The 72,089-nt window shown below is 41.4% G+C and overlaps 1 long non-coding RNA gene across 1 annotated transcript; it reads left to right on the top strand.

The window, feature by feature from the left end:
• The first annotated feature begins 28,266 nt into the window (after positions 1-28,266).
• On the top strand, positions 28,267-55,874 carry LOC130846060 (uncharacterized). Its single transcript, XR_009051503.1, has 3 exons — positions 28,267-28,381; positions 29,089-29,205; positions 55,762-55,874. It is a non-coding gene; the product is annotated as an uncharacterized LOC130846060 (long non-coding RNA).
• The last annotated feature ends 16,215 nt before the right edge of the window (positions 55,875-72,089 follow it).

The following is a 72,089-nucleotide window of genomic DNA, read 5'->3' as shown; positions in this document are numbered from 1 at the left end:
TATTCTAGTCTCTCCCTTTCCTTATCTTCAATTCTTTCTACAAGAGTGAGAAGTCTGGCTCTTGTTATCTACAATATATTCACTTATCAAAGTATAAAATAAATAGTTGCAGATTTACCTTAAATAATACACCAAAAACCTTTGTAGCAAAAGCTTTCATATCACTCTATACATGGTGGGATATCTCAGCCTCTGTTCCTCACACTTATTTCACACGCAAGCAGCCTACAATTTCTCATCCTTCCCACTGATCCTCCCACTTGGTAGCCTCTTTGCTTTCAGCATGCTGAAGGTCGTAGTATAGTCCAAGTCTCAGCGCAACTGCCTGGTGTATCAAGATGCCAGTAGCTATGCCCTGCATTCTGTCCTGAGAAAGGAAATGTTGTCCCTTTGTATCTGAAAAAAGTCAGGTATAGGGAGGAGGCTCTCACTGTGGTCATCACTCAGATTTAGCCACATGCTAATAGGAACACTTTCTTCCGCTGCTGATTCTCCTGTGCTACCAGACAAAACTCTCATAGGATCTGGATATAGGTAGTGGAGGTCGACCAGACCCCTCTTAGTGAATTTCATGTAACTGTTGGTTACAGACACTTCATAGAAATATCTCAGACAACAGGTATGATTGGGAGCCTCCAAGGTAATTCAAGACTGTCTTGGGTGAACTGGCTGTGAGGTCAACCTGGCTAAGACCTAAAACTCCCCTCACTCCAAACTTGGAGAAGCCAGAGGCAGCAGAGGGAGGGGAGGAGGAGGAAAAGTACAAGGTGAAAAAAAATCACAGAGAGGCTCAGTACATCCCTTCTACTCCTGCAGGCTTCTGAGCTGGTTCAGGCTCAAGCTGAGGCAGGAAAGAAATTTTAAATTCACTAAGATATTAACAGTTTGATTCTACACTTAAGTGGCCTTTGAAACCTGAATAATAGCTAGAAAAACAATTGGAATCTGCCTGGTATTTCATTGAGGGCAGAGAAGAATGATTTGGCAAAATTTGGATGAAGTTTCTTTGTAAATAGTAGTGAGCTATATGCCCTATTTTCTTATTCTAAGAAACCTCCTCTTTCAATCAAATATGTATATATTTATTTAAATTTTTTTTTCCTGAAATTGGGATGCATCTTAACACTAGTGAGTACATTTATGGAGGTGAGTACATCTCCCTTCCTCCTTCCCTCCCTCCCTCCTTCTTTCCGTCCTTCCTTCCTTCGAACTGGGGAAGAACACATGGTGAAGTGTAAGAGTGTTTCTGGATTTCTTTTTTGTTATCAGGCTAAGAGTCTCATACCAAGCTAAGAAATAGAAAACTTTATTTCTACATCTTTAGTTATCTTTGGACTTATCTAGAAACAGATTTTATAATTTTAGGCAAAGCACTTTGCTGAAGTGTATTTTCCTTGTTCAATATGGTCCCAGAAAGAGCATGTCATTTCTGTAGGAAAACTTGGGACCAAACTATCTATTAACTTTGTCTTTTTTAGATGCCTTCCTCCTTTTCCTCCTCTTCCCCTTCTCTTCCTCCCTTCCTCCCCCCTGCCCCTTCCCTTCCTCCTTCTCCTCCTCCTCTTCCTTCTTCTTCTTTTTTTTCTTTTTGGTACAGTAAATGGCAGAACCAGATTGAGCTTCTTCAGATCTGAAAAATAAAACCACCACCACCACCACAAAACAGCCTCATTTTAGGCAAGCTACATACAAGTTTCTAATTTATGTGATTTAAAAAAGAGACTTAGAGTCCTGAAAAGATGAAGTTTCTAATGGAAAGGCTGACAGACCCTTAACTACAAGCGTGTTGCCAGGCACCACCATGATAAAAGGTGGCAAGCATCCAGGAGTGCTTGCAGCTGCATGCCTGAACTTTATTAAATATCTAACTATAGTTTTCAGGCCCTGGCCAGCTTGTAACTCATTTCTGGCTGACACATTCCAGCTCATAATTAGTGTAGTCCTTATATGGTCCTTGCTTTTTAATTCTTTTCCTGTAAAACAGGACTGTTCCAAGAGACAGAGATGCACTTCACTTGGCAATAGGGAAAACCCATGAGGTTGGGTTCTCCAGGCACTTATGCGTGGCTGGGATCTAGAAAGAAGGGAATTAAGTTCCGCTTCCTTCCATCTCCCCTGATAGAAGCACACAGATCCCCAGATTTTATTTCAGCCTCTGTTATCAGTCTCTTCTCTTATAAAATTTTGTTTTTCTCTCCTATTATCAAATTTTGTTTTTCTTTTGACCTGCAAAGAAATAGAAAATTGACCACTTCTCTCCTTTGATTTTACTCTTCATGGACCAGTGTAGAAAGATGCAGCCTGTCAAATGAAATGAGGAGGATGTGCACACATCAAATATTTTGATAATGGGTCTGCAACTAGCACAGCTGATGTTTGTCATTATTTCCTGGAGTTGCTGTTGTGGATTTGTAGTGTGTGTGTGTGAGTGCACGCTTAGCTGAGGTGGAACTACATTTCTCAGCAATCTCTACCTGCAGTGTTCCAGGTTGACAAGAGTCATAAGATGTGGGAAGTAAAAGTGACATGTAGCAGTATTCTCTTCACCTCCAGAAGCTTGGGGCCAAGCTCTGGTGCTGCTGCAGCTCTCAAACCTGGCTGCTCCTCTACCTTGATGAGAGCTTCTTCAGGTCCACTGAATTATCCTTTAGCTTCTTCAGCTTCTGGGCCAAGTATGTATTTCGTTTTGTGATGAAAGGTGCCAGAGTCACATCATTTAATTTGAATTTTTGGAGACCAATGTGGATTTCTGTCTGTCCTCATGTGTTCCAGCTTATTGTCAGGGGTCTCGCTTTGTCCTTGCTCTCTCCACTTCAACTCCATCTCCATCTCTCCACCTCTTTCCCAACCGCCTGCCCTGCTGACTTTAGAGTCAGGGCCAGGCATAACAACAACGCTAATCCTTACCCATCATTGTGAAAGGCCATATTCCTGTGATAAATCCCTTATTCTGTATCACTCATACTGATTCTGCTCCTTTGGTCACCTTTGCCTGACATAGTTGCATAGCTCTCAACAATGCCCAGAAGGCAGTCACTCAGTTTTTGTTAAGGCATTCACTCAGTTTTTGTTATTGAACCAGACAGAACAGGCATTGTTATTATCCTTTTATAGCTGAGGAAACTGTAGGAAGAGAGATTCAGTGACTTGACAAAGCCAGGAAATACCAGAAACGTAATTTGAACTCAGACTCTTGAGACCCTATCCAGTAAGCTTTGCGTGGGCACCATATGTAAATTGGAAATGTAAAAGGAGGTAACACGAAAAGGTGCTCAATGTCACCAATAATCAGGGTCATACAACAAGATGCCACTGTCCATCCTGTCTGGTAGCAAAGGTTTTTAAAGTTTGACATGAACAAGAGTCTTCTTTTTGAGAAGAGCGAAGTCTCATGAGTTGCTGGTCTCAATCGGTATAGCTACTTTAAAGGATAATTTGGTATTTACTAAAATTTAAAGGATTCATATCCATGACTCAGAAATTTCATTTTGCACTATTGACTCTCGCATTTCCATGTGCACACGAGAAGGCATTTTCAAAGATGTTCAGGAAAACAAATGTTCATCAATATGGGTATGCCTGGGGGCATGATGGTACATGCATAGTATGAAATGAGGTGGATCTAAATGCACTGACGTGGGAAGGTCTTTATGAATGTTGTGGAATGAACAAGAGTCACATCACAGAATGACATATTTAATAGAGTACACTTCATGTGAAAACACACAAATAAAGCCGGGCTATATATTTTCCATGAGCAAATATATGTAAGCCAAGGCATTTTTAAAAATTTGCAAGCTAATCATGGTGATTAGAAGAGTTGGGAGGGAACTGTGATCGGGAATGATAAAGTTGATTCTAATTTATGATTATTTCTTTTATAGAGAAATATATTCATGTATTACTTGTGTAATTAATTTTTGCTTTAAAAAATAAAGGCACTGGGGCTTCCTAGGTGGCGCAGTGGTTAAGAATCCGCCTGACAATGCAGAGGTCACGGGTTCGATCCCTCAGCTCCAGGAAGATCCCACATGCCACGGAGCAACTAAGCCCGTGTGCCAAAAAAAAAAAAAAAAAAAAAAATAAAGGCACTATGTCTGAAAGAAGAGTTATAGACCTCACTGAGCATTAAAAGAGGAATGGTATGTTTAAATAATTCAGTTAACACTTCATTTTATAGACAAGGAAATTGGGGCTCAGAGACACTAAATGATTGGCTAAAGGCAGACTCCAATAAAAATTTGAAATATCAGATTTTCCCCCCAAAAAAGGTAACAGGGTTTCTGGGATTTTTTGTTAATAATCCACGAAATATTTTAATGAAACCAGAGTTTATTTAGGGCCTCCATTGTGGGGAGCTCCTGAACAAACCTGATCCAGTTTTGACGCTCATGATGTGGTCTTTTAACCATGTTGCCCAAGGGCCCTGTTAAGATCATGCCATCACCATACTCATATCTTTGAGTCTTAGAGTCTATTGCTAATTCTATACGTCTTTCTAATGTCTTTAAACTTTCATTATTTCAGTAAATTTACTTTCTCTGTAGCATGTTTAACAATTCTTTGATCTTTTCCTTCTTCAAGATGGTCCACATTTGCAATAGTTCCCTGAAAGACAGAAAACTCAGAGACAGTTCCCTACAAAGTTATTCTTCAAATCAACAAAAATATGTTGGTGGTTAATTCTGAGTTCATTTGTGCTGATGGCCCAGGAAGGAGAAAATTGGGTTCTGTTTCTACAAATATCATTGCATCTGGACGCCTCCAGGTTGGGAAAAAACCACAGAGCAGCCCATAAGGCATAAGTCCCTTTGGCTAACAGCTTAATTCCAGTCTGCTTGTAGGAATCTGCTTCATAGACTCTAACAGTGTCCTAACTTCTACTCATTTTCTCCTGTGTATATCATCCCTAATTTTAAAGGTCTTCTCTTAATCCCTGATCCTCACCGATCTTTCCATCTTGGGTGCTCTGCTCCAGATACGTGGGGTGATCACATTTGTATTTTAATGACCTACTCTATGTTTTTCTCCTTCACTATATTGTGAGCAGGGGGAGAGCTAGGGAAAACTAGGGCTGGTGGGAACTAGGTTCAGAGATAAGGGGACTTATCTCTGCCCTCTAGGTGGGTCTCAGGATCTTCTACCACTCTTTTCCACACCATATTTTCATCATAATCCCAACGACAACCACACAGTATGCTATCTGAACAAAATTGTTCAAAAGATGCCACTTTTGGAGAATATACTCAGAGAGAACCATGACCTTCCTTGCTGCCCCCATCACCCTCCCTGGCTGTGTGTCCACCTAGCAGCTTCTCCATCTTTGACAGTAAAGTCTTTCCAGGGTTACCATTTCTTCCTCTCCTTATCCTTTCTTCAAGGAGAGTGACAACCTTTATGGCTGCTCTCAGAAGCTATTCTACTCCTCTCCTTTGAATCTGAGCCCTTCTTTTCAAACATGGTTGTATGATACAAAAATAAAGGCACTCAAGCAATTGGAACTGCTTACAATTCTCACAAAATATTTTATTATGTTAATTATTTTCATAAGTTTCACCCTCCCTAGCAAAAATAAATACTTATTTTTTTCTACGCCTTGTTACCCAAGGGTTTAGTATTATACTAGATGACATTTTCATCCTCTGAAAATTAGGAGGGGCAAGAGGTCGTGTCCTCTGATTTATTTCTATGCTGAGTCTCAGAGGAGCCAGAATCTGAGGTTGTCCAGCAACCAGTCCCCTCCAAGTCTTACTCATTTTAGGCTGACATTTCTGAGCTTTGGTTCAATGAGTATGAACACACCCCACAGATGTTACTCATATTCCTCAACCTACTGAAAAGAAAAATACTCAAGCCTACTGTGTTACCGGAACTGGAGTAAGCATTGGCGACAAGGATGGAAGGACTGACTGACTTTTGGTTTAATATTTTTCCATTTCAAGCTCTTAATGTGTGTTGAGTGAATCATCTAACAGCAAAATATCATGCTCAACAGGAGGTTTCTCTGCTAATTATCCAGTGAGTTTTGCCTTCAGTTTTGTGTGATTCTGTGTGTATGTGAGCATGGGTGATTTTTCCCCATCTGTATTGATGTATAACAGACAAAAAAATGGTATATATTTAGAGTGTGTAACTTGATGTTTTGATATACATATGTATTGTGAGATAAAGGGCACAACCAAGCTACTTAACATATCCACGACCTCACATGGGTACCATTTTCTTCTTTTTCTCTTGTGGTGAGAACACAAGATTTACCTTCTTGGTAAATCTCAAGTACACAATACAGTATTGTTAATTACAGGCACGTTGCTGTACATTAGCGCTTTGGAACTGATATTTGTACTCCTGACAAACATCTCTCCCTTTCACCCTCCTCCAAAGGCAACCATTATTCTACTCTTTTCTTCTGTGGGTTTGACTATTTTAGGTTTCACATATAAGGGAAATCACGCAGTGTTTGTTTTTCGGTGTCTGGTTTATTTCACTTAGCATAACTTTTGTTTCACCCATGTTGTCACAAATGTGGCAGGATTTCCTTCTTTTTAAAGGCTGGATAATATTCTCTGATCTTCTTTTAAGTGTCAAGGGTTTTATTGCTCAATTCTTGGGCACATTTATTGGAAACTATGACTCCTTATCTCTTACCTATCCACCTTGGTCTTCTGAGGTTTGATTTACAATATTTATGAGAAAGGGAAATGCCATCAATGATGTTAATGGATATGATCTTCTGTAGGAAGATGATGAAGACAGAAGAAGGAAAGGTGACAGTTAACAGCTTAGTCTAGAGCTAATGAAATCAATTAAGAATGTACTAGCATCTCCTGTGTGCCAAGTACTTAGGAAATAAAAACTGTGAATAAAAGATGGTCCTATACCCAAAGAGAGGAAGTTTACATTCATTCGATGAAAATCAATGCAGTAAGTCCCCCAATACGAACCTTCAAGTGGCGAACTTTCAAAGATGCGAACGTGTGTTACTAATGAAGGCCTGATGAAACTGGAGGCCCAGAGAAAGAACAAAGAGAGACAAGAGGAAGAGGTAACTGAAGCACTGAAAGGATTCTAGATGCGGGAAATGGCAAGGGGATTTTCTTTATTTGCGTTGTCAGTTTTTGAGGCACAGGACCTGAACGTAGAACGGGAGAGGAAGTTTGCAGCAGCTGTTCAGAATGCAATCCATGCTACCGTGTCATCTATGATGAGGAAAAAAGAGCTACTACCCAGACTTCGCTGGATCATTTTTTCAAGAGGGTAGATAGAATTGAATCCAGCAAGGAACCAGGCATCAACTTCAGGCATGAGTGAAATTGCGGCCTGCCCTCCACCTCCTATGGCTGATAATCCTTCAGCTCTACCATCTCCCACCTCTTCTCCTTCCTCCAGTGAGTAACTCTTCTTGCCTGTTCACTCAATGCCAGCCCCTGTATGCCAGCTGTTGTAGTGTACTACTGTACTTTTCTAGGTACTGTACTATGAGATTAAAAATATTTTCTTTATTTTGTGTGAGTTTTTTATGTATTATTTGTGTGAAAAGTATTATAAACGTATTACAGTACAGTACTAAATCACCAATTGTATTAGTTGGGTACCTAGGCTAACTTTGTTGGACTTATGAACAAATTGGACTTATGAATGTGCTCTCAGAACAGAACTCGTTCATATGTAGGGGACTTACTGTAGTCATTAAGTTCTCCTACCATAGTGTTGGGCTTTCTACTGCTGGTGGAGTTAGGGAAGTCTGCTGAGTTCTATTCTCTCTGTCTCTGTGGAAACTCCCACTTCTGACGCCGTGCCTCACATTGACCCCAGCCCCAAATTCTCAGGGCGAGCTGGCAGGACAAACAATCTCTATGTTGTTCTCACACGCTCATGCGAAGACTCAAGATCACACCACCACTCTTAAGATGACTGTCTGGGCTCACCACACAGCTAGCCTCGTAGCTCCTTGTCTTCTAAATTGGGGGCATAAATGTGGCTTCAAAGCAGCCAGATCAGCATCACCTGAGAACTTGTTAAAAAAGTAAATTCTTAGGTCCAAACTTAGACCTCCTGAATCAGAAATCCGGGGGGTGGCACCCAGTGATCTGCATTTCAACAAGCCCTCCAGGTGGTCCTCACACCCTCTACAACCAATCACAGGAATTTTGACAATTCTTGCTTATATTATAAAAACCTTGCTACTGATCACCCTTCCTCTAATCCCTTAGTGAGTTTGTGCACTCTCCACACCACTGCAAATTATCTTTTTAAAATACAGATCAGAATTTCCAGAGGGTCTTCCGGGACTGATACAAAGACCAGGGTTAATTAGAGACTATTCATGGCTCCTGCTGCAGAGCTGGTGCCCAGCACTGTGGACTGGAGAGTCTGTTGGTGGAGGGTAGCGACAGTGAGTGCCCGTTGTCCCTGGTACCACTGGGCGTGTCCTAAAGAGACAGTTCCTGTGGTCAGATCTTGGTTGCTCTCTGCCATCCCAGGTTCCCTCCACATCTTGTTCTCCAGCCTTCTCACAGATTCCCTAAGATACCCACATCCATTCAATGAGTTCCTTTTTCTGCTTAAGTTAAATTTTCTGTTAAAGCATTTCTGTTGCTTGCCACCAAGAATCCAGACTAGTGGAAACATTTTGCTTATGACTTGTACCTCAAAATGTTTTTAGTTGAATATACTGAAGGCTCAAAATTATCAATGTTGATTTTTCTTATCACTTGGGTAGAATCAGCTTGACAAACATTATCTCATGTTTTCCTTCCATCCTCAGGCTTTATCTTCTGTAGATTTAGGGATAAAGCACATTTTTTTTAAATTTGACTGTAAGAGTTTATTTTTTATTTAACTCTAGGAGAGGTTAGAATGTCCAGATATTATTAACTCTGAAGATTCTCTAATTCCTGCTATTGTTAACTCTAAGAGATGTGTCTGGGGAATATTTAACCTGTTTTCTGAATGGAACAAGCCTGTTATTAGAGATATTAGTCATCTCCTAATTTCTTTATAAGTTCCTCATTTTGGCAAGCCTCGACCACATGCCATCCACAGATGTTGAAAGGAGTGTCAATGGGCAACAAATAGCTCAAAAATCTTGAGTTTAGATCTTTTTTGAGTGGTTCCTGTAGCAAGAGTTTTTAAAATATGCTCTTCAGCTCTTCAGAACCCACGGGGTTTCATGGAACCTCCTTGGGGATCCCATGGGGGAAGGAGGAATTCATGAGGGAAGGGACAAGAGCAAAATTCCCTACATGAGGAATAGCATCTTTTTCTTCTATTTAAGCATTAGGTTTTCACACAAACCAGTGGACCCCTCTGAGAATCTAATGAAAACTCTGGACCCCCAATCCCCAGAAAAATGCACTTACACACATAGAGAAATTTTTTTCGTGTAATTATAGGATGTTCACAGACTCTCTGATGATCCTTTTGGGCCTTCATTCCACAGGCTCCCAGATAAAGAACATTTGAGGAAAGCCTTCCTAGTTGAAGGCTGTTTTTATTTAAGAAAGAGAAAAAGAAGGAAAGCCACTGATCTATCTATATTTACACGTCTGCGTTCTCCTAGTTTCTTGATGTCTGGTCAATTCTAAACAGCTGCATTTTTATGGCTGTTTGAAATATATGAATATATACTGTTATATGTATTTCATGTGTAAGTTGGTTACATATCTTCAAAAATTCTATATGTGTATATAAATATATACAAATTTAAAATTGTGCTTTAGAAGGAATTTCAAAAATTCTATGAGAAAGAAAAACTGAGGAAACTTACCTTATATCAAGGGGGGGTGGGCTGAGGAAAAGGAGATGACATTTCATCTAAGACTCAAAAAGTGGGAGAGAGTCAGACCCCTCCCCCATAACTTGGGAGGGGTCCAGGCAGAGGGATTGTAATATATATATATATAATATACATGTATAATATATGTATATTCCTGAAATGTAATTACTTTTTTATAAGTAATGAGATGAATAACATAAAAGAAACCAGCATTATATTTCTGTAATTTGAGTTCACGAGTTGACTTTTGTTGATCAATTAAGGGGAAAATAATCCTCCAGGCTTGCCCAAATTGCCTGAATATTCTAGAGAGTGCTCTAACTTTGATTTCCCCTAATACTCTGTACATGTGGCCTTAGCAAACTATATATATATATAGTTTATCTATCATCTATCTATCTATCTATCTATCTATCTATCTATCTATCTATCATCTATCTAGATATATTGTCTTTAGTAAAGAGTCTAAGAATGTAAGGATATTTGGGTTTTAAAGGACCCTGAGCTCAAGGAATCAGAAACTGGCTCTGAGTCCAGGCCTGCCACTTACTAAGCAGGTGACTGTGGAGAAGTGACTGAGTGACCAGCACGTGTGACTAAGAAGGAAGTTTGGTTCACGTGGTCTCCAAGCTCCCATTATAAGATCTTCTGATATTCTTTATGAACTCGGGAATTTATGCTGAAATCCTTTCTCTCCTGTAATTTAAAGGAGAGGGAGACTAACTAGTGAATGTAAATGAGTTTTGTTCCCCAGTTTACCTACCCCATGGGTCAGCACCATGGAAACAGGAGAATTACTCCTATTTGGGAGTCATCAAAACCAGGGAGCCCTAAGACCTGTTCAACAAAGGGTTTCACCATTCTGATAAAGCATATAGGGAGAGGAGAGGGTGTTTATGTGTGTTTGTTGAGTAACCCAAGATTATAGGCAACTTTGTCTAAATCCTAGATTCCACATTCAGCCTACAGTCAGAGAATGTGCTACAGAGTTGAAACAAAGGGCTCCACCTAACAGAAAATTTCCCAATGAAACCTCTGCGTGCTCAAGCAAAGTCACACATAGCAGTGTTGCACAATTTAATGATGTGGAGGTTGAAGCCAAATTTATATGAAGAACACATGGGCTCCCAGCTAACAGAAAGGGAAAAACTGCCCCCAAATAGGCTTGCTAAATATTATTATCTCTGAATATATGCAGGGAGAAAATGCATTCTGTTTGGAACAAGCTGAAAATATCTTAGGATTTTTTTAGTTCCCAGTCATTCCTTCTATACATAGATAAAAGAGCTATAAATAATGGGATACCTTTCAATCTGATGAGTACACCTAACATGATTTTCATAAGCAAATTCAACTCTTCTTTATAAAAATTCTATCCAAATACGTTGTCTCTGAGAGATATATTTAGAACCTATATACAGAAGAGAAAATGTGGACCAAGGTTGGTTTTTCTAATCTGTTGGATAGGTCTTGACAAATGGTTTAGAAACCAGGAATTTCCACCCTCCTCCTCCCAAATAGTTTCTGCCCTGTCAGTTCACAGATTCTTGAAATTTCTTTCCCAATGCTTTCCTCTCATTTTACAGTTAAAAAATGAGATACGAGAGACAAACACTTCTACACATGTAGCACCTGGACTAACGTTCTTACTGAAGAGTAATTGACTGATAGAAAAAATTTGTTCTCAAATAGTGAATTTCAGTGGGACAGCTGGGGACAGTCATGTAAAAAGGGCACAGGCTAGCCAGGAGAGTGGAGGGAGTGCAAGAAAGAGCAAGGCTTGGGCTGGGCTGGAGAAAGACAAATGTTATTTATTTTGCTTCGTTGCATAAAGCTTAGCTTTAGCTAATATAGGAGATATAGATCATTATCAGACTTTTGCCAAAAGCTGGGTCTTCAGCACTGACCTTTAAGGAAAGATCTGATTTCTAAGATGTGATAATATCAGGGTGTCATATTAGGGACACTGAAAAAAAGTAGTGATCCTAGATATACCTTTCAGCCCATCAGTTAGTGTCTGAAATTTTCCAATCCGTGTGAAATCTTCGGTGAGCATTTTTTTGATGAATGTTAAAAGGCAAACATCTCTGGGAGGGTTATTACTTTTAAAGGATGATCCCCTTTTCACATACATATTCACGTGTATAGAGGGAAGGATGGGAAGTCAGGGCTGATAGCAAGGAGGGTAGAGAAAAGCTGTAATTGGGTGCCCGAGAAGGAGATGAAGACTAAGAAGAACTTAAAGGTGCAGAAAAAGGAGGCTGGACAATAAAAACTAGTAGTGATTACAGAACTACTGCTACTAGTAAAATATAACATGTTGAGTGGTTTCAGTATGCCAGGCACTCTTCCGAGTATTTTACATATCATATGTTTACATATATTACATCATATTTTACATATCATTTACTCCAGAGCAATTTGTCAATAGCATCATATAAATATCGGTTCTTAAATTAGTCATTCAACAGATCTTCACTGATAGTCCACCGTGTGTGCCAGACACTTTTCTAAGGGCTGGAGTCACAGAGGTTAACAGAATAGCCAAGGGTGCTGCTTTTACAGAATTTACATCTTAGTGGGAGAAAACACCCAGAGAAGAAATGAGTAAATAGACAACAGTATTCTAGGTAATGATAAGCTCCATCTGTTATCAGGATGGAGTGACAGAGAGGGACATGGGTGTGGGGGTGATAGAGTGGTCAGGAGCACCTCTCTGGGGAGGACTCGGGCGACCTGACACCTGAATGGGAAGGAGGCAGCTGCATGAAGTGCACAGGGGATGCTGGGAAAAGGGCATAGCCCTTGTAAAACCCTGGAGTGGGGAAAGTTTGGTTTGTTTAAGGAATTGAAGGAAGGCCATTGTATCTGGAGCACAGTGAGTAAAGGGGAGGGAGGCAGGAGGTGGATGAGGCCAGCTGGGAAGGAGCAATGCTATATGTGGACTGTAATTTGGATTTTATTCAAAGTGATGGGAGTCACTTACAATGAGCAGGCTCTGAAAGGTGTGTAAGATTTAGTTCTGTCTGACAGGTTCACCAACTGGCTTCATTCTAGAGCCCACTCATTTCGCCCTTAACCAGACAAAACATGTGCTATGGTTCTAAGAAAGGAGCAATATATAAAAGTGAGAATGGTCAAGAGAGTCCTTGTGGAAGAAGCTAAGCTTGGGCTGGTCATGCAGGAAGGTGAGTTCAGAAAAGGAGGCCACAGTCAGAGGCTGGCTGCCCTCAGCTCTCTTTAGTTTTTCTGATCAGCAGGACTCATGTTTCTTATATTTCCTTACCTTTTCTTGAATATACTTCATTTACCAAAAACTCCCACGTACACTTCCATGAGTGTGTGTGCATGCACCCTACACTCTTTGGAACCAAAAGAGATTTGTTGGGAAGCTTATTAATTTTTTCAGCTCTGCCATTTGAGTGTGGCCTTGTAGCACAGTGTAAACTCTTTGGGGGGGGCGTGAAACTTTTCATTTGATCTTAAATATTTGCCATGTTGGTCCAGTAGACAGATGTCTGTAGTATCTTTGTAGTGGTGATAAATGCTCAGCTCAGTTCATCAAACATTTGCTGAGGACCTACTCCCTGCCGACTGCTGGGTAAGGCCCCATCTCAACAAAGATGGGTAATTTACATGCCTTGCCTTCAAGGAACACATCTGCAAACAAAATAAAGTTTCATGTGTCAGCTTATTCTGTTTTCAAAATCGGACATGTGCTTTATTTCAGGTCCTTCGACTTCCTAAAAGTCCATCTGCACGTTAGCTCACTCCCATGCGATCCAGATTCACAACCTAATCCAGAGAAGCTCCATGCTGCTTTCAGTCAGCTGCATCACTAGCAGAGCATGCAGGAGTCGGAGGTGCCAGAGTCAAGGGCTGGGTTTTATTATCGTTCTCAAGTAGTCATGGGTAGCTGGAGCCTTTGAAATGGACACACAGATTATTTATGGATAGAAAGCATTTAGAGGATAAAGTCTCAGGAATGAATATCCAAGAGGAGAGATAAACCGGGAATGCATCCCAGGGAGACAAATAATATTTACTAAGTATGTTTGTTTCAAGACAGATTCCTATGTTTTACTGCTTATAGTCATAATCTTTGTGAGAAATTTCAGGCTTGAAGAAGGAATTTGTGGAGTAAGTCTCGTTTGTGAAATGCTGCATCCTTGGCATCTGCTTACTAGGGAGGGGCTGGATGGCTTCCCTGGGGCATGTGATTCTTATATTTGCCTGAGATGTGGTTTATTTTTTCCTCCAGTTCCCCTAAAAGCTTCCCCTTTAGCAAATATTTTCTTAAGCACCAATCAGGTACCTGGAAATACGCTAAGTAAGAGGTTACAACGATGAGCAAGATTTGCATAGATAAACCTGAAGCAAATGATGATCAAGTGAGTCACTGACTTTACTTGTAATTAATATTATGAGTGTTATGAAGAAGAAACATGCAGCAGTAAATATTTTGGCCACCTCAGTATGAAGATGGAAGCTTTCCTGGCTGTGTGCTGGGTTTCGGACCTGGGTTTGTTTTTACTGACCTTGAGCAGGACGCGGTAAGGTTGGGTTTGTACAAGGAGCACTCCATTCCCTGCTGCTCCTCTGGATCTGTGTTTTTCCCCACCTCCATCTTTCTCAGTCACTCCTCTTCTTATCACTTTAGTCCTGCACAGACTGTGATCTCCTTTAGGTCAAGCATCATGGTCTTAATTCCGAGGACCAATGCTCTGCACACTACATAGCAAATGCCAGGTAAATGTTGGTTCAATTGACCTGCAGACTTTCTTGCTTCTTCTCTATTTTCAAGTACAGACTTTGGCTGGACAGAGGGGCTGTGGATCCTACCTGGGTGTTATTGTTCAATGAGACCCTTTATTGAGCATCCCTCTCCTTGGTGTCTGGCTAGGAGGCTTGAGTATGGGAGGAGTCTTCGTCTCCTGATCTTCCATAGGGTGATGCAGGTTTTGTGCAGATTCTTTCTACCAAGATCTCAAGGGCTGTGAAAAGTTTGGATGTCAGCTTTACCCTTGAGGGGTTTCAGAGTCAGACTGATGGCTACGTCTTGGCCAGCACCTTCCAGATTCTCTCTGAGGGCCTCCAATGTGTCCAGATGGAAGACATCAGTGTTTCATAATGCAACACAATCTTAACGCTGCTTTCCCCCAGACAAAAAATAGTTTTCCTTGCATTCTTTAAGTCACTGCCATCCACCCCCAAACGTGACTGCTACCGTAGAATCCAACTTTCTTTACACCTTTACTTGCTTTTCCTCCATGTTTATACGTCCTTCTGTGTCTCCTCCTCAATCTATTATGCATTTCCACTGCCTCTCAATCTCTACTACAGATTATCTAGAACAGACAACTGATCATCCTGCCTGTAGCTCTTGCTGTATCCAGAGATCTCCTTCCAAAATACAAATTTATAATGATTACCCTTAAGAGTATGCTGTCACCTACAGTGTAAAATGCAGAGTCTTGAAGAGGGTATGAAAAGCTCTCACAATCTGATCCCAGGCCACCTGACTGTCCCTGTCCTCCATTCTCTCTTCCTCAGATGTCGTCTGCTCCCGTTATACCAAACTGTGTGGGGCTTCAGGCCCCTGTGACATGGTGTGCCATCTCCTTGGATACCCCTCCAGGCTCTTGCTGCTCTTTTTCCATATCAGCCTTGTCAGTATCTACTCATCATTTAAGGTCCAGCTCAAGTTTCCTCGTGTCTGAGCAGTTCCCTCAGTCTTCCCATCCACGTACCCTACCCACTTAATCACGCCCTCTTCTGGAGCACCATGGTTTCTGCATGACTCTATTTTGGGATTTATCACATGGTGTTGACATTTTCACTGTCTATCCTTTTGTTCCTTGCTTTTGCCTTGTCCAGATTCAGGTTCCCAGAGCTTCATACTCTACTTCTTTTATAGATGTGACCGTGGACACATGTGACCCCTGTCAGGTTAATTTTCAGTTTAAAGGGGTTAGTAAGATGCACTTTATAGATTGTTATGAGGGGTAAACAGATGAGCTATATAGCACAGTGCCTAGAACATCATAACAAATAAATGGGATTATCTGCTAATACTATCTATTTGCATAATATCAAAACAGATAGGAATTGTCTTCTGGAGATATCTGGAACTGGGTATGTCACAAGAAGGAAGGTTGTGTGTGTGTGTGTGTGTGCTTGTGCTTTCGGCTTAAAGTACAGATTTAAAGGAGTGGATATAAGTCCACTGTTACCATCAGCTGCTGAAGGGAGACTGTCACTAAGGGACCAGTGGTCATCCTGGAGAAAAGACAGATGTGAGCTTTGACAGGGCACTAGTCTGGAGCTGCTGGTGTGGAGGATACAGGGTGCATGGAAAATGAACAGGCTGCTGTTTTCGTTGTGCCACTCAAGAAATTTCAAACCAAGATGAACACAAATTGGACAGAATCATTAAAAAATATTACATGGATATATTTTATGGGTTTGAATTAACCTACTGAATGGCCTCTATATGAGTCTAGCACCAAAGAAGTTCAAGGTATTGTTTTGGCCGTAGACTCTTCAACCACATATGCCCCCCACCCTCCCCAACCAGCTTTCCCCCAAGGAGGAGAGAAAGCTACTTTTCCTTTGGCACTAGTATATAATCCCAGATACACATGACCCAGGCTGCTGTGATACAGACTCAATCCTCTTGGAGTTCAGTAAAAAGTGAGGTCAGCATGCACGGAGACCTGAGGAAAACAAACTGATTTAAGGCACTAAACTGGGAAATACTGTTCCATTTCCTTCTGAATGGAGTCTGCAGTGGAAAACCATCTGGAGAACCATAGCCCCAGGAGTAATAGCATGCGGGAATGCATTTGATTAAAAAAGAGGAAGGAAAAAACCATGGTGTGTGTTATCCTCCTGCTAGGATTGGGGAGCAGGCAGCCTGTGAGTCGTGGTCCATGGAGGTTTTGCCTGGATTACTTTAAAAGCACTTTTGCAGAGCCGGGCAAATGAAAGTCATGTGTTTACTCATCAAGGAGACCTTCTCTTGGAGATATTTTATTTGCAGTTCTATAAAGAGGCAAAACCTCCACATTTTTAATCTTCTGTGTGAGAACTTCTAAGCACTGGAAAAGCAGTGACAGGAAGAATGAGTTTGGATGGCTCAGAAATCCTGCTAGAGTTTGGGAACTTGTCCAGGCTCTTTGAACTTCCCAGCTGTGCCGTATTGAATTCTGTGTCTGTGGTAGCAAGTTCACCGGCAGTGTGTGTGCTTCTCAGGCTATTTCAGCGTTTTCATCGAGGGCTCTGCCAAGCCTCAGAGGAGCAAAGGTAACACTGAGACTCTCAGTCGTGAGTGTGAGGATGTCTGGATGTCCCTAAATTTCTTCAGTGGGACTTTGAGAGATGTGCTGGGGTCATTTATTTCATGTGCTGGAAATTTTCTACCAATCAAGAATGCCTTTGAGGGATTTCAGTGGTCGTTTCCCAAGGTGCTCCGTCAAGTCGTGTCAGCCCAGTACAAAGGGTCTCGCCATGACATCACAGCGCATGTGGAATAAGACATTCCACTGTTTGGAGATTTCAGAAGGTCGTAGCCCCAACTCGAAAAGCCAACACGGCTTTGTGCATTTGATTTGGACCCTGGGAAACTGAGTTCAATCACAGAACGTCAAGTTCAGCTCTTTGTGATTCTCTGTGCAGGCATAGTGACCAGTCATAAAGTTACAGGGCACTTGCTACATGTTATTAAATGTGCTGAGTCCACAGAAGGATGAAAAGGAGCTTTCATTTCCTGTCCCGCTTAGTGTTCTATGCCATTGGACGCACAAGGGCAAATGGAGTTGCCTTTGAGCTCATATGATTTAGGAGAGAAACGTGCATTAGATATCGATGGCTGAATAATAAATCATCCCAGAATTTAGCAGATTAAAACAACAAATAGCTATTATCTCATAGTTTCTCTGGGTTAGATTTCAGGAGTGGCTGAGCTGGGTGGTTTTAGCTCAGAGCCCCTCATGAGGTTGCAGTCACAATGCCAGCCGGGCTGCAGCTGAAGGCTTAACGGAGGCTGGAAGATCTGCTTCCAAGATGGTGTCATCACATGGTGTTGCAGGAGCCCCCAGCACCTGGCCACATGGGCCTCCCCATGGAGCTGCCTGCACTTCCTCAGGAGGTGGCAGCGGGCTTCCCCAGAGTGGACGGAGAAGAGGGGGGGCAGACAGGAAGCTAGAATGCCTTGACCTAATTTTTGGAAGTCAGACACCTTCCTTCCGCCATATTCTCTTCATTACAAGTGAGTCACTAAGTGCAACCTACTTTTCAGTAGTGAAAAATTTGTGTCCACCTTTTTTTTTGAAGATGAAGAGACTTTATTTATTTATTTATTTTTTGAGAGTATACATAGCATTTTTTTTTTTTTTTACTTTTTTGGGGGTACACCAGGTTCAATCATCTGTTTTTATACACATATCCCCGTATTCCCTCCCTTCCTTGACTCCCCCCCCTCGAGTCCCCCCCATCCTCCCTGCCCCAGTCCTCTAAGGCATCTTCCATGTGTCCACCTTTTGAAGGGAGGAGTATCAAAAAATTTGTAGACATATTTTAAAACGAACACACCTTGAGCCTCAGAAGTCACTGACATGATGTGAGTCTCAAGTCTGCCACTTATTAATTGTGCTGCTGGGGACAAGTTGATGAATCTCTAAGCCTCAGTTCATTGACTTGTGAAGTGATATCCAAAATACCTGCTATGCAGTGTTATTGATGGGATTAGAAATTATGTTTATCTAAAACTTCAAATAGCCCCAGCCTAAAGTTGGTGCCAAATAAAGAGTAGACATGGTGATGATAATGACAGTCATGGTGAAGATGAACGATCTTGGGCAAGTGACACAATCTTTCTGAGTGACTTTTGGCTTATACCTACCTGATGAGACTATTGTCGGGATTAAATAGTGTTACCTGTGAGAAAGCAGTTCCTGGCACAAAGTAAATTAGTGTTCCTAGTCTTCTGGAGAAACACCAATGAGATGATATTTTGGTCATTCTTGTTATTAAAAAAGATCATCTTTAAAATGGAAACATTAGCTATCATTAAGGTCATAAATACTAAAAATGTTAGAGCATACTCACTAGGAAAAATAGGGGACTCACTTTAAAATCTACTCAATCTAGACGAAAGGGTTCATCTCTCCTCCATTAGAGGGACAGTTTTGTTGCATGATTCATTGCACTGTTGTTTGTGTGCCAGCCAATTTCTTCAGGGTGTTGTACCTTGAGATGACATTTATCATGCCCTCTTACAAAGGATGGTATAGAGCCAATCATAAAATACACACGTACACACACACCAATCTGTCATTTAGTGTGTCATTTGGTACATTGCCATCATCTGAAAATAATTATCCTGTGGATAGAGATGCGATTGGATATGAAAAGGGATGGAAAATGTCCGAGTGAGGCATTCGATGGCAGGTGGTTTTTACTGTTTCAAAATGATGCTTTTCCGGGAAGCCAGGGGAACTTTTGGTACAACAATAAGGCCCAGCAGTTAGGTAGTATGGTGTAGCTGTGCAACGGAGCAATCAGATTTCAGTCTCCAAGCTCAGAACAGTCTCAGGGGGGCCCAATCAGCACAACTTAAAAACAAACAACAACAAGAGCAACAACAAACCTAGGGCCCTTGCCTCTGAAGGACCATTTAATTGAGCTGGATTTGAGCTGTTCCTGGTGAGTTTACTCCAGCAAAAGCCTATTTACACATGATAATTTCAAGGTTCCTGGAATTTAAGGTAGGTTTGGCAAAGCCTCCATTCATTTGAGGAGCAAGGGAAAGTAACTTTGCAACAGTGATGCAAATGTGGGAAGAACAAAGAACAAAGACCATTATCTTCCTGCCCTGGGAAGACTCTGCTTCCCTCCTCTCCACCTCCTATTAGTCAAAGGCGAGGTGGGTGGGGAAGGCTCCAGTTTTCCTTGGAATGGATTGTCAAAACTTTCCCCTCCAGGCTTGAAACTTGTTCCCCTCCAAGCTGCTCAGCACGTTGTCAAACCAGTCTTTACTTGAAAGTTATATGGCAACAGCATGAAAGTTGTCATATTACAAGTAGCACAACCCCCCGCCGTCGCCCCTGGGTCCCTATCCCCACTTTCTAGAAGATTTTTGAAAGATGTCACATCCTGCACCTGGAGCCCACAGAGTGGAGGCTGCAGGGAGCAGGTAGTCCTGCAGGGGAAGTGGCCAGGGGGCCAGAGACCCCATCTGGAGAAGGTCCTTGGCTGGATTCTGTAGAGCAAATGAAGGAGAAAAACTATTGACAAGGGAGATGGGGGTGGGGAAGACAAAGCAGGGGAAACGTCGGTTTTATGGAGCTTGCAAACCTGAACTCAAATATTAAAAATGCTTTCATCAGTCTCCTTAATCCAGAGAAATTCTTTTTGGCTTAGATGGGAGGAAAAATCAGTCCCTTAAGGGGAAAGCAAGAGGAGAAGGAGGTAATAAGGATGTGAGTCAGACACAGGGAATTGCTGGCAAATGAATTTGTTTTAGGAGGCAAAGGAGGGCTGTTCTCAGCTGATCTAACATTGCAGACCACTGATGACACCCGCCTGCTTCTTATTGATTTCTCCCATTAGTTATGACAAAATTTTGACTCCGTTAAGTGGGGGAAAGGTGAGAAAAAAAGAACCGTTTCTTTCTTGTTCACTTCTCTGGGGAATAAGCGGAACTCGGGCTCCAAAGCTGTGTTTTTCTTTGGGTTTTGCCTTTTAATAGGGGTTGCAGAAAGTGGTTATAGACATTTGAAGGGAAATAAAGCCTGTGGTTTATTAACAGGACTGGTTTTAATCAGCAGTGATTTGATGAGGGTAACATTAGAGCTACAACACTGATAACTGATACTGTGATTTTCTATGCTTTTAACCCCAAAATGAAGTCTTGTGGATTCACGGACAGAAATGCATTTGTTTCCCTGGCCAGGCTGTGGGGAGTTAGTGTGTTGTGAGGACAGCATCAGAGGAAGGCAGGAGACGCTGGGGGCTGGGGTGGCTGCCTCAGGGAGTCTTCTCAGCTGGAACTCCAGCTGCTAAGAAGCGAGCCTTGCAGACCTGAAGTCTTCTTAGTAAGTTCAGTGGAAGTGAGAGGAAGGGGGGAAGGCAGGTCCCAGCTCCCACCTTGATGGGCAAGTAGCCTGATCACCTCTTCGCAGACCTGAGGTGACGTCACAGGTCATGACACTCCACACTTCCCGCAGGTAATAAGTAATGTTGTTCCTTCTCTCTAATAGGAAAGTTGAAAACGTCTAGGCCAGCTTCCAGGCATAAGGCTGCTTTTTAGGGTAACCCAATCCTGTCCTACCCAGAACAAAATCTTCTGGATCTCTCCCACTCAGTCCATTAGTTAGCATGGCCTCTGCAAAAATCACTGCCAACATCCCAATGAATTTATAGTTTGACCTTGAAAACCAAAGTCAAACTCCTGCATTAGTCAGCAACTATAGTTTGCCATATTTGCAGCCAGTAGGAGTAATGGGATTTCTGGGAACGCTCTCCACTAGCGTAAGGCACTTTGCTTTTCAGCGTATTTTTTTAAAAAGGAGGAACAGAGGCCCAACATTTCCCTTTCTCCAACTGACTGCTTAGAAGACAAATGAGGTGATGCACATGGCCCCTCAAGAGACCTGGGGGTGAGGACAATAAGTCCTCCTGATGTTTCTGACATGTTCTGTGTTCCTGTGTTTACACGTATACAAGCTACTCTTCCCAGGACAGGGAATGCTTTGGGTGTGTAGAGTTTCTTTCTTGTTCTTTTGCCAGAAGGGCAGTGGCCAGCCCGCAGTCTCTTCCTTGGTGTTCCTGGTGAAAGGGGGCACGTAGCCAGGAGATGGCCGCGCAAGGTGACGGTGGCCCGGGAAGAATCTGAGAGACTGCTCTGCTGCAGGTCAGAGTTAGCTCAGCTCCTCCTACCATGCTATCCCTCTCTGGCCACATTGCCCTCGCGTCCCGCTTTGGGGGGGCATCTCCTGGGGAAGCTGCCCAGTTCACAGCACCACCTCCAGCTCCTTCTTGGGACTCCTCTTGACTCAGAGGGGTGCCTGAGGAAGCCATGTCTTACCACCCTTGGCTGAGAAGGGGACACCCGGCTCTGGAGAAATAGAGTCTCTCTCAGGAACATGAAATCAGACTGGAGAATCACAGAGACTAGGATTGGTTAGAGCTGAGTCTCTTTAATGACAGTGCTCTAGAGCAGTAGTCACCGAGCATTTTTTTCATTATACATGGGTTAAAAAAAGTGGGACATGTATTTCCAACATATTTATATTTATGTATTTATGAATTATATACATCTACTACTATTACTAGCTAATATCTCAAGGCACATTATATACTTAGGGTTTTTTTTTTTTTAAATGAAAAGTAAATATGGCCCCAGTAGCAGCAAGCACACCTAATGCCCGGATCTCTGTTTCAAATATCATCCTCCTATAAAAAGAAGCAGGGACTCATTGGATAAATGGTTGATTCTAGGACTGGCACAGGAAATATGTAAGGTTAGCCTGGGGCATCTCGTAATGGCAGAAAGTAAGGAAGCACTCAAACAAGGCAAAACAAAACAACATAATAGTAGGGGTCTGTAAAAGGAACACGGGAGCCAGAAAGAGCTCCCAATGGCCAAAGCTGGAAAAATTTAAGCAACAAAATAGACAAAATTCTATAGCGTTATAATCCAAAGCATAAAGTAAATACCCATGAGTCCATATTGCTATAAGTGAATGACTGAGTAAATAAGTAAATGAGGAAGAAGAGCAAATATCATGTACAGAATCATTCCAAATTATTTTTATGTACCTCACAGACCACACTTTGCCTTTGTTGTTAGGCTGTTATTGCTGTTGTTATTATTTTAATCTTTGTATCCCTCGTTAACCCAGGGCTCAAAAACTTATTACTTAAATAAAAAACTTTTAACTAAGGGATGAATTATCTTCAATAAATTAGTATGGATATGTCACCCTGTTGACATATTTGCGTTTCAACAGGAGCTTTCTAGAGAAGCACAATACTGAACTTGGAAGACCCAAGAGGGAGCGTTTAAGGAATGAAGCCAGCGTAGCCACATTATTTAGGGGCAGGCTTCATTTCTGACTCCAGCCCCATCCTGCGGTGGAGGCCTAATCTACTTTTGCTTGAGACTTTCTTTGCCTTTGTTCTTAATACACGGAGCTCAAGGTTGAGGAATTAGATTCCTATGGAAAATGCTCCTTTTAAACATTGTTTCTGTTAGCCTTTTCTGTGTAACAAGACACTCCCAAACTTAGTGGTTTAAGACGACAATGAAATATTATTTTTCAAGATACTGTGGTTGACAAGGCAGTTCCTCTGCTGGTTTCCCCGAGGGCCACTCAGTTCTTCGGGGGGTGGGGGGTGGGGTGGGTAAGTTAGGCCAGAATCCAAGATGACCTCAGTCACATGACTGGCAGGTATTGCTGGCTCTTGGCCTGGGTACCTGGGTTCTCCTCCATGTGACCTCTCATCTTCCAGGAGCCTAGACCAGCTTCCTTACATGGCAGCCTCAAGGTAGCCCAAGATGGCAAGAGCAGAAGCTGCAAGCTCTCTTTAGACCAGGGCTTCAGAATTCATACAGCATCAATGTAACAACATTCTGTTGTTCAAAGCAAGTGAAGAGGCCAGCCCATGATGAAAAGATGGGGAAACGGACTCTATCTCTTGGTGGAGGAGCTGTAAAGACTTGGTGCCCTATGAAATCTACCTCAGACAACTATGCAGCATCTCCATGATTCAGATCTCAGTAACTGAGATTGCCACTCAGTGCTTTGTAGACGCCCTCTACTTACTGCACTCTCAAAGGGGTAAAGGAAGCAGTACCAACGGTATGATATTCTTGAATAATTCTCTCTTTGCCCAGATATAGAAGATTTTGAGCAGCCTCATTTGTGGGGAATAACCCTACCTTGGCTGACCACCATATATTTCAGGAAAACTAGATAACCTATAAGTGATGGCAGGATACTGCCCACATTGCCAAACCATTTCTTGAAGGTGGTGGTAATTTCCTAAAGATTGAATTTCTAAGCCTAAGAGTATGAAGTAATTGGAAGAGCATCATTATAAAACTATATTTCTAAAATGCTCAGCTTGCCTGAGAATAATTCAGAGTGGGAGAGAAAAGATCCTACTATCCATATAAAGTTGAACTATTCTCCCAAATATAGTCTTTTCTCTACCGTGACAGTTTGTAAAAACAATGGGCAAGCTGCAGTAAATTCCCTGGTCACGCCCCTCCACTTAAACACGAGGTACATTTCTTCCCTTTGCACAGTGGGGGAAGGGGAAAAGCATGGTGAATTCACACAGCACCTCACTCAACCCTCAAAACCACCTTCAGAGGGAAGAATTAGCATTGCATAGCTGAGGAAATGGTTTCTGAGAGGTTAAGAAATTGCCCATGTTTCAGAACTAGCAAGAATTGAAAGTGGAATTTAAACATTCAGTTCTATGTCTATATGAAACTAAGATCTACCACCACTGCCCTATCTCCCAGGAGGATGTGCACAGCAGACCTGTCAGATCATGTCTTGGATAAAGGAATACAAGAAACCAAGGAGTTGGAAGAAAAAAAAAAATCCCAGAGTGTTAAGTGTTGGAGGGAATTTTTGAGATGTCCTAGAACTACGTTACTCCATCCCTATGAAATAATGAGTATTAAAGGGGTAGAGAGGGAGTGGGTGGGGGAGAGGAGAAGAAGAGGGGAAAGAACAAGAAGAAGGAGGAGGAGGGGGAGAAGAAGAAGAAAAAGAGGAAGGGGAAGAGGAAAAAGATGGGAAGAGAGAAAAGAGGAAAGGGAGAAGAGGGATGGGGTGGCTGTGAACTGAACATGTATGCGCTGGCCTTCAGCAAGGTCTTGGTGACCAAGGGGCATTTTGCATTAACCAAAGGGAAATTCAAGGCACTCTCTGGTATGTGGTTCAGGCCACTTGGGGCTTTCCAGCCGAGCATGTGATATGACCAAGATCGTTTAGGGTGACCCTGAGAAAAGTTATTAGTTAATTCCATTCAGTTCAATCTAGCTAGCATGGCATAGGGAAATCTTTTGTCTTCTGAACTAAGACCCTGCTTTGCAAGGTACTATTATTCTGTACCACATATACATAACTCTCTGGGGACAAGCTATTGAGATATTAAGTTTTGCCTTGTTTTCACATATAATTTTATGCCTTGTTTCACTTTGGGCATTTCAAAGACACATACCTACTCCTCATAGCCTGAGAGGGAGCAGGGCCTTGGAGGGGGTGGGTAAGGGAGAGTGTCTTATTGCCCGGCCTGGGGCTGGCTCCATGTCTATACTTCATGCTGGTAACTGCCTCATGATGAAGGCAGGCCCTTGCCCAAAAGCAGGCTGAGAAGCAGAAGGGGTGAGAGGAGCCAGTCTCTCACAGACTAAGGGCTGGGATAACCAGAACTTCTTCTCTAATGTGATGGAGAAGGGAAAGGGCCACATATACTGACATCAGATGTTCTGCTGGTCACATAGGAAGGAACCTGGAACCAGAGTTTTCTGCTCTGGAAGAATAAGAAAGTGGTACATCCCTTGCACTCAATTGTTGTGGAGAACATTCATAGTCACTACATACATATTTATATACACTATTTTCTGGTATTTTCTAATTATTTCATGTTCTTTAGTCTTACTTCTCCTGCTAAGTTCTTGGAGAAGCTGAGATCACTTCTTACACTTGCATATTCCTTGGTTATAGGCTTATAGTAGTTGCCTTAGAGGACGTGTGTTGCTTTTGATATTTGTAGCATATTGAAAGTTTATTAAAGATTATCATATTTCCTAAATATTTTAACAAGAGGAACCAACCTAAATAGCACAGCTGAGGGACACCCTGCTAGTCCCAGCAGCTGGCACAAGGGTGCCCTGAATTTAGGATGTCAGGTGTCTTGGTACTCACTTGGGGAGGAGCCAGCTAACTCTCCCACAGACACCTGGCCGCCCTGCCTGCTTGGCTTTCATGATCACATGGAGCGATTTGTCCAGTGTTTCCCTTCAGAAAACATATTGCCCTGTTAGTAATATTCTCTTCACTCTTTCTTTCATTGCAGCTACATCTAATGGCTTAAATCCTCTAGATACAAACCAACACCAATGGCCTTGTAGTTTAGGATTTCAAAGTTGGGTTTCTTTGTAAGGGTTCCATGTGTTAGATGATGTTTAGAGTTAGACGGACGCATCCTCACTGTTTCAGCAAGGCAGACTGGGCTCTGCTGCCCATTTCGTTTATATGAAAGGGAAGATGGGCGATCAGGAGGGAGTGGGCAGATCAGGGCTCCTCTGGCCCTCAGAGGTCGTATTTCCACAGTGGGCATTAGGAAGTCATAGCTTTCAACCCGAGTCACTCGGGGAATCCTTGCATTGGTTACATTCTCCAATGTGAGTGTGTGTGTGAGTGTGTGTGTGTACTCTGAAAGTACTAGATAAGTGGAGACAGAATTTTGATGAGAAAGAGGTTGTTAACAATTTCACATAGGCTGACTGTCTCTTTGGCAGAGCTGATGTTACAGGATTTGGAAACTGGGCTTTTCTATTTGGGAAATAAAGAAGAAGGGTAATTTACTTATAGGCCGTGTCCTGAAAAAAATTATCATTCTGTTTTCTAAGCATATAAGTAATATATTTTTATTGTGGAAAATTTGGAAGAACCAAAAAAATACAAAGACAACATTTAAATCACCCATAATTTTACTATTACTTGTGTGTAAAATTAAAATAAATAGTACATGTGTATATTAGGCATGGAATATAGTAGGATGCGATGTGTAACTTATAAAATATTATATTGCATTATGTTACTATTTTTTCCTACAAAATTGGGAAAATTACATATACTATGTTGCAACTTAAGTGGTATGTAATTTCAGACTCTCTTAAATGTGGATAACATAAGTAAGAATTTGATGGAAGAATAACTGAATGAACTCAGACATTAATGAAAAAATGCATAAATGGGTTCATTTTCCACTTGGCAATGGAGGACTTACAACCCTTCTGAAGGTTTAAACTAGAGGAAATTTGAGAGATTTAGACTAACCTGCTCATAATGGAATGATACTCCACTTTGTCCTGACCCCATCCCCCAAACACACACACGCGCACACACACACACACACACACACACACACATCCCATTTAAGTATGAGCTCTAATTTATCTCACTGTGAACGCACCTGGAACAGGATGTCTTGTTCTATAGACTTGACTTTCAAAATTACAGACAACAAACCTCTCTCTTTCTCTCCCTATCTCTCTGTTACACACCCACACCCACACACACCACCACCACCACATTTTCTGAAACATAATAAATAACTCATGTGGGAAGCCCTTATGTAATTCCAGAAATTTCAACATTGCTTATGTTGGGCTGAGTGTGAGGTGTTATCTTTCTTTTTTTCTTTTTGGCATCATCATCTTTCTCTTCAGAGATAAACTATGATTTAACATAATTTATTAAATAAAAACCTGCCCAGTTCTTTTGAGGTCAACTGTGTCTGACTCGACACATGGTATATTGCTTTGGGACTTCAGTCGTTTTTTCCTGCCTTCCAAACATTGTGGAAAGATGAAAATGGGAAAACAAACATACAGCAAAGAATATGGGATAAGAGTAAATCAAATCTCCTTTCCCTCCCCTCCAACTTTGCTTTGAGAACAGGCTTCTCTGGTGTCAGAAAGACCTCACTGGACTCCTCACTTTCCACACTTCGCAGGGTGACCATGGACATTTACCTTAACCTCTTAAAGTTCTACCAGTTTCCTCATTAATAAAATGGGGATGATAGTAGTCCTACTTGATGACTGTTGCGAGGTTTAAACAAGAGAGTAGATGTGCAGTACTTGGAACAGGAACTTTTAGATACGAAGTGCTAAATACTAAGCAATTGCAATTTATTACCATTATTAGTCTTTTCTTAACGTTAATATTGTTGGGCTGGCATTAACTTGAAACTAAAGAATTGTAGGAGGAGCCACAGAGTTCCCCACAAATTTCCTCCTCAAGTACTGATTTAATTTTGTTTTGGATCTTTAAAATGAATACAAAACATGGATAGCAACTATGAAGGGCTGATGGGAAGTATTAAGACAATTTCCTGCTTATAAAAGGAATCCAATACGATAAAAACGAATGAATCTGCAATGAGACCTTCCTAAAGTTTCTAACTACAGCTTGTCATGATCTATGATGCTATGTTGTCTCTTGGTTTCAGTATAATATCTAGATTATAAATTTATGGCCTTGATGGGCAAATTACCCAGGGTAGTCAATATTGCTTCATGAGAGTGATTGTAAGAGGAACCTAATTTTGTTAAAGATTTAGTTACAAAGGTGTGATGCTGTCATGCGACTAGGGTTCAGCACCATGAAACTGATCATCCATGAGTCATTTTTTGGCTCAAACACAGGGAGCCTCCAGGGAACACTAAGAGGATTTGCGAGTGTTCTGGCGGCCATCTCGGTGCTGTGTGTTCTGCCCAAACTGCACAAACCGTGAGACCAGGGCAAGAGACCCCAGGAGGAATAGTGTTTCACGGCCTCATGCTTTCTGGTATGTGCAGAGCCTTGGAGCTTGGAAGAACGCTGTGTTGACCAGTGTTTGGTGTTGAATGAGGTGGGGGTGAGAAGACAGGGCGGCATGTGGTGGTTTCTCCTTCCTGCTTCTATGAAGATGTCTGGCTGGGCCCAGAGCTTACAGCAGTTCATGAGAGAGGTGCAGGACTGGGGTTGGGGGGAAATAGGAATCCTCCCAGATCTCCTCAGAGCTGATGGGGGATATGAAATAGACAAGAGGGCCAAGGAAGGAAGAGAGCGGGACCAGTCCCTGAGGAGTGTCCATCACCGGTGCACATTCCATGGCTCTTCCTGAAGGTCTGTGACAGCTCCCTGAGCAAATGAGCTACAGGATTTCCCTACAGACCGAGCTTAGTTGAAGCAAATGTAAGAGCACATTTTCTTCGCTTGTTTTTCTCCTTCATAAATATGTCTATTTTCCCCTTAAACATCTTGGTCTGCTCTCTCTAACCTGCCAAAAATGGCATCCCTCATCACAGGGACTCTGGATGTACCTTTGTCAGTGTGACTGTTCCCACAGTGGGCATGACAGGATCCCCTGGGTACTGTTCCTGGGTACTGTTCCTTGTATAACACATTCGTGTTAATCATGAATGGGAAGAGCTCAGTGCTTGAAGGGGCAGACTCTTCAGGTGCATGCGTATATCGGTTAGTGATCTTGCAGCTGTGTTTATTGTCAACCAGAAAATATCAAATGGCTTATGCACTGAAGAGGGATTGCCAACTATTCCGATAGATATCCTGAGAGACTGGCATGAAATCCACTGATTTCCACCATGATTTTCCAACATGCCTTCACAGGTAAGCCACTTTACTTCTCTGAATCTCAGTTTCTGGAAGGAGTTGATCTTTGTCTCAGTTGTAACTTTAAGCTCAAATTTTAATTGCATATTGTTTGATATGATATGTACATATTACATATATCAAGAAGTGTGTGTGTGTACATATATATCAATATCTATCTATCTACCTATCTATCTATCATCATCTTGATTGTCTTGAGGATTAAAGAGATATAGATGTAAAGTCCTCTAAGCACAATGCCTGGTGCATAGGAGTCAATAAATACCTTATGAATCAGTTACTATTTCTATACACATATGGCTAAGCCACCTCTGACAGAAACTCACAGTTGCACTCATACCTGATAGCTGAAGGGGTCGAGCTGCTTCCCTTGTCCACGCATGATTGCTGCCTGCAGTGCTGGACACCTTGCAGCCCTCCTGCCTGGTTCCATGGAAGTGCTGGAATCTCAGGACTAGAGGGTGGGACTGTTCGCTCCCATCTACTCAACACAAGAGGATGAGAGTCCCCTGCTGCTGGGGCATCACTTGGAGTGGCTGATCTCCCAGCAACCTGCCTTGCTCTGTGGAATGAGTTTTCCATGGGACAGTTTGTTACATGGTACTTGGTTCCTTGGAGCAGTCCACAAAGGAATCTTGTATGAATCAGGGATGAGACGTATGGCACTCAAATTAGGTAACTTAGGAGAGTTTAATAAGGGCATTGTTTACAAAGATGTGGGCAGGATGTAGAGAAATCACAGGAGATACAGAAGTAGCCAGGAGAATGGGAACAGGGAACCTTAGGTGCCACGTCTAGGCCTGAAGAGACAGTGGGAGTAGAACTTGTCAGAACTTGGAGACAGAGAGCTTTGTGGGGAGGGCCGCCAACCGGGATCCTTTGATACAGACACATAATTGGCTTGTGCTAAGTGGGCAGGGAGCAGGGGGCATCAGCATCTCTACCTCAACCTCCCCCTCCCCATTGGGTGAATACATCTGGAAGCCAAAGAAAAAAGGGGGCCAGTGCAGGGGGATGCAGGCCATTCGGATTAGCCTTTTGGGGCAGGTAGGGCGGAAGAGAGCAGAGTGGGGATTCCCGGTCGTCAAAGGTCTCTGGAACACAACCACCATTGTTCCTGTGGAATGATGGGTTCCAAGTGCTGAACAACACACTTTCTTAGCTTTTAGAACACCACCTCTTTGTAACCTGTAGAGTGCCTTTTTCTCATGCACATACATGTTTTGTGAGTAAAAATATATATCTAAAAGTGTCTACACATGGACTAGTTACTACTTAATTTTGAGAGCAAAGGAGGAGTTTGCTATTAGTAATTATACTGGTGCACAGGTAAACTGGCACCCTTCTGGGGAAAATGAAGCTTATGACACCTCAACTAAAATGCAGTGAGTTGGATTCTATAAGCCCGGAAGGAATCTTAATTTCATTACTTTGTAATCACTTGTATCCATTGCAGATACGGTATACACGTGTGGCAGGTACTCCTTTCAGATAGTAGGTGTACCTGAGAGGTACAATTTGAGAAAATATCAGCTCGAAGGAGGCAGGTCCCCTATCTTGAATATTGCTTATAACTGCTATACTCTATGCTCCAAATGTCCCCACTAACGCAACCATTCCTTTGTGTCGAGGTATTTTCTCCCACATAAGTATAAATCCCCGCAGAAAGATTTGATATTAGGCTCCTTTGGCTGTGGATAATTTACTGGCAACAAGTTTTTCAAGTTCCGACAATCCTGAAGATGGTTTCCTGTGTGAAAAGGATATACAGGAAGGGCTTTTTTTTTTTTCGATGCGGGGAGGTGGCTGAAGGGTCTTGAGTTGTTGGCTGGCTAGGAAGCCATCTTCTGGCCAAGGTGTCCAGACTACACTACCTCTTCCTTCATTCATCCGCAGCTGCAGCCCCAGCCCCAGCCCCACATCTATCGCCATCTGACTCATGATCACAGATCCTTCTTTTAAAGTCAACCAGAGCTGTGTTTAATGGATCCCCTGCTAGTTCCCCCAAGTCTAGGCTGCACCACGCTGTGATACTCCATATGATTTAAAGTCGAGTTCAGACGTGTTATTAAATAACAATGAATCCCACAAGAGAAAGGGTTATTCCCTGTAGCTGACACTGCTGCTTAGCTGGTGAACCCCAACTTTTTTTAAGGTAAATGTCCATGAGAGAAGGTGACCCTATGTCCAGCTCAGGGGTAAATCCAGATTGCTCTAAAAAATCATGAAAATGCCAGTACTTTTACATTGGCTTACAAGAGGGCATTAGACCAGTTCTAGCCAATGAGACATGAGAGAGTGTCTTGAGGGCTTCTGAAAAGGATTCATAACTTCTTGAAACTACTTCTTTTTTGAGTGGAGTGGAGATAATGCTTTTGCCGCACCCAAATTATCTCCCAGTGCGGCTTCTGATGCATGAGACTACCTCTACATCTTCTACATATACTGTGTCCTTTTACATCTACTGTGTAGTACACTGAGGTGTATTTTTACATCCACTGATGGTGTGCTTTTGGTTTCTCCTCCCCAAACTTCACTCTGTTAATTTTTCTTTCTCTCTGCAATCATTATTCTTCTCCTGATCACAAACTTCTCACACTTGGTCTGCAAACGTAAGCAAGTCTGTACCATCGTAAGACAAACCCCTGACCCTGCCTTCTCCTCCAGCTGCTCTGCTTTATCCTTTCCAGCGCTGCCCATCCTCTTGCTGGAGCTGGCTGGATGCTGTGTGTTTTCTCCATTCCCGTTTGTTCCTCTGCTCTCTGTTTTCTGACATCTGCATTTGTGCCCCCACTGAAATCTTTAATTTGATGAACCCCCTCCTAGTCAACAGTCAATCACTTTTATTCAAGCCTCCCATTATTAACTTCCAAGCTACTGCACCCTACTCTGGGCCAGGTACCATCCTAAGGCTTGGGTCATAGCAGGGAACAAAGCAGACCAAGATCCCTGCCCTTAGGGTGTTCACATTTCAGCATAACAATGGAGTAAACTACATAACAATCAGAAGATCTAAGTGCCAGTAAAAGTCATAAAGTGGAGCTGGAAGAGAATGGGGACACAAATTGGATAGGCAAGATATATTTCTTTTATTTTTTTATTTTTTGGGGGGTACACCAAGTTCAATCATCTGTAAGATATATTTCTTAAAGATAACGCTGAGCAAAATTTGAAGGAGGCTGAGGATCAGTAATTAAAATTCTACTGAAATATAATCTCATTTGGGTAATGCCAAAGATGTGCCAAGTAGCTATCTGAGGGAAGAGTATTCCAGGTAGAGGGAAGAGCTGGACGATGACCTCAAGGCAGAGTGTGCTTGGTGTGTGCTGAGAACATGGTGGAAATTGAGTGGCTGGTGTGGAGAGAGTGAGTAAAGGGGTGTGAGGTAGGAAGAGTGTCGGAGAGGAGATGGGCATCGTGTGACCCTGGGCAGTAACATCCAAGTGACCTCAGGGATGTCGTTTGAAGATTAAATGACCCTTTAAACAATAAAAAGAAAAAACCTACAGCAGGTGAATACTGTAGCTATCTGTTAAATGTTAGTTCCGCTGCAGTAAGTCTAGCTATGTTTTATAGTAAATGCTAGAGAAGAAAGATTATCTCAACTACTTTGTGCTATATTGAGTGTAGCAAGATATAATCAGATGATTTATAACCTTCTGATTGTGATGATGCTTTGAGAAAGGGAAATTTTGGTTATGACATGAAAAACAAAAGAAATGAAATGATAATATGAAAAGCATGCACTACACCATTTAACACGGTCCTGTCCAATGGAAATATCACACAAAGCACAGATGAGATTTCAAATTTTCTAGTAACAACATTAAAAAAGTTTCAAAAAAGGTGAAATTATATATAAAATTATAGATAAACAACAGGGGCCTACTGTATAGCACAGGGAACTATATTATGTCTTAAACTATAATGGAAAAGAATCTGAAAAAGCATATCTATATATATACACACATGTATAATTATATACCTAAATCGCTTTGCTGTATACCTGAAACTAATACAGCATTGTAAATCAACTATACTTCAATAAAAATTTAAAACAACAAAAAAGTGAAGTAAATTTGAATAACATTTTATTTAACTTTGTCTATCCAAAATAGTGTCATTTACCATATAATCAATATAATGAGATAGTTTACATTTTTTAAAACACAGTCTTCAAAATCTGCTGTGTGTTTTATACTTACAGCACATCTCAATTTAACCCAACACACTGTAAGTGCTGAACAGCCCTGTGTGGCTAGTAAACACTGTATTGGACAAGGCAGGTCTAGTATATTTTACTTTATTTTATTTTTATTTTTTAAATTTATTTATTGGCTGTGTTGGGTCTTCGTTGCTGCACACGGGCTTTCTCTAGTTGCAGCGAGCGTGGGCTACTCTTCATTGTGTTGCGTGGGCTCCTGTTCAATATGAAAGTGTAAATTTCCCAGGGGTAATGAAAAAAAGTATTTATTCATTCCATTACATTCCAAACAACATAGAAAACATTAAATTGGCCTTGGTTAGTTTGTTCTCCTAGGAGAAGGGTCAAGAGACTTCATTTTTTTTTTTAAGATTATTTATTTATGTATTTATTTATTTATTTTTGGCTGTGTTGGGTCTTTGTTGCTGCACATGGGCTTTCTCTTGTTGTAGTGAGTGGGGGCTACTCTTCGTTGTGGTGCGTGGGCTTCTCAGTGAAGTTTCTCTTGTTGCGGAGCACAGGCTCTAGGCTCAGGGGTTTCAGTAGTTGGGGCACACAGGCTCAGTAGTTGTGGCTCGAGGGCTCTAGAGCACAGCCTCAATAGTTGTGGCGCACGGACTTAGTTGCTCCGCGGCATGTGGGATCTGGGCAGGGCTCAAACCTGTGTCCCCTGGATTGGCAGGCAGATTCTTAACCACTGCACCACCTAGGAAGTCCTTAGTATATTTTAAATACTGAATAAATGCCAATTATTATTATTAAAAACAACTGGAATGTGGAAATATGCTTAGCTCTGGTTTTGCGGGAGGAAGAAATGGAAAGTTTGAGGCTTGTATCAAACAGATTCCTGATGATCTTGTCTGCTATTTTTCCTGCCTTGCCTCTCATGGCTGTCTTGTCTGGAATGGCAGAGTTCACAACTCAGAGTTAATAAGAGATGGCTCTGCACAGGAAAGACGTGAGGCCAGCCTGTGAGTGACTTGAGGGGCCAGGAATGTGAGTTCCTGTCTCCTGGGGCCCGTCTGTCACAAGTGTCCCCACTCCCACTGCACTCACTCATGTCTCACCACGCCGTGGATCAGTTCATCCAGGTCTCTGCTTGGCCTGGGTCACACAAAGAATTGCTACCCAAGGGGTTTCTCCACAGAAGGTATCTAATTTCAAATAACATTTCAGCACCTTTGAGAGTGCCGTCATGGCAAGAGTGATGCAATTAGCTCCAGTGTTGGTAGCAGGGGATGGCAGGAGCTCAGAGAAGGGCGTCAGGAAAGGCCCCAAATCTTAGCTATGTTTTTCCACTAAGGATTTAATTAGACCACTGCTGTGTCAATATTCTAGCATGCTGCCAGCCTCTTCCCTTGGATGGAAACAGGCCAGTCTCCACACAAGGATTCAGAGGGTAACTGTGGCTCCTGGAAGGGAAACCAGCTTTGAGAGACCACATGGAATTTTTCCAAGGTAGGGAGCATGGGGTGCGGGGCTTTGGTTGCTACATGGCTTTTGACACTGCAGTGTGACAGTCCCAGGCTCTGTCCACAGCTGCACCCCAGACTAGGAATAAGGGCCTCAAGCCCTGTTTCAAAGGCCTCCATCAGAATGACCTCACTTCCTTTTTCTCCTCTACCAGCTTCTCTCTTCCTCTTAGGAAAAAAATGTTCCATGGACAAGCTGGGGCTACCATCCTGACTCCTCAGAACCCCAATTCTTAGCCTTTCTTCTGCTTATAACAACTTGAATGTTGCATCTGTCATTTCCCATCCTCTATGGGGCTCCAAGGAGGTGGCGCCACTATCCTCATGTGGAATGTTTGAGTACGTGGAGGAATTGAGAGATTAAGTAACTTCCCCAAGGTCGCTAAGTCTCAGACTTTGGATTTGACTTGACTACTCTGCTTTTCAAAATAATAGTAATCACAGTAAAAATAATAGCAGCAATATGTAGTAACCACCGAATAAAAGGAAGCCGTTCTTATTACACAAATTAGATAAATGCATAATTGGCATGTTGGCACCTCTCTCTTCCTGCTACTGGGCCAGAAATGCTATCATTATACAGACTTGCTTTGCATTTTGACGAGTAAAAGCAGATCGCCACGGAAGCACTGTCTCCTTCAGGTGCTACCAGTTCTTGAGTGATGCAGAGCCAAGTCCTGAGGAAAGGAGACAGGATAGGAGCTTGAGTTAGCAGAAAAAAGGTGGAAGGGAAAGAGGCACAGGTTACCAGATTGGAAGGGTCCAAATGTGGATTTCCTCCCTTGAATTTTGCATGTGGTCCACTGCGGCAGAAAGTGGACTGCTCACTGAATAATCCACTCGCTCCTCTGCATTTTCCAGACTCTCTTGCAGTTAGATTAGGTCACGTGACTTGTTCTAATCACTTGAAGTCAGAGTATTGTTTATTCCTTCCTGACCAAGAGGCTGTATATTTCCTCCATCCCTCCTTCCCCTACCTTGGCGATTTTGGAGATCACATGGTCCAGAGGGCTAGAAGGCCGAGGATGGCCCCTGAATCCCCTCAGACTTCAATATGATCAAGAAAGAAGACTTCATTGTAATATGCTACTGAGATTCCAGGGCTTATCTGTTACTGCATCATAGCCTGGCCTATCCTGACAGATACATCTGATTAGCAAACGTCTCCACAATCAGCAGTTTTCAGTCGCCTCTCTATGAGCCAACTTCTGCCTCTCAGAAAGCAGCAAAATGGTGCTTCAGCCCAGGTCTGCTATTCAGAACCCTTCCCTCACCCTGAAATGCAAACATCATCAAAGTCTTTTCCCAGGAGCACTAAGGTGTTGCCAGCATTCCACTGCCTTTGGCACAGAACAGAGCTAGTCATTCCTCCTAGGAGGACAGAGACACTTACAGATAAACATTTGCCCATCTCAGGGTTCTCTGCACATTTATGTTTTCATATTTGCCTGGTTTTTATTTCTATCTCATTGGGAGATCCTCAATTTCCTGCTGATTCCTCCTTCCCTCTCCATGTCTCAACTTTGGGGCAACCCCAGAGCTACATCCTGGGACCCCTTCTCTCTGGGGATCTAGGTGATCCTCCTGGTCCCATGCTTCACATACCATGTGTATGAAGATGTTTCTCACATTTGCATCTCTATCCCTGACTTGGAGCCCAGAGGACTCTTTTACCCAGATGCTTCCCTAACACTTCTACTCTGAAAGTCGCTGAAAACAGCATGCCCATGAGGAGCCATGGATTTGCTCACCCTCTCGCTTTGCCAGATCTCCATAAATGACACTACTCTCTTACCCAGCTGAGCGGATCCGATCTGGGCCTCCTCTGTGATTCCTCTCTTTACCTGAACTTCCACATCCAATCCATCACCGAGTCCTTTCAAGTCCAGCTCCAAAATGTATATCCTGGATTTGTCCATGTCTTTCCATCTTCATAGCCACTGACCTCGTCCCAGAGGCCACCTTCTCTCACCTGGACTGAGCCTCTTGTTTGGTGCACTTGCTTCCAGCCACTGTTTCCTCTCTCTCTCCCTTACGTAGCAGCATAGGATATTATTTAACAACTTCATTCAGGTCCTATTTCATCCTGCTTAGGAAATCTAGTGGCTTTTCATGACACTTTGAAAAATAATCTAAATACCATAAAAATATATTTTAAATATATTATATATTTATATTTTAAGTCATATATAATATAAATTGTCATATAATATATTAACATAAGTATATAAATTATATTATATTAGTATATTGCTATATATATAAATAAATATATAAAGTTTTTCTCTCTCTGTACTATGAAACACATTGGTGCAGCAGTCCTCCAGATACTTTTGTAGAAGTCCAAGAAGTAAGTAGAACTGCTGAACATGAAATTTTGTTTTGATACACAATGCCAAATTGCCTTCTCCAAATATTACACAACATACATTCCCAGAAAACACGCTGGAAAGTGAGTGTTTTCTGCATCCTCTGTGCTGTGACAATTGTTAATCATTTTTCATTCCTGTTGTGTTATGTATTAGAGATCATCAGCGTTGTGTTTATGTGCTGATCTCCAACTACAATACGACTGATATCCTTCTCCTTGATTTATTGTATTTGCCTTTTATGAATTTCTCTTCATAATCTTTGTAAATTTTTCTATTAGGGTGTGTATCAGTTGAAGTTCTGGGCTGCAAACTGTAGAAACCAATTTAAGCATATGGGATATTGATTTTTTAGGATATGTGGTGGTTCACGGAATTGACAAGAAGGATAAAAAATGAGGCTCAGAAAATGGCTAAGAATAAAGGCAGGACTGGGTACAGAAAACACAGCCAAGGTCATGGGGGAAGGTGGCAGTGGATTAAGCTGCCACGAATGGACACATTTCCTCCCTTGACTGCATTGCTCCCAAGGGTCACGGCACTCTCAAACTGCCCAGTCTAGAAAATGGCAAATGTCTACTATGGGGCCTGTCTTCTTCTCATTGTTTTGTACCAGCTTTTTATACATTGGGGTATTGATCCTTTGTATGTCTTCTGTGTTGGAAATTTTTATTTCTTCAGTTAGTATTTGCCTTTTAACTTTGAGTGCTTTTAGCCATATTGAAATTTAAAATTTTCTTCAAATAATTATAGAATATTTTCAGGGGTTGATGGTTTCATGGTAGGTACCTAAATTATTCTTCCTTAACCCCAGATTCTTCCATAGCATCAGATAGCTCCTATCTGTGGTAGATGGTGGCAGTAATGACCCCCAATTATTCATGTCTCATTGTATCCATACCCTTGGCTGGTTCCCTCCCAGATTAATCAGCACTTGCTGGTATGACTTGCTTTGGCCAAAGAGCAAATGTGCTGCAAGCAGAGGCTTGAAAAGTGTTCATACATGGAGGTTTGCTCTCTTGGAGCCCCACTACCCCTACAGCAAAAAAAAGAACCTAGGCTAGTTGGCAGGGTGGTATGAAACCCGTCCAGCTGATGGCAGAGATCATCCAAGCCAGCCCAAACCAGAACTGCTCAGCTGACCAGTGGAATTGTGAGAAATTATAAAGGTTGATACTTTTTAAGCCACTAAGTTTTGAGGCAGCTTGTTACACAGCAAGTACAAACTGATACACCAACCATACATTCAACTCCTTTAAAAAATGCTGTTAATAATAGTCCTCTATTTGTTTCCTGACTATAGCTTCTCAAACTACATAAACTTCAGGAGAGAGTAACTTGGGACCTAGAAGAACCCATATGTAGTTCAATGTCTTCTACAAAAAAAAAATCATTTTGTGGAAGCTCTTCACAAAGGAATGCCACTGAGAGAGGTCCCTCCCATTGCCTTGAGAAGTGTTTTCTTTAGGTGATCCAAAGGATGACATGGTCCATCTTGCTTCAATTTTTGCAAAAGGCAGAATAAGAAATATCCACGTTCATTCATTGATGATCTGATGGTGTGCTCAGGTCTCTCTGGTTGAACAGAGAATTTCCTGGCTCTCCTAATCTTTACCCAGTTATTTTCTCACCCCAAAATCACACTTGAGTTTAAGCTCTATGTTGACAATTACCCATCACTGGTCCTTCTTATCATTTAAAGTTTTCTTTGCTATGATCTGAGGGTTCTATCCACAGGAAGATCAGTTTCAGCATTTACTCAGCCCAGCATTTTGTCTGCAGAAACATGGGGCATACGATGTGTCATCCTAGTTGATCCCTTTAATGAAAGTCCTGAATTCACCCAACATTATTCTGATTGCAGGATTCGGAAAATGCCTTTTGAAAAATCATAGAGTGGTAAACACTAAGAGACTTTGGATCTACATAATCCAGTCTCTTTACTCAAGGACACAAGCTTCTTGCTGACAGAGCTAGGGCTAAAATACTTAAAGTTATTTTCTCTACTGGCTACACATCAACTACTTAATATGGACATTCTGGCAGCTCCTGATGCTCAGTCCTTGTCCCTCTTCTCACTCTGCTCTCACATCCAGTGAACTCACTCATTCCCAGATATGTAAATACTGCTTTGTGTCTCTGACTTCCAAATTTATATTTGTAAACTCCAGGTTCGTGTATCTAATTGCCTGCTCACTATCTCTCACTGGATGTTTTGCAGATGTATCTAAATTGACATGTTCAAGACAAAATTTTTAATGTCCAACTGGTCTAGCCCTCTCCACCTGCATGTCACTGCCCTCACTCAGGCCGCTAGTATCACTTACGTGGACTCTTCCAACAGTTCTATAGGTGATTCTAACAGTTCCTGAATCATTTTCTTTCTTCTTCTTTACTTCCCTTCCAACCCATCCTCCACATAGTATCCAGAATAATCTTCTGATTGTGTAAGCCAGATCAAATCATAGTTACTAGTTTTGACCCCTTCCAATTGCGCATCGAGTAAAATCCAAAATCCTCACTGTGGCTGGAAAGCCCTCATGATCTGGCCCCTGCTTATCTCTCACTGCGCCTCATCTCACTCTTCCCCTGAGCCTCTCAGGATGAGCCATATGGGGTTTCTTTCAGTTTCTGAAACATGCACAATTTTTCCCTGCCTCTGGGTCTCCAGCTCCGCAAGCCTTCTGCTTGGAAGCACCTTTCCCTCCTCTCCTCACACTCTAGGCCTCAGCTTAAATATAACATCCTCTGATGGGCCTTTTCTTATGACTTGCTCTTCTCTAAGTGAGCCATTTATTTGTTCTTTTCATAGCACTTATTGTAATTTGTAATTCTTTTATTAACATGTCCTTTTGCTCAAACCCATTTATTGCCACTACTCTGTAAGTACTCCAAGTCTGCCAAATCTGCCTTGCTTCCCATGACATACTTGTTAAATAAAAATCTGAAATCATCGCATATCCCCAAAACTTTATTATTATAGGTTGGATTCTCATGACTCCTCAGCAAGAGGTTTTTCTTCACTAATTAGATCTTTATAGACAAAATTATTCTTTTTCTTTTTACTTGGAATTCTGCTTTCTTTTCACTTAAATACAGGAATTTAAGGGCTTGTTTGGCGGGAGCTATGCCTTTGGCTTATTTACTTTACTTTAGAAAGCATGCAGATACTTAGGACACTGCAAAGGCCCATTGACATATTTCCACGTCTTTAAAAAAATAGCCATGCATTTTTAAGACCTCCTCTACCCTCATTGCTTTGGAGAATCTCAATTCAAGCAGATGAGTTAGAATTATTATTTCTAACACTCTGAGCCTCATGGTCTTTAATGAAAGACCCCAACACTTTATTCTCACAGATTTGATCTGTATAAATAAATCAGAATGGAATGTTGCTGCAAGGAAGAAGGGTTTGAAGAATCCATTGAGAAGAGTCCATTTGCTGGTCAGCAATAAGTAACTTAGGTCATGAGATTTGTTGTTAGCCCAGAGGGTGATACCATGGAGGCAGTGGGGGGTGGGGGGGGGTGATTGCAGAAGAATCTGTGTCTTTACTGACCTCCGGTCATCTGCTTGGATAAATTCCAAACTGCATATTGTTTCCTTTATTACATATATTTCAGATTAGTCCTTCTGGAGTTGATGTGAGCCAGAGAGGTCCAAATACATGAGTTGTTCAAATGGACATGACTTGCATAAAACAAAATCCCTGAGTTTCTAAAAACAGAGTTCTCCAGTGCGCTCCTGATAATAGGAGCACAGCCTGAACATTCTTTGAAGAATTTCCTGGGCATGTGACTATTTGTGAAACTGAAAGGAAGGAAAGAATTGGAGAGCAGAGTCTACAACGGAGATAGCTGGTACATCATCATGAAAATCTCCAAGGGGAGAGGGACCATCCGTCCCAAATTCACCATCTAAGACTTTCTTGAACTTTTCAGATTTGCAGGATACACACATGTCTGTTTCATGTGTGCCAGATAATGAAGTCCCACACGCCTGCGTCTGTGAAGCCATCTCTTACAAAGGGTGTCTACGGCCATACATTAGCAGGCACTTTTTAAACACTTTTCACTGATGCACCTTTAAAAGTAGGAAAAAACTTTTTGAAACCCCAATGAGTATTTTCTCAGCTCAGAAAATAGATGACCTAAATCTGACCCTGTCTGCTGCCTTGTGCAAGAAATTCAACCACATTTTCCATATTTTAATGCAAAATGCAGTTTCAAACACCAGTTGCCACGGGCAGAGGAAAGCAAAATAATTGTCCCACAACCCAATTTCACCATTACCTTTGCTGAAGCTGGCCCAGGTTCAGCGTCTACACGGATGCGCACACCTGCAGCCTGGGCTCCCGCTCCTCCCTCAGTTCCCAGGAAGCCCTGGGCTGGAGGCACCCAGAACAAACACCACATTTCCAGGCCAGCCTCTCCCGCCCTGCCCCAAGGCCAGGCCTTCCTCTTCCTCTGCTTTGTCACCCGGCTGGGAGCCTCTGGAGAATAGCCCATCTTCCCCTCTTCCCTCCGCAGGGAGTGGTGGTTTGGGGCCCAGAGGACATTGTGGCTCCCGGTTTGAATCTGTCTCCCAGAGGAGGATTGACAGAGCCCAGTTTTGAGATTATTTGGAGTTGGTGATCAGTGAGGTGTCTTGAGGATGGTGAAACCAACTGTGCTGGCTTAGTCAGTGAGCTGGATAAATGCCATTCTGGCATTTTCCTTCTGTTCACTTAAGGAGAACACAGTCAGAGTGCAGGATGCGCCCCAGCAGGAGAGCTGCCACTGCGGAGACGATTCCTCAGCAGATGCTTGGCCGGACCTCAGCTGTTCTCTCCAGTGACATCAGCGTGACAGGGAGATGTTTGTTCAGGTGATGGGGCTTGAGTGGGCCTCAGGCCAGACCCCATCCCCAAGGACCAGGCTTCCAGCCCTGAAAGGCAACAGTCTCCACACTGGCTACATGCTGTATCTTCTCAACCTGAAAAGTCTGACTGACTTCTGTCAATTGCACTTTGCGGTCTTGGCAGCTCAAGTGACATCCCTCAGAGACGTTGTGGGCCAGCTACACACCACATGGTGGGGGGAGGGGTGTAAAAGCTACGCTTGGAGGTCCCCACCACGGGTGGGTCTTTTTACCTTTCTCAGTGTGGCCTGTCACCCTGCTGGGGTGGAGTTTGCTCATGACCCTGTGGTGGTCCCGGGCTAGAGCTGCTGGTCTCCAGAGGGCTAACACCCACATATATTTGCAACTGATTTTGTCTCTCATTCACTGGATTAGGTATCCTTAATAAGTCCTCTCAGAGGTTCAGGGACTTCTGAGGTTTTGAATGTCCAGTGTTTGAAGTTCCCAGTATTTAAAAAAGCAAGAAACACCAAATAGTCCATAAAAAAACTTATGATATAGCTTCCATGTTCAGTCTACACGGTGTATTTCCAGAATGGTCTGATATCCCTCACTAGAAATGACAACAAAGGCAACATTGGGGACTTTGTGAACGTGACGATTGGGCCCGATAGTTGCTCCATCCTCAGCATCTGCCTGCAGACTGCACTCTGCCCTGCCCTGTAGGCTGCTGCTCCTGCTCTAGACCCTTCACGGGCACTTTGGCATCACTCAACTGAGAGCAAGATCAAAGAGGCCTCTTAGCTGGGAGTTTGAGTTTTACTGTTAGTGGTTGATGACTTCCTGGTAAGTTTTTAGCCCCTGGTGACAACAATTTTCTCTTTGTTTTTGAACTTCATATTTGCTAGGGGAGCAGGGATGCCAGTGCCAGACCCATCTCAGGTATTCTATTACCCATGTCCTGCTACCCACCACTGCAGGGTCTCTCAAGAAGAAAGGACGGGCATCTTCTCTTTGAGGACTATCCCTCATTAAAGCAATGCATTTGCCACCATGGTGGTCCTGGAATTTTCTTGCAGAGAGTGATTCTGGAAAGGATGAAGGTACTCACTACACATTCCCTCCACTCTCCATAAGTTCCAGTTCTCACGTAGTTAAGCAAGTCATGTGACTAGTTCTGAGCAATGCACTGTAGGTGGATGTGGTTTGTGTCATTTCTGGGCTAAAGTATAGAAGCACTGAAGCGTGACCCCTCTCAGCTCTGTCTTCATAGGACCCGAACTTCTGGCGAGAGTAAAAACCCCCTCCCTGCCATAGACCTGAACATATAGCAGAGTGAGAAGTAAACTTCTGGTGTGCAAAGCTATTGAGATTTCAGAGCTCACTTATTACCATTGTATAGCATAACCTGCCCTAACCAATACAACACACACTTAAAGTAAATTTTTTTAAACAATTAAATCCCAAAATATTGAAAATACTCTTAACGTATGCATATTATCGTATATGTAAAAATATCTGCAATTAAAAGGTTTTGGTTAATAAAATTCTTTCTGTGCAACAAACAAAATGAAACAAAAATGAGCATCTCTTTATTTTTGCATGCATTTTGCATGCTTAAGCACATGATGCTAAGATTGTTACCTAATGTGGGCAGTGGGGTTAGGAGTCTATAAATCAGTTTTCTCTGCAGGGAATAAAACCTCAAACAGTTTATGGTCCAAGGAAGCTTGAAGAGTGGGAAAAAGTCTGGAAGAAGAATCAGGAGATTGAGAGGCCATTGGATATTTAGGATCAATCTCTGAATTGAGGCTTAATTCAACCTCCAGGGTCTGTCTTCACTTACTCAATCCCACCATGGTCTGTCCCCCTCTGAGCTGCTGGCAGTGGTTATCTGTGCTTTACCTTAGCTACGGTCTATCTCGTGTTGTTCATCCATTCGTTCCAAAACAGGTTTGCCAAGCCTGGGATGGGGCCTCATGTTAGATGATGGGAATTTAGGGATCTAGGCCAGTCCTTAAAGACCTCACAGTCCAGTGAGAATTTCACTTACAGTCCATTCAGGGTTTCAGAGTTGCTAGGTCTTCTCCCTCCTTGTGGGGAAGAATTTTGTTCCTTGTTGATCTTCCACAGGTCCTGGCATAAGGTGTGGAGGCCGTTTCATAGACGGTTGACATGTGTCTCTGCTGGGCACACTTATCAGCCAGTGGGTCTCTCTCGATCTTTATTAAAATCCATTCCCAAAATGAAATGGTTCCCCTGGTTTTAGTTTAGATCCATTTTCCCTTCCTGGATGACTACAGCCTGCTTTGAATTGCTTCACGCTATTTAATTCTGGCAAAGTCATCTCCATTTTCCATCCCTAAGACTTACTCAAGGACATCCAGGGTTTGTAGTTGATAGCAAGCAACTGTGTCAACTTGTACATTTGCGGGGGTAAAGGCTGCGAGGTGGAAAAACACCCAGCCGAAATCTGACCTGCTCACGAATATGTTCTCTTGAAGTGCCATTAACGTGAAATGCAGTGTTTCGTGGGAAGATTATCCCAAACATCTCCCTTTTCTCCATCACTGGTATTCAACTTGAAATGTACTCTTTCCACGTACAAGTCAAAGCAAGACTTTCCAAGTGTCAGCATCACAAGCTCGAGCTAGCTCTTGGCAGTGAGCTGGGTTTCCTTTTGCCGCTGGCAGAGTGCTAGTACCCGAAGCACAGCTAGCTGAGCAGAGCCACACCAGCGGACGTCCCCTCTCCCCACCAACCCCAACCAGGTGTGAAAGAGCACCCTGTCCTGATGGGTTCACGGTGTGCAGTCGGAATGACATATCTATATCCTTAACAAAAACACAAAACTTTGGTAGGGCAAAGGGCTAGCATGTTCTCTCTGCAGCTAGATGGACTGAAAGGGCTGCAGGCAAACAACCAGCATTTCTCAGCAAGCTGTACCAACACGATGAAAAAAGAGAGAGCCCAAGCAGAGGAGGGCAGCTCATGAACTGATGGTGCCAAGCCCCGTCAAGTAAGCCTTTGCAAACTCGATGGTAATCAATGCCACCCAAGGGTACCAGATGTGCCAATAAAAACCTCTTGCACCTTTGGCTGAATGTGACTTGAGACTAGCATTGGGTGAGAGGATCTGTTGTTTCCAGGCACTCCAGACTGCCAAATACAAAAGTGACTCTTTTGATATTGATAAATGATGTGACACATGATTCTCCCTATAGAAATTGTGCAAATCCTTAATTATGAGGGTGCTTTCTCAGGGGCATATTAGAATATTATGCTCAATTGAGTTGCTATCTTCACCTTTGCCAAGGCTTTTGTAACACTGCACAGTAAGCTGCCCTTAGAAGTTTTTGCTTTTGTTTGTAAATCATCAGTTCAACTTGCATTAAGGATTCCAGGAATTAAAAAGAAAAAAAAAAAAAAGGTCCAGAAAAAATTACATAGAGTGAAATTCCTAAAGTAGGGTTTTTTTCCCCTTTTGGTGAACGGGTCACAAGCTTGCAATTCTAAACAATCTCACAATTAATTCTTGAGCTATGCAGTCCAATTAGAACAAATGAGTCCTTTCTGGTTTAATTAGAGATGAGTATGCGCCTGTGAGCTTATTTGTGTAAAATAAGTGCTCATTAAACAAGGTTTGGATGAGGTTCAGCTTGTTAGAAATGCCATGAAAGGGGAGCTTTCTCTCACTGTCTCTGGCCCCTTTAACCCCTTAAATGCCCAGAATGATCTCAGATGTGAAGAATATAAAGAGTATCTTTGCAGAAGGCTGGTGAACTTGAAAGAGGTGATGCATTTGTTGGAACTGTTGGTAAACAAGGCCGTCCTCTCATCTCGGCATATTTCTGTCTTTTCCCCAGGCCCCTGGAGGAGGGAAATCCAGCCAAGGGGCTGATGAAGGCCCCTGGAACTATAGACAGCACGGGCTCCATATCGTGTGTGTCCCTCCCTTCAAGCCTCCCTACTCAGAGCCTGAGCTGTGGGTCAGCAGCTGCAGGGCCGCCTGGGAGCTCGTTAGAACACGGGATCTCAGGCCCCCGCCCCAGACCTATGAGAATCTGCCTTGTATGAAAACCCCCAGGCGATTTGTGTGCACATGGCAACTTGAGGAGCTCTGGGATAAAGGCAGCGAATGGTGGAGATTTTATTTTAAAAGATGAAGGGCCCTTGGGAGCCCCAAGGATGTCACTTGACTTGAAGAGGAACGGGCCCCTGGCACCCCCACCACCCTGCCAAACTCTCTACTAAAGACTCACATCTGTCCCCTCCTGCCTCACCCTCTAGTAAGCTGTCAGGACTAAAAGGATGCAGGTCAAGGGGCAGCCCCTCAGCATGTCTGCGTCTTGGGCCTCTCACCCACCTCCTTAGCACGTCACCGAAGCCCTGCTGGCTCTCTGGCTAAGCGGAGACATGATTTCTGCCCTTGAGGGCGTCCCACTCTCATGGGCTGATGCTGGAGGGAGAGGGATAGGTGGGGAAAGTCATAGGACCCCCCAGGCCTAAGATGCCACCAGCGACAGACTGATCAGGAGAGCCAAGGTTAGAAAGGCTACATGTCTCCGGGGAGGAGGAAGACTCTGTCCCGGTGGGAAGGCTCCATGGTGTAGTATCCTGACTTGTGCCAAGAGACAGCTTCCAAGGCTGTCAGTGCATTAAAGAGAACTTATCAAGGAAGGGATGGAATATGGGGATATGTGTATAAAAACAGATGATTGAACCTGGTGTACCCCCAAAAAAATAAAAAAATAAAAAAAATAAAAAAAAAAAAGAGAGAACTTAACTTGCCAAGTGGGTTAAGTGCCACCTTGATTTATTATTCTGCTCAGCAAGAGTTTGTCCATTTTTTTCTCATTTATTTTGTCAGAAAGTAAAACTTGGATATGACAAAATGTCAGCCTCAAGACAGCTACTATGTGGCCTGAGAATCTCTATGTTGTTTAGCACTGGCGCTTTCTTTTAAGAACCCGGTGGAGAGAAAATGTTATGCTCCTGCTTCACCATGTGGTGCCTGGAACAAGACTGAGCAGGTAGTGACAGATTTTAAATTTCTGTCCTCCCATCCCAGACTCTGGAACTAATGTCATTGTTAATCAGGGAACACTGAAGGAGCCCAGATCAGCAGGGAAATTGTCATCAGTGAGCCTCATAGCTGGCCCTGGTCTGGCTTGGTACCCTGCTTATTCCCACTGCCCTGGTGATAGACCCAGCCCTGAAGCTCTCACTGTCCCGATGCTGGGGCAAGACCACAGGCATCTCTGCACAGCCTCGGCTGATGTTCCCTGACCCTGAGTTCCAGCACGTGCGATGCTGTCTCCCCATTCCTGCTCCCTCTCAGCTTTTGTTGGTGAAACAAGAACCTGGAGAAAGAACAGGGCAGGGAATGGGGAAGGAAGCATTGCTCCCTCTCTGTAAGCATGATTTCCTTAAGACCAGGATGATGATGCCATACATTGGCTTATCTAATGGGGAGGGAGTGTTGGAAGGTGATGTGGGAGAGGCAGGCTGAGCTGGGGCGAGACTAACTCTAGAAGGGCCAAAAATAGAGAGCTGGGATCAGGTAACCATGTACCTTGCTGCAACACTTAAGCATCATTTAGAAAAGTTCATTTGGAGTTCTGGTAGAAGTGTTTAAATACGTTTGCTATTTGAAAAAAATCACGTAAGCAAAATATGCTCAATGTTTAAAAATAAGAAAATAAAAATTTAAAGGATGAAACATCCCTCATTGACCCACCACTCTTAACACTTTTGTATATCCTTCCATATTTTATATATAGAGAGATAGTTGTAGATTTGGATGTATAGTATAAAGTGCACATACTCATTTGTATTGCTTTTTAATTACTCCTATATTGTGAACATCTACAGTCTCATTGTAAGTGACTGCATAGTTTTGTATTGGTGCATTTACTACCGTTATTGCAGCTGATTTGATATTATTGATTATTTAGGCTGTTTTCTATCTGTCTATCATCTATGTTTTACTACCTTAAGTAGTTTTAAATCATATTCTAAGAGTTAAATCCTTGTCACTAGCCTTAATTATTTCCTCAGAATAAACAGCTAAGTATACAATGGGTTGGTTGAAGAGAATTTGTGCTTTAGGAATTTTGAATCACATTCCCAAACTGTTTTCCAGAATGCTTGTACTGCTTTGTACTTGCTTGTGAAAACCACCTTTCTCACTCTAGTCAGTGGCTTCTGGGAAAAAAATCTCAGTGGTTTGGGGCCAACAATTGGAGTCAACTTTTATCATAGTTCCCACCCAGAACCCTCCTGGGGCTTTCCTTCAGTGACAGATAAGAGAAAATCTGAGCCTTTAGGAACCTAGAATCCAGATGATGGCATCTGGAAGCCTTGTTCTTATTGCTGGTCTTTCTAACTACGTACTTGGGGGAGCAAATTAAACAATGGAAACCCGCGGCTCTCAGGGGGATCTGGTGTGAGCCTTCAGGTGTCTGTGACGTCTGGGTGCCAGCCAGGAGCACTGTGGATCAGGAGAAACTACTACAGGTTTCAAGACTGCCTGAGAGCCACAGCTATAGGCAGCAAGAAAAAGTACACAAGTAAGATGTGTTCGAGAATGAAATCAGCTGAGCGAGGAGGACCAATGTGATGGATCAATCAGAGCAGAAGAAACAAAGGATTGCTTAACTTAAAAAAAAAAAAAAAAAACTCTCAGGGAGCTGCATTCATACAGCACTCTCCCCACAGAATTTCTAACTACAATGTCTTGCTAATTAAAATACTTAACAGAACTGATAAAGAGAATAATCACTGCTGATGACTAAGTTAAACATTTCATAAAGGAAAAATGTGAAAGGAAGGATGGAAGGAAGGAAGAAAAAGCAAGGCGTGAAATTATAAGCAACTTGGAGAATTTAAGAAGACCTTATATGCATTATTGAGGACTTTCAATAAGAAAAAAGGGATAGAGAAGTTATAAATAAATAATAAAAGAAATCATTTTGAACTAAAGAACTTCAGTTTTGAAAAAGAAAGTGTTCAGCAAGTGTCATGCAGGATTAATAGTAGTATTATTGATATGATAATATGATAATAACACAGACCAGACCAGAGCTAGCCAATAGAATCTCCTGCAGTGATGGAGTGTTCTGTGCTGTTCCCAAAGGTAGCTACGAGCCACAGGGGGCTACCGGGTGTGTGAAATGTCACTAGTATGGCTGAGGAAGTGACTTTTAATGGTATTTAACTTTCGTTAATTAACATGTACATTTAAATAGTAATATGTGGCAGGTCACTGTCACACAGGACATCTCAGATCTAGACATTTCCTGATGAAATTTCTGGAATGTAAGCATCAAGTTTATAAACTTCCAGACAAATGTAAATGCTTGGAATCAGATTACTATTGGACTTCTCATCCGCAATACTAGAAGTTAAAAGAAAATAGAAGCATATTTACAAACTATTAAAAGAAAATGTGATTAAAAAATCCTCTGTTCTGCCAGAACGTCTTTTTATTTAAGGCCAAAAAAAAAATGGAGATTATATATGTACCTATTCAGAAAATTTAACACTTTTATCTGAAAAAAGACGTAAGAAAATGCTCTGAAATATACACAAATGAAACCAGAGCAAAGATTTACGTGCAGGAAAGATACAGTGGCAAGAAATTTTGGTGTGTTTATGAATCTTATAGAAAGGATAAGATGTGACTAGAAACTGTGATTAAATATTAAATAAAATTTTTCAACCACAAAAAATTAAGGAAATAAATAATAATCTGACAATTATAAAAATGCATTATCTCTGTGTATAAAGAATATACCAACTTCTTTTATAATTCATGGAGTAGGGACAAAGATCGATTTTTGTCTTTGATTAGAATGAAGACCTAGGAAATTTCAAATAAGGGGGCTTTTGTAAATATCCTTTATTCCCACACCCTAAAATCTAGAAGAGCTCTAACAAAAAGATGTTACCCAAAGTCTTAATTAGTTAAAATTTTAGAAACACTTATCTAAATAACTTCCCATATGAAAAAGTAAAGATTGGAATTAGAAATTATACAAAAAAATTAAAATGAAAACTTAGGGAATACAACCAAAGCTACGCTGGGAGGTGTATATATATATATATATACATACATATATATATATATATATATACATACATATATATATATATATAATATATAGCCTTTATTATATTAAGAAAATTAAGTATATAGAGAAGAATATAGTAAATGAAAGGAGTTAGGAGAAAAGGATTAATAAAATAAAATGAAATTAATTAAATTAAAAAATAAAATAAAAAACTAGTTTTTTAAAAGATAAAATATATAAAGCCATAGAATGAAATGAAGAACAGATAGAAACCAAAAATTCAACATGAAGAATAAAAAATAAAGCATAATGATAGATACTAAAACAAAACTATAGGTGGATACTGTATGCAACTTTAAAATACATTAAAAAAATACTGGAAATTGATGATTTTCTAACAAAATATAAAGCAACAAAGTTGGCTCAATGGTAGAAAAATAAACATACCAAAAACCTACCAAGCTCTGTTGATTTTCATAGCTAACATTCATTTTATATTCAAAGACTAGACAGGCTCTATGTTATTAACATTTTCTGGTTTATAGAAAAGGATGACAGTTTCCCCAGTTCATTTCAAAGTATCATAATCTTAGTACCAAGATTTGAGAAAGATGGCACTGAAACAAAAATTATAGAACAATCAACGTATGAATAAGATGACAAATTTTGAATAAGAAATTACCAAAAAATATTCAGGAAAATACTTTAAAAATGAATATCAAAGCATAACACAGTAGGGTTTATAACTGAAAAAATGGTTTACCATCAAGAAATCTAGGAACATAATTCTTAATTCAATTAAAGGAGAAAAAACAAATAATGATATCAATAGATTCCAAAGAGGCAGGCGATGAAGTGTGAAGGCTGTTCTTCATCTTCTTCTAACTCAGTTTAGACAGAAGTAAACTAAGTAAATATGCTAAAGACTATAAACAAAACAAGAAGGGTAAAATGTTTTCAGCAGTTTGAGGATACGAGAGGGTGCCCATGGTCACTGATATTGTTCAACATTGTTCAAAGGTTCTAGAAAGTTAAATCAGCAGAAAATATGTTACCATGAACCCCCCCCCAAATAATCTCTGCTTTCAGAAAATACCAATTATTCCTAAAAAACTTGAAAGATTATTTAAAAAACATTTAGAATTCATGAGATTTGAACAAAGCATATGTGTTGAATATACATATAAATATACAATATCAATGAATAGTCCTTTTGTTCAAATACAGCAATAATTAGTTAGAAAAAGGAAAGGGAAAACCCCTATTTACAATACATACAAACACTATAAAATAATCAGGAATAAGTTTAATAAGAACAAAAAATGCTATAAACTTTATTGAAGGACTTAAGGTAGAAAAAAATAGGGAACCATACCATATTCTTGGAGGAAACACTCCACATCTTAAGTCTGGACCCTCATGAAATCACTGGCTACGTGAAAAGCATTTCCCATCAGAATCCCTCTTCCTTTTTCTATGGGACATTAGGATGTATCTCCTTTTTTGAAATACATATGAAAGTACAAATGTGTAAGGTTTTCTAATAAAAATTTGAAAAAGGAAAATACTGAGGTGTGGCAGAGAGGACTTGCTGAGCCAAATATTATAAAACTCTGGACTCAAAACAGTATGGCACTGAAATTAGGGCAGGGAAATACTATGTGAGCCCTCATGCTCCTGGGCGTGGGCAGCTCTGGAGGAAAACTGAAATGACAGGAGAAGGACATACAGAGTTTTTCAAATTGGTGTCTGTGGATATTCGTTGGGATGTGTCAATTCTCCCCGCAAACCTAAAATGTGTTTTATTTGAAATCATAATGGCAAAAAATAAAAATAATCCTGTTTGGGGTCATTTGATGGCCACTGATAACTAAGGACTGCCACCAAATCGCCCTGTTATATTTGCATTTACAGTCACGATGCATTTACCATTGTACTGGTGATAAGTAACACGGATTTAATAGTCCTGTACTAACAAGAATAGAGGAAGATTTAAAACCTTGACAGTGTGTTCATGTTGAATGTCAAATATCATTGTGGCTTGGTGACAACAAAAGTTGACATCAGTTCAAGAAACAAGAAAGCATAAGGCCTTCACATGACAAGTATTCTCAGCATCTCCAACTGGTAGAGGGCCTGCCCTGCAGGACTGAGTACCATGTTCACTTCTGATCAGCTACTGTGTCATGGCAACACATTTTTAATTTGTGTTAATTTGAAGTGTACTGTTTTTGTGATTTTATTTCCATTTAATTTGCAAAGCAGAATTAGTTTGATAGTTGTAAGGCTGTAAAAATAAGGAGTTTAAACCTAGTTTATGTTTGCGTTTTGTAATAAAAAATAGCAAGCTAAACAAACTTGGATAGCATTGGCACAAGAATAGAAAAACAGATCAGTGGAAAGATCAGAGGCTCCGAAAACATAGTTCAGAAATAAAGATATATGTGAAGAAAATATGGGATTAAATAGCATTTTATTTTAGTGAGAAAAGAATGATTAATAAATAATGGATATGAACATAATTAACAATCCCTATAAATGAAACAAAGATAGACCTTTGCCTCACCCTACTTACAAAACTGCGCTTTAGGCAGAGTTCTCCACGTTGGCACTGTTGACATTTGGGGTTGGACAATTCTCTGTTGTGGGGGTTGACCTGGGCATTGTAGGATGTTTGGCAGCATCTTTACCCACTAGATGGCCAGTAGCCTCCTCCTCTCCCCAGTTGTGACAAACAAAAATGTGTCCAGATGTCATCATGGGGAGGGGGGAGGAAATTGCCCCCAGTTGAGAACCGCTGGTTTAGATGTACTGAAGGCTTAAATGTAAAAACAAAACAAAACAAGAAAACTTCATTATCAGCATCAGAAATGTACCAGCTGTATTCATAAGAGAAACTTCTATGGCTATACTTTTAGAGGTAAAATCTGTTTATACAGATAAACAATCTGATATCTATCTATATGGGACTGATTGATTAAACCGTGGTGCTTCCATGCAGCGGTGTATTACACAACTGCCAAAAAGGTTAAGTTATCTCACTGAGAAGGACATCCACGATATAACCTTAAGTAGCAAAAGAGATTTACAAAATTGTTTTAAGGGGAGAACAAAAGCCCTATGTATGTGTATGGGTGGGTGTGTATAAACATATATTTCGCATGTTAATGTTGTGGAGAGAACACCAACCAAACTGCTAAGCCTGGCCACCACGAGGAGCAGAGGCAAGACCCTGTAACTGGATTAGGCTAAGCGTGGGAGACTCTGGCTTTACTGCTTCTACTGTAACAAGCACATGATGACTCTGCAATCTGAAAGCAAAAGCCAGTGGAGTTTATGTAGTTCAAAGACTTGATTGTTGGGGCAAGGGGAGACATTTACGGCTCAGTGTGCAAGTGCTGTAACTTAGTGATAGATATATTTTGAGGGGCTATAAAACCTAGTGGGGTGGGGTGGTAGGTTGTTGGTTAGAAGGTGATAGTGGGTTGAAGGCTGATCACCAAAAGATCTGTGTGGGTCCAAATCCCTGCAACCTATGAAAGTGAGCTTATTTAGACGAGATCGGGCGCGTTCAGGGTGGTATGGTCATAGACGAAAGTGACCTTATTTAGAAAAATGGTCTTTGCAGATGCAACTAAGGATGTTGAGACAGCATCACTCAGGACGACCCAGGTGGGCCCTGCATCCAGTGATGTGTATCCAGATAGGAACAAGGCAGAGAGAGATCTGAGCCACACAGAGAAGGTGATGTGAAGAGGGAGGCAGACTGGTTTGATGGAGTCATAAGACAAGGAATGCCTGGAGCCACCAGAAGCTGCAGGAGGCAGCAAACAGATTCTCCCATAAAGCTTCTGTAGGGAGCCCAGCCTAGCCCACAGCTTGGTTTCAGACGTCTGGCTTCCAGAACTGTGAGAAAATAACTCTCTATTCTTTAAGCTATCCAGTGTGTGGTAATTTTTTCCAGCAGCCACAGGAAACTATGAGGGGGATAATTTATTTTCTATGGGATGGTTGAGGGACGCTTCATTAGAATGGTGGCCCTTGTCTTGCACCTTAAAGAGACGTGGAAGAGGGAAGGCGGCTGCTCTGGGCTGGGGGTGGGAGGGTGGCAGGGAAGCAACATGAGCAGAGGCCGGAGGGCTCGGGGCAGGGCTGGGTGAGCGCGGCTGGGGTGTGCCACGTATTTAGTGGAGGGGGTGGGGTGAGCGGTGAAGCATCATGTTTTGCTCCTGATCCTTTTAGTTGGAGAAACAAATTCACAAACAATTTAGATGTATTTTCTAAGAAGATTGAGCAAATTCATGTCAGAGTCAGAGCTCTCTTAAAATCAACCTTCAGTATCACATTCACACGTGGGGGAAGATCACAGCCCTGCAAAGTCCCCAGAAAAAGGGAGTGTGGGCAGTGACTCCTTGGATTCAAAAGGCAGCAGCTTGTTGGATCTTGAGGGCTCCATTCGCAGCCAGTTTGCTCACATTCCTCTCAGATGGCTTGCTTCGGCATCCATGTAATCCCTGCCAAAATGGGAAGCCCCCAAGCGAGGTAGAAAACAAAATATTTTCATCATTTGACATGATAAAGCGTGTGGCTCTTGAGTAAGAAGAACTGGCACAGCCACGGGCATGTTCTGTCTCATCCCATCCACGCTCACTCCAGGGGAAACAAATCTCCACCAGCCAGCGTGTCCGAGGGGGTTCTCATGGCCCAGGAGGGAATAAGAACCATGCCCTCTCTTTGAGAACCATATATGGCTTGACTTTCCACCATCACGGATTCTGTTGCTGGTTCAGCAATTTCTGTTGGAGGTGACCATGCATCTCCCTGTTACCCTTAGCAATACGCTACTGCGGAGCTTCTGGTGGTGCATCGTGAGATCAAGAGGGAGTGAGCTTAGAGCCAGAAACGCTTGCAGATGTATGGTTGAAATATTTGTTTCACAGAACTGCCAGCTATAAATGGGATGTGGATAAGCAAGAAGGCAACGGCTTGCATGGGTGGCCTTGTCTTCATGGCAGAGATATTTACCAGAAGCACGCACCACCGGGGCTGACTCTGGATCCAATGAAGCTGCTAAGTCATCACTGTGACATGGCTCACAGCTGCCCTGTGCCAAGTCTTTTCCCTCACTGTTCAAAACCCATCCGTAATCATCTCCAAAAACTTCCATGAGAGGCTGGGGGCTCTCACCCATTGGTAGTATGCCATGCATGCAAAATCCTGTCTCCTCTGTGGATGGTGGAGGGTGTGTGTGTATATATATGTTTGTGCATGTGTTTCTGTGAGAGTGTATTAGTGTGTGTGTGCGTGCGCGCACGCGTGCTCCAAAAGTCTCAACCAATGCAAAGTTCTAAAAGCTCAGGGCCTGGCAGCATCTCAAGTGCATGCTGTGGGAATTGTCACTCGTCCCCCAAGCAGAGGAAAGACTGAAAACTTGGAGCAGGGGCACAGAGGATGCAGAGAATACTGCAGATTGGGGATTCACCTGGTGGGTGACCAGGAGCACCATGGAAACAGCAGTATGTGGGGAGCAGTGGAGGTTACTGAGGAAGGAGGAAGGCAAGGCTCATCTCTGGGCTTCTGTCTCCTGTTCGTAGCCCATGTGGACCAATCAGACACGGAGAGAAGATGGTTAGAAGCTACTGTGATTATTCAGCACTGGCAGCCGACGCAAGAGGAGACAGGATGAGTTGGAAAACAACACTTCTCTGTGACAGAACAAGAGCTCAGAAGAGCAGCCTGAGAGCCTTAGTCGGGAAGCTGGTTATAATAAAACTTTCACATGGTTGGGAAGAAATCATGAGCCTCGTTTTCTGTGCTTCCCAAACCTTTGTTTCCCATCCCAAGTTAGAAATAAATGACGGCACAGGGTGGGGTTCTTGGATGTGTTATCTTCGTCAAGGCTCACAAATCTGAGGTCCATCTCATAAAAGGGGAAACTGAGACTCAGAAAGGTGAAGCAGCTTGTTCAAGACAATAGAGTAGGGTCACAAACCCAAGTCTTTGGGGACAGGCCTGGGCAGTCACAGGCAGTGCTGGTCCTGCTCTTCCTGGGATATTTGGAGATATTCCCAATGGCAATGGGGTTTCTCATCTCTTGTGACACAAACACCAAGTACTTATTTCGCCCAGGAACTGTAACAGTCCCTAAAACACACTATGTCATTTGCTCCTCACAATCCTAAGAGCTAGATACCATTACCCCATGGACTGGAGCAACTAAGGAAACTTCTCCAAGGCCACACAGCAAGGTCATGTGCAAGCCAGGATTCAAGCACAGACCTGTCTAATCCCAAAGGCCATACTCTGGTCCACTGCACTGTGCTGCTTACCCAGTGGAAAGAAAGCCTGACCGACTCCCTGTCCCCGTGCCCGTGTGCTGCTGGCTCTGCCCAGAAGAAGAGGTGCACCCAGGCCACAATGCCCAGTCCTCATTTCTCCAGGGCCTCCTGGGCCTCTCAGTGATTACGCCCTTAGAGCCTCCCCCCGGCCCCGGGTGACATCATTGCATAATGAAGGTGACTGTGACGGCCAAGTGCACGCACTCAACAAAGTTCCCTTTGTTTTAATTTATCATCTGAGCGCTCCTTGTACAAGACTGAGCTCCTACTGGTAATTAAGGACGACGTCTAACCTGGCTGAATAGGAGCAGGGCTCGGGGCAAAGTGGCAAAGTGGCAGCAGAGGAGAGCTGATGTCAGCTCTTAACTTGACATGGTAATGAGGGCACCAATAAAAGATAATAGGGGTAGGCTGACCGTGGAAAGGCAGAGCTCAACCCTCATCTGAAAGCTTCCTTTTATGTAATTTACTTGCCAAGTAGCTAAATAGATTTTTTGTCTCCTTTTATGTCTTAGCTGACCCTTTGATGGAGCTACTACTAAGTGGTCAGATGCCCTGAGCTTGATCAATGTCTATGCAGAGCACAAACTTGATACAAAGGTTCAAACCCAGCTTTGTCACTTTCTAGCTGTGTGACCTCAGACAAGTTACTTCAACTCCCAGTACCTCAGTTACTGCATTCGTAAAATGTCCAGGATGATACTAGTACCTGCCTCATAAGGTGGCTGTGAGGATTAAAGCAAGAAATGCTGGGCTGAGGACAGAGCCGTGTGCATACATGAATTTGTTATTATTACCTTAAAAACTTTAGCCATCTTTGTACAATTTTATAGTGTCTTTCATAGAGCAAGTGTTCAATAAATATCCCTTCTCACCACAAAAATGAAATGGTAATTATGTGACAGGATGGAGATGTTACCTAAGGCTACTGGTGGTAATTATTTTGCAGCATGTAAGTGTATCAAATCAACACCTTACACAATGTTACATCTCAATGATATCTCAGAAAAGGTGGGAGAATATCATAAAAAATGTCCCTTGAATACATTTTCTTTCTCTCTCTCTTCTCTCTTTTTGTCCCTTTCTCTTCACAAACAGGGCTTCCATTTCTACTGTCAAACACAAGCTAAAGTGAAGTGTGGTGAAGACCTATCAGCATGTTATGACAGTGAGTTAGGAAGGAAGATGGCCGTGGTTATGTTTCTGTGTTCAGGCCTTCCCAAGGGTGAGCAGTTCCCTTTCACACTCTCAGAATTTATAATGATCTTTCCTATAACATTTTTTGAATTCTTTTAAATTCCGGTTATTCCTTTGTGAATTTTTCAGTTTATTGTGAGTTATTCTAAAATCCTTTAAAAGCCATTTTCTTATTCACCAAAAATTCTAGCAATTGTGGAATTCTTTGACTAACTTCTCCAATAGTAATTTATGTTTATTTGTTACAAATTTTAATTATTTATATAATTTATAGAAATTTATATTAGATGATATAATTTTTTTATCGCTTTTGGAGATATCTACAAAATTACATTTGTCTGATTTTTAATTCTTTTCAGAGTACCAGTTTAAGTAATTATTAAGGAATGTAATAGGACTTGTGCTTCTTATGAACATATTTACTGTTCAGAAAAGTGTATTTTACAGTTTCCATGTAAGATTAATACACCATTCACCATAAATAGAAATCCTTGAGGGAGGATATGATGTTGTATTAGAACCAAAAATGTTAAAATTTGGCTACTGTTAGAAAAGCAAATTTAAGAAAAGGCCTTGGTGAAAGGATGGGGAAAAAAGAACAAACTGGGAACAAAAAAAAATGATATACAAAGATACATGAAAAAAACTACAAAAGGAAAGAAGGATGTCCTCACAGGTGAAGAGTGGAAGCCTGATTAATTCATGAATGCATCCAGAAGTGTGTTGCTATTATGTTCAAGAATATATTTGTGAATATATTTACCAGATTATAGGTGAATTTAGATATTCAACAAATTGGTCATTTGGTGACTTGCTTCTCAGGATTTGCTCTGCCTTGTCTTCTGAATTCTGATATGAAAGAATTCTCTACTTGCCTGTCTGTTACTTGAGAGGAGTTTAAGCACAAACAGAATGAATGACTAACTGTTGAGAGAGATGTGGAGGGATCTTCATAATAAATTGATAGGAAGGCAAATCAGAGGATTATGCTAGTAGATATCTACAGTGACGTATAGTGTACGGGAAAATGTAACTTATATGCAGACCAGCACATAAAACATTACCAGCCTTCCAGAAAAGTTTCTTGTTCCTCATCCCAGGCACTATGCTTCCCGAAAGTAACCACTGTCCTGACTTCTGCCACCACAGGCCAGCTCTGTCTTCATATGTATACTGTGAAATTTATAATGTCAGTCCTAGGAAGCCTGTACTCTCACCTTTTTTTTTTCTCAGCATAGTGCTTGCGAGCTCCCTTCATGGTTATAATTTGTTCTTATTGTATAATATTCCTCAGTAGGAACTTTCTGCTATTGTATCCGTTCTATTGTTGATAAACATTTGCATTTTCCTTTGGGCGCTATGACAAAGAGGGTTGCTACGTACATTCTAATACTCTACATGTGTTTTGGTGATTTTATACACACACACACACACGCACACACACACACACGCACATACATTTGTTTAAAAGACTTTGAAGATTTCTGCAAGGTTTTGATTGACTGAAGTTTTAATCTGACCAATTTGAGGGCTATACCTGGGCGTGGATTTGCTGGGTTACAATGTATGTGTATGCTCGGCTTTAGCTGATGTTGCCAAACAATTTTCCAGCGTCGCTTTATCGATTTACGTTCCCACCAGCAGTGTGAGTTCCAGTTGCTCTCCATCCTTGCCAACCGTTGGTATTGTTATGTCTCAAAGCACATTTTCACATGCTTATGTACCACTTTGACATTCTCTTTTGTGATGTGCCTACTCCGTTCTTTAGCACATTTTAAAAATTGGATAGTCTGTCTTCCTTATTGATTTGTAGGTGTTATTTATATATTCTGAACACATTATTCTGTTCATGTATGTATTAAAAGTTTCTTCTTACTGCCTTTGTTCTGTGACTCTCTGTTTTAAAATGTAGGGTATTAATAGAAAATTGGAGGTATAGTAAGGCCAACAGACCAGGAAATGAGTGCCCATGAAAAGATAATTTGTTGCTCACAGAGCGCAGGGTGGGGGGGGGGGGGGGCAGGCCACACCATGAAGGGCCATATGGGGAAGAACCAGGTTGGTCAGGAGGTGGAGGGAGAGGAAAGAAATGTGGGCAAGAGCCGTTATTGTGGTTTCCATGAGAAGGAAAGAGCGAGGCAGGGTAAACTAGGGTCGGCTGGTTTGAATAATTTTAGCAGGCTTTGGGGCACAGGGGCCCTGTCTGGTACCCGGCCTTGGGGTGGTAGGACGGGCAGATAGTGACCCAAAGAGTGACAGCCCTATATAGGAGGTGGTTGTGGTGTGCCGTGTGGTTTTATACTGAAAAGTGTGCTTGTGGGCAAATTATTTTCTTTTTTCTTTTCTTTTCTTTTTTTTCTTTTTTTGCTGCACCACGTGGCTGTGGGATCTTAGTTTCCTGACCAGGGAGGGAACCCAGGCCCATGGCAGGGAAAGTGCTCAGTTTTAACTATTGGACCACCAGAGAATTCCCCAAATTATTTTCTATCTCTAGGAACTGGCTAACCAGGGGAGGGCCAGTCCCTTCAAAATCAGCAAAACCCCAGATGTCAAAGCATCAGAATCCAGAAAAAGACATGGCTACTACAGTCTCCAGACTCCATCCTCACCTAAGAACCGTCAGTCCCCTAAAATAACTTACTTTCAAGATACTCCCCAAGGGAGGCTGAATAGTCCAGTGAAGCCCGTTTGCTTTTGAACTGAGCTCCCTGAAAGCACGCTGTCCCGAGCTGACTGGTCAGCCTGGGGATTCGAGCCTCACCAGGATCTGCTAGAGGGGCCAGAGTGGTGCCCTCATGTGGTCAGCTCTGCTTGGAGAAGACTTTTGTCACCTGTGTCTACCTGTCCAAGTGACTCCCCTGCCATCAGGTTGAGCTCTACTTTGCCTGCCCCCTAAGCATTCCCAGTTCCCCTTCTGAGTCCCCAGCCACATCCATGGTTCTTCCCTGAATTTCCAGAGTAACTTTTTCTCTTCTTTTATGGAACTTTTCACTTCCTGCCATTTGATATATGTTGTTTATGAATCTGCCTTTATCCCCTTTAAAAACATACAAGTGCAGAGGATGGGACTGAATGAGTGTGTCTTATTCATCTACTGTTACTCCTTCCTTCTCTGCACCCCTTGTGTCTAGCACAATGCTTGGTGCATCAGTGTTCAATAAGTACTTATTGAATGACAGAAACTTCATATTTTACGTTAAGTCCCCACAGAAGCAGACCCTAAACCTAGTATTCTTGGGCAGTGATCCCCAGAAGCACTGGTGGTGTAGGGAAGGAGAGAGGGAAGACTGGGGAGTTGCCAGTACAGTGTGGGCTAGAGGGCTGCTTACCCCTGAGGGCAGCTGGGGCTCATTCCCGCTGGTACGCTGTAGGACACCACTCGGACTTGTTCCATCTGGATTATGTGTCCATATGTCCCTGGGTGTGGGCTGCTCCTGGGACAGTAAATTCCCTGACACATAGCAGAGTGTGTTCACGTGGCTGGAGCAGACCCTCCACAGGGTCCCTGGTGGCTACAGTGAGAAACCAAGCCAATGGGTTATGGGTGGGACACCAAGGCATCTGTGACCCCAAAGTGGTAAAATAAAGGTTACATAGCCACAGGTCCTAAAAAATCTAGGTACGTAGAGCTATTGACCTAGAGACAGGGAAAAAAAGGGACAAGTTTACAGACATTTGCTTGTGGGGAGCAGCCAGCTGACATTGGGGGTAGGTGGCTGATGTCCCCATGGGCCTGCCGCATTTTCCCACTCTGTGCCCGGCTCCCACAGCTGGGAACAGCTGGGCTGCATCCCTGGTTAAGCCGTCCGGAAACCCTGGCATGGTCACGTCATACCTTGGATGAGGCGGGCAGAGGTCCTCCCAGCTGTCCTGTTCTCCTAGCCCTCCCTTACTCCAAGCAGCAGTATTCCTCCAAGCACGTGCTTTCATCTTTTCCCTTTCACACAACCGGAGGTCATTTCTCCCCTGTGCTGAATGTGTTGGTGACCATTTCCTCCCATGGGAATATCTGTGAGTCCTGGGCTCAAGCTAGCTCAGGCTTTGCTTGTTTTGCTCTGAGTTCTCTCGTTGCACGCAGGTAGGGAGCTTCTGGGAGCCACTGGCCACATGGGCCTGGTAAAGTGCAGAATGGTAAATTTAACCAAGGCCAACAGGAATCAAGATCATGTGGACCCCAGCCCCACCCCCAACCAGTACAGGAAATCCATGTCAGAAGAGCAGATGAGAACGGGGTGGGAATGATAAAAAGTGGAAACTGTGACTCTCTGCAGTTTGGCTTGAATGCAAATGTCATCAGATTCCTCAACGCACATGAACATCTCAGCAAAGTTCCCTGTTCCAGACATTCTTGTATTGGCCAATTTATATTTTATATTTTTGGACACTCTTCTGGAGTAAGCTGTCAATTAACATAGACCAGATTCCTTTTCTTTTTTCTGTTAGCAAAATCCTACAAAAATGTTTCCCAAACCCACCGGTTCCCCCGAGCTTTCTAGTAATCACCAGCAGGCAGCCCCATGTGTCAGCAACTGCAGTGTTCCTAACAGTCCACCAGGCCCGCACTTTGAGTGGTCCCCCAGGACCACGAGCCTAGGCTGAGAGGGCCAGGTACAACTGTGGAACTGGCAAGAGTATTTTTTAAATAGAGCACATTGATTCTGGGTTATGTTTTAAACACAGTAATGTGGTTAAAGAAAAGGAGAGAAGAGCAAACAAAAAGGGTACTGCAGACTGGAAACTGAAGCGATGCGGTGAGAACACCAGCCTGGGAGATCATTCCTAAATGCTAATAAATACCATCGTGACCCTGAACAAGTCCCTCGGCATGGCTGACTTGTTTCCTCCTTACCTACCAAACTGGGCAACGATTCAGCTCTAAAATTCTTAAGAACACATAAAATTTCAAAATACACAGACATGGATATCCTCCTACTCTTTGGGTATAGAAAAAAGTGATAAACAGATATTTGTTAGTGGACTGAAATCTAAGTAGTCCGTATGACGACACTGAGCAGGGAAGGCGTGATCTTGGACCGTGATGTCGTCGCTCAAATTTAATAATTATATATTTTTATAAAGCGTTTTATGAAGTGTATTAGTAAGACCTTGAAGTACAAAGTGCTGCTCCTTTGAATCAACATTTAAAGATTTTTCTCCCCATTCTTTCAGGTGTCAGAATAGCAACTTTAATTTATTGCAAACCTCTCGTGTGTGTGTCAGTGGTATGAATTCACACACCAACACATCAGAGTGGCATTCTTACATACTCCATGAAGGAGCTGTGGAGGTTAAAGACCTTGCCAATGTCGCACAGCTGCTAAGTAGCAGGGCTGGGATCTGAAACCAGTACCTGTTTCTGTCCATTCATCACCAGTACTTTCCTGGTGATGCCATGAGATACTCTGAGAACAACGCCTTGACTCTCAACATTTTCTTGGCTTCTCTCCAATGTACTTGACCCTATGAAAAGGACTTTTGGAAACACTAACCTATCTTTGTCTTCAGAAGAATTCTACGGGACCAGGCTGTATGACTTATGGGTGACCTCAGCACACTATCTCCAAAAAGAAGGAAAGGTCTAGGTTGTTGGCATGCTGGGACACCTGTTAGAGATAACACTGGCCAGCTTGTCTGAACAATTATGACCGCATCTTCCCCAAAGGGGCCGTTTTCTCAGGGGTCTTTCAATCTAGGCTTTAGGCTTCATCAAATCGCATAAACTGGTACCCTGATTTGCCTTCTGTCTTTTGCATTTGGTTTTCCAAGTTTCTAAGAACAGGTTTTGCAATGTCACCTGATCTATAGAGTTTCTCACTGAACTCATCTGAAGCTAGAAACAGAACTAAACTCTGAAGTGACCATCAGAAAGCAAATTCTATTCTCAGCCCCTCCTGAGGCAAGGGAAGGATGATGCAGTTTGCTCAGTCTCAAGTCTGTCCCAGACGGCCAGCCTGAAACTGGGTCCTGAGTCAGTCTTCGTCTTGTTTTAGTTTGTTTATTTGTGATGTGGACTTGCTGCTTCTAGGAGGGTCTCATTTAAAAAAAAAAAAATCTCAGAAGACATCAAAAAGTTCTGACAAAACATCTTGATGATTTAAGCGTAAATATGTCATAGACATATGGTTTCTATTATTCCTGAAATAACACATGGGTTTAAAAATCAAGGGAAAAAGTGTTTGGTAAAACACATTGAGGACTTGGCTAAACGTTTTTTAAAGACCAGTTTTGAAGCCTGAGGGGGAAAACACTCCGAGGAGGGCAAGTCCAAGCGCTTCACTCCTCTATAGTTTGTTTCTTTTCTTGATCAAGGATGACAATTATGTTGCCACGAGAGCACAGATTTTTTTTTAAAGATCTTTATTGGAATATAATTGCTTTACACTGTTGTGTCCGTTTTTGAGGTACACCAAAGTGAATCAGCTGTATTTATACATATATCCCTATATCCCCTGAGAGCACAAATTTATCTGCTACCACAAGGAGTTTATTTGGCGTGTTATGTTTTGGTGAACAAGTCTAGGTTCTGATCCTACTATCCCTGTTGTTTACTAACAGTATTAATCTCAGTCAAGTGGAAAATAATGCGTATCATAGGATTGTTGTGAGCACTTGCACTCCACATGTCAACTACCTGGCACACAGTAGATGCTTAATGAGGCAGCATTTAAAATGGTCATGATTCTCTATATCAGTGAGTCTGCTTCTTTTTTGTTATACTCACTAGTTTGCTGTATTTTTTTAAACTCCACATATGAGCAGTATCATATGGTATTTATCTTTATCCATCTGACTTATTTCAGTTAGCATAGTACTCTTCAACTAGGGGTTACCGGTGGGGCTAAGGGGCAAAATAGGGATGGGGAAGTGGGAGGTACAAACTGTTGGGGGTTAGGTAGGTTCAAGGAGGTATAGTACAACATGGGAAATATAGCCAATATTTTGTAGTAATTGTAAATGGAATGTAACATTTAAAAATGTATAAAAATAAAAAAATTTTAAAGTAAAAATAAAATACACATAAAATGGTGTATACACTAGAGTGATACAGCTTAAAGAATAATAATAATAATGATGATGATGGTGATGAAACGTATGCCCGTGTACCCACAACCTACTTAATAAAAACAGCACTACTAATACTGTGAAAAATATAAAATGATCATTATTCACTTGAAAAGTGGTGATGGGTGGATGGGTGAGGGAACCTAGGGTTACAATTATTTTGAGGATATGAAGAATCTGTGGGACCATATGAGGTCCTCTGACCCCCTCCCCAACCAGAGACACAGCTGGTAGAGGAAGAGTAACTGTATCAACTGCTACTACTCACGAAGAAACAAGAGCAAGCCCCAACCTGGGAGGCCAGGATGAAGTCTGTCTCCACTGACCAAGTCACCAGGGCACATGTTCCTCAAGGCACATTTTTACATGGCTGTCTAATTTAGGATATTCATTTTTAACTGATATTTGGATTATGTTTTTTAATTAATGAATTTTAACAACTATTGAGTTATGATTGACTTACAAAAAAACTGGATGTGCTTGAAATGTATAATTTGGTAAGGTTCATATAGTGAAACCATCACCAAAATCAACATAGTGAGTATGTTCTCGCTCCTAAAAGTTTTCTCGTGCCCTTTTGTAATTCTCTCCATCTCTCCCCTTCAACCCACATTCCCAGGTGACCACTGTAGTGTTTTTTGTCACTCCAGATGTTTGCATTTTCTAGAATTTTTTCTGAATGGAATCATAAAATATTTACTCTTTTTTATCTGGCTTCTTTCAGTCAGCATTATATTTTGAAATTCATTTTGTCACTGTGTGTATCAATAGCTCACTTCTTTTTATTGCTGCACAATATTTCATTACATAGACATATGGCATTTGTTTATCCACCTTGATGACCATTGGGATTGTTTCTAGTTTTTCTTTTTTCTTTTCTTTTGCTTGCTTTTTAAAAAATTATTATTACAAATAAAGCTGGAATGAACATCTGTGTATAAATCTTTGTGTTTTCTTTTCTCATGGTAAGTACCTGGGAGTGGAGTGGCTGGTTATTTTGTTAGATGCATGTTTAATGTTTCAAGAAACTGACAAACTATTTTCTAAAGTGGTTGTACCATTTTGCATTCCCAGCCCCACTGTGTTAGTTAGTATTCTGTGGCTACCCATCCTAGCCAACATTTGAAATGGTCAGTCTTTTTAATTTTAGGCATTTAAATAGATATATTGTGGTATCTCACTGTGATTTTAATTTGTATTTCCTTAATGACTAATGGTGTTGGCCATCTTTTTGTGTTTACTTATGATTCCTATGTCTTCTTTCGTGAAGTATGTGCTCAAAACTTTCACTTATTTTTAAAAACTTAGGTTCTTTATTATTGAGTTTTTGGTGGTTTTTTTGTTGCTGTTTTTTGTTTTGTTTTAATATTCTGTGTAAAATTCCTTTATCAGATGTATGATTTGCAAATATTTCCTTCCAATCTGTGGCTTGTTTCATTCTCTTAATAATGTCTTTCAAAGAGCAGAAGTTCTTCATTTTGTTGAGGCTCAATATATCAATTTTTTCTTTCAAAGATTGTACTTTCAGTGCTGATCTAAGTAATCTTTACCTAACTCAATGTAATAAAGATTTTCTCCTGTTTTTCTTTCTAGAATTTTTATAGTTTTAATTTTTACATTTAGGTCCATGATCTATTTTGAGTTATTTTTTGCATACGGTGTGAGATTTGGTACAGGTCCTTTTTTTTGTTGTTGCTTTTTTTTCTTTGTGTATGTAGCTATCTAATTGTACCAGCACCATTTATTAAAAAAAACAACAACAGCTATACTTTCTCAACAGAATTGGCTTTGTACCTGTGTCAATATCAGTTGATCATATATGTTTGGGTATAATTCTGGACTCTCCATTTTGTTCCATTAATATATTTGTCTATTTTAAAACCAATACCACATTTGTCTTGATCACTATGGCCTTATTATAAGTCTTTTTTTTTTTAAAGAACTTTTATTGGGATACAGTTGACATACAATAAACTGCATATATTTAAAGTGTACAATTTGATATATTTTTTTCTTATTAGTAATGTGTATATGGCAATCCCAATCTCCCAATTCATTCTATAAGAAGTCAAAGTCTGGCAGTGTGAATGCTGCAAAATTTTTATTTTTTTATTTTTTTTCTAAAATTGTTTTGGTTTTTGAGGTCCCTTGCACCTCCATATGATTTTTAGGCTAAGCATGTCAATTTCTATAAAGACCCTGCTAGGGTATTTACTGGGATCAATTTGGGGAGAACTAACATTTTAAAAGTATTCAATCTTCTGACCCATGAACAAGGTGTACGTCTTCATTTGCTTAGGGCTTCTTTAATTTCTCTTAGCAATATTTTGCAGTTTTCTGTCCTCAGATCTTTCATGTCTTTTGTGAGACTTCTCTCTAAATAGTTCATACTTCTTATTATTATAAATGGTATTTAAAAATTTTTAGTTCTACCTGTTCGTTGTTAGTATTTAGAAATACAATTGATTTTTACATATTGATCTTATATCCTATAATCTTGGTAAACTTACTCATTAATTTTAGCAGTTTATTGTAGATTCCATAAAATTTTCTACATAGACATTTATGTTATCTGTGCATAAAGATAGTTTTACTTCTTTCTTTCCAGTCTGAACATCTTTTTCCACTCTCTAGCCTTGTTTCATTGGCTAGAAGCTTCACAACAATGTCAAATAGAAATAGCAAGAGTAGACATCTTTACTTTGTTCCTGTCTTGGAATGTATTGTTGTTTTTTTTTTGGCACATGGGCTTAGTTGCTCCATGGCATGTGGGATCTTCCTGGGATCGAACCCATGACCTCTGCATTGGCAGGCAGATTCTTAACCACTGCACCACCTAGGAAGCCCTACCTTGCTCCTGTCTTTAGGGGGAGAGCATAGGATCTTCCATCATTAAGTGTGATGTTAAATGTAGGTCTCTGTAGATCTCTTTAGTTAAATTTAAAATGTTGCTTTATAATCCTAGTTTGTTGTGCGCTTTTATCAGATTTTGATGATGCATTTTGTCCAGTACTTTTTCTGCATTGCTTGAGATGATTGTATGCTGCATTGATTGATTTTCTAGTGTTAATCTGTTCTTGCATTTCCATTCCTGTCATGATGCATTATTCTTTTTTGTATATTGGTGGATTCAACTTGCTAAAATTTAAGAAGATTCGCATCTATATTCATGTGGCACACTGATCTATAGTTTTCTTTCCTTGTAATGTGTTTTTTTGGCTTGGGTATCTTTATAATGCTGATTTCATAGAATGAGTTGTAAAGTGTTCCCTTCTCTTCAATTTGTCTTAAATTGATATTCTTTCTTTTTTAAATGTTTGATACCATTTGCTGGTAAAGTCACCTGGGCCTGGAATTTTGTTTGTTGGAATGTTTTAACTACAAATTCAATTTTTAAAATAGACGTATGGTCTTCAAGTTATCTATTTCATCTTGAATTAGCTTTGGTAGTTGTGTCTTTCAAGAAATTTGTCCATTTCACGTAAGTTCTTGCATTTATTAGCATAAACTTGTTCATAGTATTCCATTATTATTATTTTAGTATCTGTAGAATTTACAGTGATTCCACATCCCTCATTCTTAATGTTAGTAAATTGTGTCTTTTCTCATTTTTTTTCTGATCAGGTTGGCTAGAGTTTATCAATTTTATTAATCTTTTCAAAGAACCAAGTTTCAATGTGATTGATTTCTTGATTGTTTTAATGCTATCTATTTCATTGATTTGAATTTTGTCTTTCATTACTTCTTTTCTTCTGCTTATTTTGGGTTTAATATACTCTTCTTTCTCTAGAGAGTTAAGGCGGAAAATCAGGTCATTTATTTGAGAATTTTTTTTTTTCTAATAAATGCATTTTAGTGCCATACATTTCCATGTGTATACTGCTTCAGCTGAATCCTTCAAATTCAATATATTGTATTTTCTTTACACTCAGTTAAAATATTTTCTAACTTCCCTTTTAATTTTGTCTTTGACCCATGAGTTATTTACAAGTTTGGATTAAAATGTAAAGGCAAGTAGAAGGAGAGAGAATAGAATTACAGAAAAGGAAGTGTTCTTTATTGAGTCCTTTTTGGACTTTAAGCATGGGGCTAAGTGCTTTTACATCATTGACTCAACCATTGCCAAAACTCCATGTCTAAGATATGGAAAACTGATGGCAAAGAAATTTATTCATGAGCTCAGGTTACATAAGAAGTGCCAGATTTGGAACTGGACCCCATGTCTGCCAGTCTCCAAAACTCACACTATCTTATTTCCTTCCCACATTTGGGGTGAGAGGTAGCAAATCAGAATAATGGGAGAGCATACAAATCAAGGATTCTGCCTCATAATTTTTCCTGGAGTGAGCTTTGATACCAATTGCTAAGTAAAGCATAGTGACACCTAAACTCTGGCCTTTTTATGGATTCACAGGCCTCAAAGTCAAAACTGATGGAAATGATAACTAATTTAGAGTTCACGTAAGTCACTGTGGTTGAATATAGCATCAAAAGCAAAATTCCACCTCTCATCCATTGACTTATAGAGAACTGGTAGAGAACAGTGATCCACATCTGGAGATCCACTTTGTGTGATGGTGGTGATCCTAGGGCTGAGGAGCAGAGGTTGGAAAACAGATGGTGTTTCTTTTCATTAAGGCTCTGTTATTTCTATTGTCTTTTTCACTGAGGAGCTGATCGAATCTTTCCAGTCCCTTTCTTTTTGGCATTACTGATGTAGATATTCCTGGTTAGATATAAACGTTATTTCAATGTGGGGTAAAATGAAAATGCTGTATTGAATTAAATCAGACAGACTAGAGGTGTGAAAGAGCTTATCAGGGAAAAATAACACATCTGGGATTCAGGTATCCCACATGAAGAAAAGAGAACATCTGCAATGAAGAGAACAAAGGAAGGGAGATCATCATTGAATAACATATACCAAACAGTCTATCAAAGAACCTCAAATAACTGCGAGCTATCAACTATCAATTAACAATGTGCTTTCTTCGCTCAGTTTGGAGAATTTCCATGCTGACGACGTGTGACCCTCATATCAGTGCTCTGTGACCAGCTTTGTTTGCTGTTTGCTTGTTGTGTTTGCCCTTGGACATTCAGTTCAGATTAGGAAGGGGAAACTGCATACTGCCCAGCCTAGCCTGTAAATATTTGTACAGTGTTTATGACAGATGTTTTCCTGTTATGAAGGAATCTGACCTTCATTAAAAATCTGGAACTTTTTAATGTGATGCCAAAACATGAGAAACAATAGCAGCGATTGCTGGGGATTTTCACATATTTAAAGATGCAAATTCTTACTTGAACAAACCAGTAATTATCACAACTATTATTATTTGGTGGAAAGTGACCATAGGGTAGAAAATAACCACTGTTCCTCTTTCTTTGCTCTAATCACCATGGTATTCCATCCAGCTTTCTGCAAGATGGGTCACTTAATGTTCTCACTTCATAAACCAAAAAATGTGACTTTTCCTTACCTCCAGGGATGTGTTCTGCTTCCTGCTGTTTGGAACACCAATTAAGCCACATACAAGTAACGCTCAATATCTAGCTTATGTTATTTGTCATAACCATTTTTCATCATTAAGATGGTATAAATGTATAACACAGGAAAAACTGCATAAAGGTTTCAAGAAAATATACAATGCAATGAAAAGATTAAGTCACTTTAATTTCCCAGAGGTGCATTAACTTCTTTTAGGCTGAGGCATATGCATCTAGACTCACCCACTTAGCTGATATGTTGCCTCTTTCTTTAGAATTGTTGGGACTTGGAATCACTGTGACTTCTGTTTGCAAGAAAAATTTTTTTTCAGGGTTTACAGAACCTGAAAGAGGCAAACTGTAGAAACCACATGCACACGGTCACAATAGAAGTCATGTATGTTGTAGACACAGGAGAAGAGAGCCAGAGTGCTATGACCAAGCACCTGCCCAGGTGCATTCATAACCCCTACTTACTATGGGTCAGGTCTGGAGCTCAGGGTCTCAGTTTCATACCTAAGGTTGTCAGCATTCTGAGAAGGCACCCTGTTCATAGAGGTGGACTCATAAGAACAATATACATGAGAATATTATAATATCAGAATGCCAATTCATTACTTTACATTTTTTAAAGTATGGCATATAACTAGAAGCACTCAAAGTGCTAATGGCCAATGTAATCTTTGGTTGATAATTGGGACCAGGGAGGAATATCAAGATTGAATAAGGATAACGCTAGGTACTCATCATCTCTCTGCAGTGTTGGTTTAGAAATCTGTAGTTCAGGCTTTCCTTTATATTTGTACAATACCTGGACTAGCATTGTTGAAACTGTCACACATCTGTTCAAGATGGACTATGTTCACTGTAGCAGAATTTGTTACAACAAAAATTGAAAACAACTTAAATATCCACCGAAAAAAGAATAAAGCAGTCATCATATATTCTGACAAAGAAAACCAATAATTAAAATAAGTTAATTAGCATTCATATATCAATATAGATATATCTAGATACATCTGCAAAATTAATGAGGAAGAAAAGTAAGTCACAGAAAGGCATGTACGGGATGAGACCATTTCTGCATTTTTTTTTTTTTTTTTTTTTTTTTTTTTTATTATTTTATTTTATTTTTTTTTGGGGGTACACCAGGTTCAATCAATTGTTTTTTTTACACATATCCCCATATTCCCTCCCTTCCTTGACGCCCCCCCCTCGATTCCCCCCCACCCTCCCTGCCCCAGTCCTCTAAGGCATCTTCCATCCTCGAGTTGGACTCCCTTTGTTATACAACAACTTCCCACTGACTATTTTACAGGTGGTAGTATATATATGTCTGTACTACTCTCCCGCTTCTTCTCAGTTTCCCCTTCACCCCCCGCCCCCTCCCATACCTCGAGTTCTCCAGTCCATTCTCTGTATCTGCTTCCCTGTTCTTGTCACTGAGTTCATCAGTACCATTTTTATATTCCGTATATGTGAGTTAGCATACAATATTTGTCTTTCTCTTTCTGACTTACTTCACTCTGTATGACAGATTGTAGTTCTATCCACCTCATTACATATAGCTCCATCTCATCCCTTTTTATAGCTGAGTAATATTCCATTGTATATATATGCCACATCTTCTGTATCCATTCATTTGTTGATGGGCATTTAGGTTGCTTCCATGTCCTGGCTATTGTAAAGAGTGCTGCAATAAACATGATGGTACAAGTTTCTTTTGGGATTATGGTTTTCTTTGGGTATATGCCCAGGAGTGGGATGACTGGATCATATGGTAGTTCTATTTGTAGTTTTTTAAGGAACCTCCAAATTGTTTTCCATAGTGGCTGTAC

This window comes from Hippopotamus amphibius, chromosome 2 (assembly GCF_030028045.1).
Source record: "Hippopotamus amphibius kiboko isolate mHipAmp2 chromosome 2, mHipAmp2.hap2, whole genome shotgun sequence".
Taxonomy (NCBI): Eukaryota; Metazoa; Chordata; class Mammalia; order Artiodactyla; family Hippopotamidae; genus Hippopotamus; species Hippopotamus amphibius.
The sequence above is the reverse complement of the archived record's forward strand: the minus strand, read 5'-3'. Positions and strand labels throughout refer to the sequence as shown.